The sequence below is a fragment of the Nicotiana tabacum genome, chromosome 20 (assembly GCF_000715075.1).
Source record: "Nicotiana tabacum cultivar K326 chromosome 20, ASM71507v2, whole genome shotgun sequence".
NCBI lineage: Eukaryota > Viridiplantae > Streptophyta > Magnoliopsida > Solanales > Solanaceae > Nicotiana > Nicotiana tabacum.
The window spans coordinates 89360050-89432138 of NC_134099.1; the positions used below are offsets into that span (position 1 = coordinate 89360050).

Genomic DNA, 72089 nt, shown 5'->3' on the forward strand with positions numbered 1-72089 from the left:
TAAACTCATAAGCTCTCTTCTCTGATTGTGTTTTGACTGCAAGTATCCAGCTTTTCTTTGTGCTTACTTTTCTGCAACTGGTATGTCTCTTCTTGTTTAAATTCTGCCCCCTCTCTTATGTGTTTATGCTTCAGTCTTTTCTTTGTTTATTTTACTGCTTTCTGCAAGCTTGTTATTCCTGCTCCTATATGAATCCCCATCCCTGAACCCTTTGCCTGCTGAGTTATGGTTCAGAAAACATGACAACCCTTGACATTGTTGTTCATGTATATGGACTGGACTCCCTGAGTCCTAAACTTTTTCAATTCCCATTCCTTTTCCCCCTTATATGTATTCTAAGCTTGAGACCTTGGTCTGGCAGTGTCCTAATCACTGCCCAGACCATAGTCTGACCTTCAATAGGTCTGTGCTCTTATTTGTTGACTGAACAAGCTTGGTCAGGGGTGTGTCAGCCTACCTCGTGGCTAGGCATGGCCACCAGCCTGCCATGGCATTCCCCAACCCCCTCTTTTGCACTTACACTCATTCTTAGAACCTAAGTTCTGCCCCTCTCTTGTGAGCCTTGCTTTGGGATGCATGAGCTCCCTCTGAACTTGGACACCTGAGGGCTGGCTCTTCCACACTGCACTGTAACTCTTTCTAATTAACATCTTGGGTGTAAGCACTGCCTGGAGTTCCTGAAACTCCTTGGATCTATGAAACACCCTAGATAAGAGAAGGCTTTGGAAATCTAGATATCGGAAGTGGTTCAATCTCATATTGTTAGATACTAAGTCTGAATTGGGCTGCTCGGATGTAGCTGTAATTTCTGATGTATTTTTTATTTCTGTCTTATTTTTTACTGGCATGTAATAATTTGTACAAACTCATGGTATTTTAGTGAAAAGGGGAGGGGGTTACTTTTCATGCACAAAAGGGTAGAAATCATGTCTATTGGTTTAATTTCTACACTGCGCAATTTCACACGTAGAGACCATGCCTATAGGATTTAACTACTAAACTTTCTGCAACTATGCATATAGATACCGTGCACATAGGGGTTTACATTTCTGCACATAATGATACCATTAGGAAAAGTGTAGGCTTAATGAGAAAATTGCATATAGATACCACGTTTGTAAGACTCCTGTTAAAAAAGTGTTAAAATCAGTTAACGTATAGAAAGCACGCCTATAGGAACTTCGAGTCGGAACTGTCATTTGTTCAAAATAGCACCAACTGTTTAAATTAATATATACTTTGGTAAAACTGGCAGTCTTCTATGATTTTCTGAACCTCATAAGTTAACAAACATTTTCTAAACCAAACTGGCATTTTTTGAAACTCACTTTTTTTATAAGGTTCGTGAAACTCTCTTTTTTCCAACTAGTCTGCATTTCTTCTGAAGCTCCTTTCTTTTTCTTTTAAATCTTTTTCAAAATAGTACATTCTTTTTCTGAAACTCGTTTCACTTTGATAAAAAACTGGTAACTCTTCATAACCAGTTCGCTTTTCGAAATCGTTAGTTCTATCCAACACATAGCTGAAAGTAGACTAGTCCTTAAGAACTGCATTCGAGCGAGTCTAATGCGGACTTCCTGTCTAAAAGTATGTGTTGAACCAGTCCGCTTATCGCTTTAATTTTAAAGACCAAACCAGTATATGCAAGACATGCTAAACTCTATGGCTTATCTGACTTAAGGAGGTTTACTTTAGCCTTACTTGCTTATCTGCTTCCCCTTTTACTTGCATTATGTGTTTTGATTGATGCCTAGTGTTTTGTCCTTTGAAAGCTCTCAAAAGGCCCCACATCCCTTTCCCTTTAGGATTAGTAGTCCTAAATGCCTCCGGAACTGATAGGATTGGGATGGGTACTAGCATGCAGTAAGTAACGAAACTTTCCGCGCTTTAATACCTTAACGGGGTGGGATTGGTAGAATATGGATATGATGACCGGTGCGCTAATATCACGTGCAACCCTCTTCTGAGGAGTGATTGCTGCATATTGCATTGATGTGATTCATATTATTTGTAAACCTAGGACCTCTCTCCCCTTTACTTGTTAATTTTTAAGTTTTCTTTTAAATTAATTTTCCAAACTCTCTACTCCTTCAACTCTTAAACTTGTTTGCAAAACTATGTAAAAATCCTTTTCTTTTCTACTTGTCTGCTTAAAGTCACAATTATAGCATGGCCGGGAACCACACCAGTGGATCTTGAGGGGTGCCTAACACCTTCCCCTCGAGATAATTTCTAGCCCTTACCCAACCTCTGGTTCTTCATCTCAATTCTTTCTTAAAGTGTCCTAATGCACTATAATCATTAGGTGGCGAATCTTCAACTTCTAAACCCAATTCTCGAAAGGGAATAGAGTTGTCCTCTCAAATGTCGTATACCCGATTTCGACCCGTAGAAAAAGGGGGCGTCGACAGCATGGCGACTCTGCTGGGGATTCTTTGGGCTTTTTACCACTACATGCTGCTTGTGACTCTATTATCTCATTAATTGCTTTATTTACTGTCTTTTATTCTTTCACTACGAAACTGACTTGGCTCTTCATGTCTTTTCTTTCCTTTAACTGCTTTCCTTTACTACTTTATTTCAATACTGTTGTAATTACTGCAATTATTGTAATTATTTATCTTATGAACGTGGAAATACATGTCAATTTGTTTCATTCTTGTAAACTGCATCTTCAACATCATATTCCACTCGTGCTAAACAAATACCACTGCAACGTTTATAATGAGTGGTTGCGCTTTTCCAATATTATCACCCTTTAAATTCGGCAAAGGTGTATTTGCGGTAAAACCAGTCGATCAGCGGTGCAGTCAACGGTTCTGTACCTTTCCCTCTTGAGTTGTCCGCTCAAGGGTACCTGTCTAATACCCCAATAGAAACCTTACTCTGTTTAATTGTGCATGCATCATGGTCAAACCTAGCCGAGTCAGTTATGTTGTCCACATAATGACTCATTAAGATAGCCTTGTCCGAAGTCCACTGGGTTTCCTTGAAACCCAAACGGACACCACCATATTCTGTACATTTATTTGGAGAACTAAATGCTTTTTATGCTGATTATTGGTATTAAATAGTCGAGTCCGGTAGGGGTGAGGTCTTAATCCTTTTGTTTTGCAGAAAATGAATGACAAAGTTCCTGACTTCAGTATAGTAAACATACCTTCACTCTTGCAGACTTGGTGGAGAAACCTCCCATCGAGCAACCAAATCAACGAATGGAAAGAGAGAGTCACCAAGGCTAGTGAGAAGCTAGAATACCTGGAGTACATCTTGCTGGAATTGGAAGGGAAAGTGAGGAAAAGAGTCATCGACTGTCAAAATGCTGAGGAAGGCAAATGAGAACGTCTAGCGATAGCATTTTTACTGGAAAATCTGCGCGAGCTCGAGGACTTGATCAACGAGAACATTCAACCTGAAGAAGGTCCTTCTGGGACCAAGTAGTTAGGAGTCTTTCATTTTGCTTTAATGATGTAATAAGGCCAATGGCCACTAGTGACATTTTACTTTCCGTTATTTAGTGTCGTTTTGGATTCGTCTTATTTTTATCAATAAAATGAGGCATTTAGCATTATAAGTTCTCCAAATTAATTTGTCGCTAGGCCTACCTCGGGCACAACGAGGCACCCAAATTAGGACACGATTTATATTCTTGCACAATATGTTTAAATATTGCAACATTTTTTCTTCATAATCTGCACTAACTTGTTACCTTTTTTGTTTTTCTTTTCTTTTATTATTCCCCTCCCCAAAGCATTACTATTACTTGCCTTGACGATGAACCAACGATTGTGACTTGCAACAAGACAACGCAACAAACGGATATGGATTCAGAAGAGGATGATATACCAGAAGAGGTCGTCAGAGAGGTTGAGAATTTTGAGAATAGGCCTAAGTCTAACTTGGACAAAACTGTGGTCGTTAATCTAGGAGATACAGTGAATGTCAAGAAACACGCATCAGTGTTCACCTATCACCATCAGAAAAGAAAGAGTACACAGAATTCCTAAAGGAATATGAAGACATATTCGCCTGGTCGTATGATGATATGACTAGTCTCAGTACATCCATTGTAGCTCATAAACTGCCAACAGATCCAACATGTCCGCCGGTAAAGCAGAAGCTCAGGAAATTCAAACCCGACATAAGTTTGAAAATCAAAGAAGAGGTTACCAAGCAAGTCAAAGCCAAGGTTCTCAGGGTAGTAGAGTATCTGACATGGTTAGCCAACATCGTGCCAGTGCCAAAAAAGGATGGGAAAGTTAGAGTTTGTGTTGACTACCGGGATCTTAACCGGTCCAGTCCTAAAGACGACTTCCCCTTGCCAAACATACACATTCTAATTGACAACTGCGTTAAGCATGAGTTACAGTCTTTCATTGATTGTCTCGCTGGGTATCATCATATATGGATGGACGAGGAAGATGTAGAGAAAACGGCTTTCATCACGCCATGGGGAATGTACTGTTACAAAATGATGCCATTCAGTTTGAAGAATGCTGGTGCCACCTACATGAGAGCCATGACTACCATCTTGCATGACATGATACACAAGGAGATCGAGGTATATGTGGATGACGTCATCATCAAATCCAAGAAATCCAGGGATCACATGGAAGACCTAAGAAAGTTCTTCAACAGACTGAGGAGGTACAATCTGAAACTGAATCCCGCCAAGTGTGCATTCGGGGTTCCTGCTGGTAAATTATTGGGTTTCATTGTGAGTCGTCGAGGAATAGAATTGGATCCGTCAAAGGTCAAAGCTATCCAAGAATTGTCGCCGCCAAAGAACAAGAAGGACGTGATGAGTTTCCTGGGGAGACTCAACTATATCAGCCGGTTCATAGCTCAGTCCATGATCATTTGTGAACCTATCTTTAAAATGTTGAAAAAGGACGCTGCCACCAAGTGGACTGATGATTGTCAGAAAGCTTTTGATAGAATTAAGGAATACCTGTCAACGCCGTCGGTTTTGGTTCTGCCTGAGCTAGGAAGACCCCTATTGCTTTACCTTACGGTATTGGATAGAGCATTCGGTTGTGTTCTGGGACAACATGATGAAACAGGGAGAAAGGAGCAAGCCATCTACTATCTCAGTAAGAAGTTCACACCGTATGAGACCCGGTATTCTCTTTTAGAACGCACTTGTTGTGCTCTGACTTGGGTCGCACAGAAGTTGAGGCATTACTTCTGTTCTTACACTACTTATCTCATATCCAGAATGGACCCTTTGAAGTATATCTTCCAGAAACCCATGCCCACTAGCAAGCTCGCCAAGTGGCAAATCCTACTAAGTGAATTCGACATTATTTATGTGATCTAGAAAGCAATCAAAGGGCAAGCCTTGGCAGATCATCTCACCGAGAATCCTGTGGACGGAGAATACGAGCCCCTAAAAACGTATTTTCCCGATGAAGAGGTATCTTTCATAGCAGAAGATATTGCAGAATCCTATGATGGTTGGAGGTTGTTTTTTGACAGAGCTGCAAATTTCAAATGAGTTGGCATAGGAGCAATCCTAGTATCAGAAACCGGCCAGCACTACCCGGTATCTTCCAAGCTCAGGTTCCCTTGCACCAATAATATGGCTGAATATGAAGCCTGCATCTTGGGGCTCAAAATGGTCATTGACATGAACGTTCAGGAGTTGCTAGTGATTGGGGATTCAGACTTGCTCATACATTAGGTTCGAGAAGAGTGGGCAACCAAGAACTCTAAGATACTTCCCTACTTGCATCACATACAGAAGTTGAGGAAAAGGTTCACAAAGACAGAATTTCAGCACGTCCCTAGAGTCCAAAACGAGTTTGCTGATGCATTAGCTACTTTATCGTCCATGATCCAACATCCAGATACAAATTTCATTGATCCCATCCCAGTAAAGATTCATGATCAGCCAGCTTATTGTGCCCACGTTGAGGAATAAGCGGATGGAAAATCATGGTTCTATGACAACAAGGAGTACCTGACAACAGGGGAATATCCAGAAGTTGCCAACACTACTCAGAAGCACACACTTCGTAGGTTATCCAGCAACTTCTTTCACAGTGGAAGAATCATGTACAGAAGGACTCCCGATTTGGGTTTACTAAGGTGTGTCGAAGCAAAAGAAGCATCCAGGCTATTGGACGAAGTGCATGCAGGGACCTGCGGGCCGCATATGAATGGTTTTGTCTTAGCAAAGAAGATACTCTGAGTAGGGTATTCTTGGATGACTATGGAAACAGACTGTATCTGGTATGTTCGCAAATGCCATCGCTGTCAGATACATGCAGATATGATAAAGGTGCCTCCAAACGATCTTACTGCAACAAGCTCACTATGGCCATTCGCCGTTTGGGGAATGGATGTTATCAGACCTATCGAGCCTACCGCATCAAATGGGCACAGGTTCATCTTAGTGGCAATCGATTATTTTACCAAATGGGTCGAAGCAGCATCATACAAGGTGGTCACTAAGAAGGTTGTGGCAAATTTCGTCCGCAACCGCATTATTTGTCGGTTCGGAATTCCGGAATCAATCATCACCGATAATGGTTCCAATCTTAACAGCGACTTGATAAAAGCAATGTGCAAAACATTCAAGATCAAAAACAAGAACTCTACAGCCTACAGGCCTCAGATGAATGGAGCTGTGGAGGCAGCCAACAAGAATATCAAGAAGATACTAAGGAAGATGGTCGAAAGGCACAAACAATGGCATGAGAAATTATCATTCGCCTTATTGGGATACCGCACCACAGTCCGAACATCGACCGGAGCAACTCCCTACAAGCTGGTTTATGGTACAAAGACGGTCATCCCTACCGAGGTAAAAATTCCCTCCTTAAGGATCATACAAGAAGCAGAGTTGGATGATGCAGAATGGGTAAAAGAACGCTACAAGCAGTTAGCCCTTATAGATGGGAAAAGGATGAATGCAGTTTGCCACGGTCAGTTGTATCAGAACAGAATGTCCAGAGCCTTCAACAAAAGAGTTAAGCCAAGGAAGTTTACATCGGGGAAGCTGGTGTTGAAGAAAATATTCCCACATCAAGATGAAGCCATGGGGAAGTTCTCTCCCAATTGGCAGGGTCCGTACATGGTTCATCGGGTTCTAACTGGAGGAGCCCTTATTTTTGTAGAAATGGACGGAGATGTCTGGCCAAAGCCGATCAATTCAGATGCAGTAAAACGCTATTATGTGTAACCACTTATGATTCCCTTTATGATGTAATTTGAACTACGCCTAACCTGATTCCCGTTTAAGAGGGGATACGTAGGAAGCCCTATGAGTTCGGTCACAATTTAATGAAAATTCCATTTTTCCCCGCTATTGGAACTGGGCAAGAATTTTGAGGAGGACCCTCAAAATTCCGAAGTTGATTTTAGTCCATGCATCGCTAGAAGCGCCAGCCCAGTAAACTGGGGCATAATTTTGAGGAGGACCCTCAAAATTCCGAAGACGATTTTTTAGTCATTAAGCACAACCGTTAGAAATGTCCGCTCAGCAAATTGGGGCAAAATTTTGAGGAGGAGCGAAAGAGGTTGTAATGTCTTGAACCACGTCGCAATCGTTGGTTCATCTAAAGAAAACTATTTTCGATTATATACTTACGTTATATTTACTAAATAATGCATAACTATTATCCGAATTGCTGTTTTTTAGCGACGCTACCCCAATGACACACAACATCAAGAGCCCGCGAAGACGAACTAACCTTTTCCCCTTACAGAACTCATGATTTTTCTTTGGATGCAGGCACTCGACTTGCAGTATCGTTAAGTATATTTATGTACGCATACTTTCCCAAGAATGCAACTTCTCAAAATCATCACTTGCCCGCAATTGCTATCCGTACACAATCTCCCCAGCAGTCATATTGTCGTAATCGGCTATCAGCTAAGAGATCTTACTACTAATCGCCCTTTTACATTCTTGCACTACATAAGGCTACTTATCTGCCTTTCGAGACTAAGCTCTGTCTCCATCTGCATTTTGCATAAGGCTACTTTTCTGCCTTCCTAGGTTAAGCTCTACCTCCATCATCATCTGCATAAAGCTACTCTTCTGCCTTTCGAGACTAAGCCCTGTCTCCATCTGCATTTTGCATAAGGCTACTTTTCTGCCTTCCGAGGTTAAGCTCTACCTCCATCATCATCTGCATAAGGCTACTCTTTTGCCTTTCAAGACTAAGCCCTGTCTCCATCTGCATTTTGCATAAGGTTACTTTTCTGCCTTTTGAGGTTAAGCTCTACCTCCATTATCATCTGCATAAGGCTACTTATCTGCCTTTCGAGACTAAGCCGTCTCCATATGTATAAGGCTACTCTATCTGCCTTTCAAGACTAAGCATTGTCTCCATCTTGCATGGCTGAAATATCGCCTCTTTACTTTTCTCGCACGGCTGAAACATCGCCACCTTCATTTAAATTATGTATCGGCTGAAAGATCACCACCTTTTGCATTTCATGGGCTGAAAGATTGCCAACCTATTCAAAGGCATCATAGTTCGGAGGCACCATCTACATGGTCCGAGAACATCATTTCATGGCCTGCGAATTTTTATTTACGCTCTTCATAGCCCGGGACGTCATGGTCCAAGGACGTCATCCTAACCGTCCAAAGACAATATTCATGGTCCAATGGGAACTTGCATCACGTTTAAATTTATGTACAATTATGTTGTATTGCCCACTTGCAGGTACACCGGCTAGCAAACGTCCATCTCAGTAGTAGCGATCCCGCCCCGGTTCTCGCAGCCTATCAAACTTCAACTATCCTTCTCAACTTAGGCATCGCGTCCGTTCCTTTCAATAACTCTATCGGCATATTTCGTCGATGGATCCTGAACTACATATGGCCTGATTCCTGTAAGACCAGGGATATGTAGGTAGCTCAAGAGCCAGAGCTCGGTCAGAATTCTTTGCAAATCGTCTCTTTCGGTCAAAATTGGCCATCATATCTTTACCCGACAACTCTTTCATCCTTCCCGGGTAAAGATGGGCAGCTGTTGATACCCAATTTTTCCCTATGTATTTTTTTTACTGGAAAATACTTTCAAATATCATATACATACATATATAAGTATGTCCAAGTGTTTTAGCATTTTTCCAATTTCTTAAAAGATTTTTAAATTGATTTATTGCTCAATAAGTATTCCCAAAATTATCACTTTGGTGAATAACTTATTTTATTCTCATATTTATACCAAAATATAGGTAGGTTACTTTTCATATATTTTTACAAATTAATTTGGTATTTTGAAAGCTAAATTGCATATAATTGCAATTTTAGCGTGCTTTAAGATTTAATAGCATTTTATAATTATGAAACTGGTTCCAATATTTTTTTAATTAATAGTTATATACTATTAACAGATCTAGTGCTTTTAATTTGCTTTCAAAATCATTTTTTACTATTTTTATAAAATAACAAGGGAAAACTGGCTATTTAAATTTTGGCCTCGGTTCGTTTCAATTGTAGCCCCATTACATTTCGATTTTAGCCTAAAATTGGCCCAATTTCAAACTCAAATTCGGACCAGCCCAATTACCACTCTAACCTGACCCAGCACCTATTCAACCAACCCAGCCCATAACCCCTTTTAATCCCGGCCGTTGATCATTAAGATCAACGGACACCGTTGCTTCTTACCTTTTTTAATCCAAACGACCCTAAACCCTACCTCATTCTTTCAGAGACACTGCCTTTGAACCCCTTCTTTCTCTCAACTCTCTCTCTCAACTCACCTCAAACCCTAGCCGCCGCCTCGCACTGAAACCCTAATCCATGGCTTCTCAGGCTCATCGGAGGCCTATACCAGCCTCTCATGGCTTCTACGTGCTCGTTTCTGAGGTCATATGACCAGATCTTGAAAGGTTTCGACCAAGCCTTTGTTTGATGACTGTTCTCCAATCGTCTTTAACCTTTGTCCGGCCAGCCATGGCTATCCGAGTTCGACCTTCGACTCTCCTACTTAGATCGATGGTTTTCAAAGCCTTCCTCATCACCTGGGTTTCTTACGAAACCCTAATCTCTAAGATTCCTCCGATTTTATTTCAGATCTGCTCCGGAACTATGTGTGTTTTGAACTTGCTAAGCATTTTTTCTCGAAGTTTCTTTAATTTTGCTTTAAAAACTCTTTATTCTTCAACTAGGGTTTCATGTTAAGTTATTTCGAATCTCTTCTCTGATTCTCGACATGTTTTGCTGTGTTTTGCTTGTGTTGTTTTTCTATTTGAGTTAGCATGTTGAAAACCCTAATATTTGGGGTTTATTTGAGATTCTGAATTCGTTTGTTTGTTTCACTTGTTTATCACCTCTAAACTCAACTAATTTTCGAAAACCCTAGTTCTTTGGGGCCTATTCAAGTCCCTTGAGTTTATTCGTGCAATTCGTTTGTCTGAAGTTGCTCAGCCTGATTCTTTTTGTTTCAGCATCTCTCTTCCTTATGTGATTCCTTTTTGTTCTGAGTTCCGACTATCTGTCAAACTCGACTGTGTTTTCAGAAAGGTTTTTACTTGATTCTTCGCATGCTTCTGATCTTTTCCTCTACTACTAAATCACTGAAACCTGACCTACGTGACTATCATGCTATGAATGCTTGCTCTATGCTATTACTGTATGTTGTTCCTTCTCGCCATAGCTTGGCCTCACATGTTTATTACTTGTGCACTTCATTTATATACTGACTCCCTTCTGTGATTGATTTTCAAACTCGTGATTAATTTTCAAAACTTTTCCTTATGAAATTCTGATTTTTTTACTCGCCCGTTAAGGGTTAATTGATTCTCTCTCTTTGTTTGGCCTTACCAGATCCTTTCCAAAATAAGTACATTCCTGTATTTAGACTTAATCCCTTATTATATGGTTTTACTGCTCCTTTTATGGTAGCAATCATTATGCTTACAAATTGATCTTCTTTCCTTATATTAATCCTGTTAGTGTCCGTTTGAGCAGTAATCCCTTGATTAAAGGGGAATACCTGTGTTAATTGATTCTGACTGTGTTTATTTCCATGTTTGTGTTGAAACCTTATTTGTTACCTTATTCTCTACTCGTTTTCAAAACTATAAATACATTTACCTCTTCTTTTTCAAAAAACAAGTTCGAACACACAGCATAAGTCACCACTTCTTCTCTCAAATACACTTAGGTTTTCTAAAAAAAGGCATTCGAGTTTTCTCTGAACTCATAAGCTCTCTTCTCTGATTATGTTTTTGCTGAAAGTATCCTGCTTTTATTTGTGCTTACTTTTCTGCAACTGGTATGTCTCTTCTTGTTTAAATTCTGTCCCCTCTCTTATGTATTTATGCTTCAGTCTTTTCTTTGTTTATTTTACTGCTTTCTGCAAGCTTGTTATTCCTGCTCCTATATGAATCCCCATCCCTAAACCCTTTGTCTGCTGAGTTATAGTTCAGAAAACATGAGAACCCTTGACATTGTTGTTCATGTATATGGACTGGACTCCCTGAGTCCTAAACTCTTTCAATTCCCATTCCTTTTCCCCCTTATATGTATTCTAAGCTTGAGACCTTGGTCTGGCAGTGTCCTAATCACTGCCTAGACCATAGTCTGACCTTCAATAGGTATGTGCTCTTATTTGTTGACTGAACAGGCTTGGTCAGGGGTGTGTCAGCCTACCTCGTGGCTAGGCATGGCCACCAGCCTGCCATGGCATTCCCCAACCCCCTCTTTTGCACTTACACTCATTCTTAGAACCTAAGTTCTGCCCCTCTCTTGTGAGCCTTGCTTTGGGATGCATGAGCTCCCTCTGATACCATTAGGCAAAGTGTAGGCTTAATTATAAAGTTGCATATAGATACCATGTTTGTAAGACTCCTGTTAAAAAAGTGTTAAAATCAGTTAACGTATAGAAAGCATGCCTATAGGAACTTCGAGTCGGAACTGTCTCATTTGTTCCAAACAGCACCAACCATTTAAATTAATATATACTTTGGTAAAACTGGCAGTCTTCTATGATTTTCTGAACCTCGTAAGTTAACAAACATTTTCTAAACCAAACTGGCATTTTTTGAAACTCACTTTTTTCTGATAAGGTTCGTGAAACTCTTTTTTTTTCAACTAGTCTGCATGTCTTCTGAAGATCCTTTCTTTTCTTTTAAATCTTTTTCAAAACAGTACATTCTTTTTCTGAAACTCGTTTCACTCTGATAAAAAACTGGTAACTCTTCATAACTAGTTCGTTTTTTGAAATCGTTAGTTCTATCCAACACATAGCTGAAAGTAGACTAGTCCTTAAGAACTGCATTCGAGCGAGCCTAATGCGGACTTCCTGTTTAAAAGTATGTGTTGAACCAGTCCGCTTATCGCTTTAATTTTAAAGACCAAATCAGTACATGCAAGACATGCTAAACTCTATGGCTTATCTGACTTAAGGAGGTTTACTTGAGCCTTACTTGTTTATATGCTTCTCCTTTTACTTGCATTATGTGTTTTGATTGATGCCTCGTGTTTTGTCCTTTGAAAGCTCTCAAAAGGCCCCAAATCCCTTTCCCTTTAGGATTAGTAGTTATAAATACCTCCGGGACTGATAGGATTGGGACGGGTACTAGCATGCAATAAGTAACGAAACTTTCCGCGCTTTAATACTTTAACGGGGTGGGATGGGTAGAATATGGATATGATGACCGGTGCGCTAATATCACGTGCGACCCCTCTTCTGAGGAGTGATTGCTGGATATTGCATTGATGTGATCCATATTATTTGTAAACCTAGGACCCCTCTCCCCTTTACTTGTTAATTTTTAAGTTTTCTTTTAAATTAATTTTCCAAACTCTCTACTCCTTCAACTCTTAAACTTGTTTGCAAAATTATGTGAAAAATCCTTTTCTTTTCTACTTGTCTACTTAAAGTCACAATTGTAGCATGGCCGGGAACCACACCAGAGGATCTTGAGGGGTGCCTAACACCTTCCCCTCGAGATAATTTCTTGCCCTTACCCAACCTCTAGTTCTTCATCTCAATTCTTTCTTAAAGTGTCTTAATGCACTATAATCATTAGGTGGCGACTCTTCAACTTCTAAACCCAATTCTCGAAAGGGAATCCTCCCAAATGTCGTATACCGGATTTCGACCTGTAGAAAAAGAGGGCGTCGACACCTGTCTATAAGTCTACACCTGTGGGAAATTCCATTATTGTTGATTGTGTGTATCGGTCGTGTTTAGTTGTTCTTGGTGGTTTTGAGACTTGGGTTGATCTATTGTTGCTCCGTATGGTAGATTTTTCTATTATCTTGGGTATGGACTGGTTGTCGCCCTATCATGCTATTCTTGATCGTCACTCTAAGATGGTGATGTTATTTATGCCAAGTTTGTCGCGATTGGAGTGGAGAGGTACCTTAGATTATGTTTCTAGCAGGGTGGTATCTTTCCTTAAGGCACAATGGATGGTTGGAAAGGGGTGTGATGCGTATCTAGCATATGTGAGAGATATTAGTATTGATACTCCTACCATTGAGTCAGTTTCGGTAGTGAGGGATTATCCAGATATATTTTTGGTGGATCTTTCGGGTATGCCACCCGACAAGGATATTGATTTTGGTATTGATTGTTACTGAGCACTTAGCCCATTTCTATTCCACCATATCGTATAGCCCCAGCATAGTTGAAGGAGTTAAAGGAGTAGTTGTATGAGTTGCTTAATAAAGGTTTCATTCGGCCAGTGTATCACCTTGGGGTGCTATGGTCTTGTTTGTAAAGAAGAAGGAAGGTTTTATGTGCATGTATTGATTATCGCCAGTTGAACCACAAGGTTACAATGAAGAACACGTATATTACCATGCATTGATGACCTATTTGATCAGGTACGGGGTGCCAAGGTGTTCTCTAAGATTGACTTGCATTCACGATATCATCAGTTGAAGGTTCGGGAGTCATATATCTTAAATATTGCCTTTAGGACTAGGTATGGGCATTACGAGTTCCTTGTGATGTCATTTGGGCCGACCAATGCCCCAGCAATATTCATACACTTAATGAGCAGTGTATTTCAGCCCTATCTTAACTCATTTGTCATTGTGTTTATTGACGACATCTTGGTGTACTCCTAGATCCAGGAGGATCATGAGCAACACTTGAGGACCGTACTCTAGACCTTGAGAGAAAAGGAGTTGTATGCAAAAAATTTTGAAGTGTGAATTTTGGCTTGATTTGGTGGTATTCTTAGGCCATGTGGTGTCGAGTGAGGGGATCAGGGTAGATTCAAAGAAGATTGAAGTAGTGCTGAGTTGGCCCAAACCATCTTCAGCCACTAAGATCCAGAGTTTTCTTGGTTTGGTAGGGTGTTACCGTCGATTCGTAGAGGGTGCCTCATCTATTATAGCACCTATGACCTGATTGACCCAGAAGGGTGATCCATTCCCATGGACCGAGGAGAGTGAGGAGAGATTTCAAAAGTTCAAGATAGCTTTGACTACAACCCCGGTGTTAGTGTTGCCTATGGGTTCGAGGTCTTATACTATGTATGTGAAGCATCGGGTATTAGTCTCGGCACGGTGTTGATGTAGGACAGTAGGTTGATTGCCTATGCGTCTAGACAGCTGAAGGTGCATAAGAAGAACTATCTTATACATGGCCTTGAGTACTAACTATTATTCATGCCTTGAAGATTTGGCAACAGTATTTGTACGGTGTCCCTTGTGAGGTCTATACCGACCACCGGAGTCTACAACATCTATTCAAATAGAAGGATCTTAACTTCATCAGCGGAGGTTGTTAGCGTTGCTTAAAGGCTATGATATCAAAATTCGGTATTATCCCAGGAAGGCCAATATGGTGGCCGATGCCTGGAGTCATGAGGTGGAGAGCTTAGGAAGTTTAGTATATCTACTAGCGGCGGCGAGGCCATTAGCCTTGGATGTTCAGGCCTTGGCAACTAATTTGTTAGATTGGATGTTTTGGATCCGAGTCGAGTTTTGGCATGTGTGGTTTCTCGATTTTCTCTTTATGATCGTATCAAAGAGAGTTAGTATGATGAGCCACATCTGCTCGTCCTCAAGGACACGGTTAAGCACAGTAATGACAACTAGTCACTATTGGGGAGGACAATGTATTACGGATGTAGGGGTAGGCTATGTGTGCCCAATGTAGATGGTTTGCGTGAGTTGATTCTCTAAGAAGCTCACAGTTCGTTGTACTCCATTCATCCAAGTGCCGCCAAGATGTATCAAGACTTGAAGCAGCACTATTGGTGGACGAGAATGAAGAAAGACATAGTGGAGTATGTAGCTTGGTGCCTAAATTGTCAGCAGGTAAAGCATGAGCATTAACGGCCAGGTGGGTTTCTTCATAGGCTAGATATTCTAGAGTGGAAACAGGAACGGGATACTATGGATTTCGTTATTAAGCTCCCACGGACTCAGAAGTAGTTCGATGTGGTATGGGTAATTGTGGATAGATTGACCAAGTCGGCTCATTTCATTTAAGTAGTGACTGCTTATTCCTCAGAGCAACTGGCTCAGGTTTATATTCGCGAGATTGTCAAACTTCATGGCGTGCAGGTATCCATTATCTCTGATCGAGGTACATAGTTTTCATCACAGTTCTGGAGGGTCGTACAACATGAGTTAGGTACATGGGTTGAGTTGAGCACAGTATTTCACCCTCAGACGGACGGACAATCCGACCGCACTATTTATATATTGGAGGATATGCTTCGTGCATGTGTAATGGAGTTTGAGTGTTCTTGGGATCAGTTTTTGCCACTTGTAGAGTTTGCCTACAATAACAACTACCAGTGGAGCATTCAGATGGCTCTGTGAGGCCTTATATGGGAGGCGATGTCAGTCTCCGGTAGGTTAGTTTGAGCTGGATGAGGCTAGGCTATTGGGTACAGACTTATTTCAGGATGCTTTGGAAAAGGTTAATTGATTCAAGATCAACTTCGCACAGCCCAATCTAGACAGAAGAGTTATGCAGATCGAAAGGTTTGCGGTGTTGCATTCATGGTTAGGGAGAGGGTATTGCTTCGAGTTTCGCCCGTAAAAGGTGGTATGAGTTTCGGGAAGAAGGGCAAATTGAGCCCTAGGTATATCGGACATTTTGAGATTTTTGAGAGGATTGGAGAGGTGGCTTACAGGCTTGCACTACCATCGAGTCTAGCTGCAGTTCATCTAGTATTCCATGTTTATATGCTCCGAAAGCATCACAGTGATCCGTCTCACTTATTTTCAGCTCAATCCAGTTGGACAAAGATTTGTCTTATGTTGAGGAGTCGGTGTCCATTTTAGACAGGCAGGTCCGAAAGTTGATGTAGAAGAACATAACTTCAGTGAAGGTTCAGTGGAGGGGTCGACTAGGCAACTTGGGAGATCGAGCATGATATACGTAGCCGTTATCCTCATCTTTTCACCACTTCAAGTATGTCTCTATACTTATTCGAGGATGAACTTTTTTTAAGAGAGGGAGGATGTAACGCCCCGACCGGTCGTTTTGAGTATTTTAGCCATCATCCCCTAATTTATGCTTTCTCTATGTTATATTGTGGTTATGTAACTTGCCGGGGTGTTTGAGTTTGGTTCCGGGTAAGTTTCAAATTGAAATGGGACCTGCAGAGGGTCTAGCAAAAGCGAGTTATGGATCGCATAAGAAGAGTTGACATGCCCAGATAGGGCCATAGAAGCAGGATGGTATTCGCAGAAGCGAAGTCACTTCTGCGATGGAAAGAAGCGCAGGCGCGGTCTAGAGCGCAGGTGCGACGTAATTGCTACAGGTGCACATGCACAGATGCGGCCTGGTTCTCGCATAAGAGGAGGGTGCTGAGCTAAGTCATGACCACACTTGAGATAGAAATTCCGCAAGTGCAAAGCTGCAGATACGGCAATTGGTTCGCATGTGTGAGTTGCCTGGGCAGAAAAAGGGAAATTTTGAGGGTTTGATTCATAATCCATTTTTGTGCTTAGAGAGCTCGGTGGGAGGCTAGTTTTCAATGGTTCTTCAAAGAACTTTAGGGTAAGGAATCCTAACTCGGTTTTGGTTCATTTACATGAATCTATTGATAATTTCTTCATTTAATTAGCATTTTGGAGTTGGAAATTTGGGATAAAATTGTGAAACTTCTTAGGCTAAAAATTAAGGATTTGAAAAGCAATTTGAGGTCGGATTTGAGTAATTCTTATATGGTTGGACTCATTATCGAATGGGCGTTCGGGTTTTATAATTTTGGTCGGGTTCCGAGGCGCGGGCCCGAGTTGACCTTTTGGGTTGACTTTTTAATTCTTTGCAAAGATCTTAATTTCATTGTTTGAATTCGTTTTCTATAATTATATTTATAGTATGAAATTATTTTGGCTAGATTCGAGCCGTCTTGAGTTAGATAATCGAGGGGAAGGCCTTCTAGTTGATTGAGTTAGCGCGATTTGAGGTAAGTGACTTGTCTAACCTTGTAGGGGAAATTACCCCTTAGGATTTATGTTGGTTGTGATAATTGTGATATGAGAAAGCCGTGTATACGAGGTGATGAGTGTGTACACAAGCTAAATATGGAAATTTCTGGTTTAAGCTATATAGATTCCTTTCACGCCGTAGTTGAGTTACCTTAACATATTATAGTCATCATTTCTAGTCTATTTTCACATGTCTACTTATCTTATTCTCTTACATGTTGATTTCCCTATGTGTTTAGTTTAAGTTCTTATTTCCTTTATTCTGCATTCATTATTAAATCGATGAACTCTTTACTTGAAGTTGTTAAATCGTGGAATATCTTGTTGTTGAAATTGGTATTGAGATGTAAAGGCCGTGATTCATATTGAGGCAAAGTGTTAAGTTGTAAAATACCATTCTGTTGAGTTGTTCATTTCGGCTATTATTGTTGAGACTCTTGTGTACATTATGGTTGATCCATGGGCTCTTTACTGTGAAAATACTATTATTGTTTGGTTCTCTGTCAAGTTGTGATATTGGACACTTAAAGTGCGATTTGTGATGCGTTGTGATATTGATACGCATGCGATGGTATAAGGTTTGGGGGTTGAAATGCATGCGATGAGATAAGGTGAGTTTGATACGCATGGCTAGTAGGGGAACTACAAGAAGCCATACAGTGTGATAAGGTGGGCTAAAACGTAGGATGCTATTTTGGGAAAAATAATTTTCAAAACTAAATGTAAAGGCTCCCGCAGTGATATAAGGAAAGATTATGACTTATTCTTGTGATATAAGAGTACGATGTGGTACCTTGGTAGTGACTCTTATTGGCATTGCTCCGTTATTGCACTTGTCTTTCGTTGTTGTTTCCTTAGCATTTTTATTTGTTTTCTCCGTGTTGAACTAATTGCTTAGTTTCGTGTAATTAAATCTTGATATGTTATTTATTGTTTCAATTTCATTACTATCATTATTACACTTTCTTACACTTAGTTCAATCTTCTTATTTATTTTCAGTAGGGCCCTGACCTGACCTCGTCACCACTCTACGGAGGTTAGGCTTGACACTTACTGGGTACCATTGTGGTGTACTCATGCTACACTTCTGCACATATTTTTGTGCAGATCCAGGTACCTCATATCAGTCACGGCACTAGTGAGCTGAGTTTGAATTTGGAAACTTCAAGGTACACCTTCCTGTATATGTAGGCCTCAAAGTCCCCTATCCATTTCTATATTTTTCCTTCTTTACTGGATACAGTTGTATATGGATACTTTAGAGACTAGGTGCTATCACGACATCCTAAGAAGGGAAATTGGGGTCGTGACAACTGTCTAGGAAGTCCATCGTGGGGAAAAGTTCGAAATTTATTTTAAATTCTACCTACAAGAAAAAAACTACTACCCGGTTCAAAGAGTCATCCCTTGGAAAAGAACCGTAGCCATAAGAAAAACCAAGATGGGTTATTTTACCATAAAAAATTTTGATTTTTGATTTTTATTTTTCAACATACATAAAATAACACAACTAAAATAGGATAGAAAATCACCTTAATAGTCTCTTCACCCCATATTTAAAATTGTGCATTGTCCCCAATACACACCCATAAATACAAGAGGGTGAAAAGAAACTCTTTAGTAGGCCGAAGATCGGAACGTTAGTAGCTCATGGGGTACTCAGACTCCTCCCTACTTGGTTCTTTGTGCATGCACCGCGCACTTAGTTCTAACAATCTCACTTGCTTTTGCTTTCTTCCAATTGCCTTGCTTCCAATGCTCCTAGACAAATTAAAAACAACACTACAAGAATAATAATAAAAAAGGACAGCCCGGTGCACTAAGCTCTTGCTATGTGCGGGGTCTAGGGAAGGGCCAGACTAGAAGGGTCTATTGTACGCAGCCTTACCTTGCATTTCTGTAAAAGGCTATTTCTACAGCTAGAACCAGTGAACTCTTGGTCACATGGAAGCAACTTTATCAGTTACGCCAAGGCTCCCCTTCTAAGAATAATACAATAATAAAAAATAAAAAAATAAAAATAAAAGAAAGTAGTAAAGTCGGGGTGTCTCCCAGCAAGCGTTTGATTTCACGTCGCAACACGACGCGAATTATTATTCAAGCTTATGATTATGCTTTGGGGCGGTACAAATATTTGCGAGACAAAGTTTAAATATTTTTTCATGTATTTTTTGGCTCTCGATCGAGGAGCGTCACCTTGTCTAGACGGCCTTGAAAATTTTAACATATAAGGCTCATCGATCCCTGCCCTTGACTTATTTTTATGCTCATAAGGATCAATTCTCATTTCACCATCCAAACATAATGTAGAGAAGTGTTTAGAATGAAATCTAACATGCTCAAATACCTGAACTTCGAGATTTTTAACTTCCTCAATACAAATTACACTAGAGTCAACTAAATTTATATCATCAATGTCCTTGCCCGTCTCTAGTACCATTTCTTTAACATTGACATCATTAAATTGTAGTTGGTTAGAGTGTTGGTGTTCTACTCTAGACCCCTGCATTGATACCTCAATTTTTGTCTCTAATGCACACTGCTCCTGGCTACTATCCATAATATTAACTTGGGAAAATTAATAAGTTTCAACTAGTTGGCTCACTTGAGCCTCCAAATTGCGAATAGTAGTCTCTTGGTATGTGCAGTTCTTTCTCATTATTTTGTTTCACAAGGCACCTTAGCATATCCTTGATTTCTTTCAGGTCATCATCCCTGGGCTCTTTGTTCCTATTAACTTCATAAGAAAAAGTAGAACCATCATATTAAGGAGTTGGAGGAGGATAAGAAATATAAGCACAACCATGAAAGTGACTATCTTGACCACCGCACATATCACACACATTCCACACATAAGATTGAGTTGGTGCACATAACTCACTCTTGAAAATATTGATAATTTTGCCATGGGCAGTTTCCTCCACAATATACATAAGGAGGATCAAAAGTAGAATTAGCAACGTCAAAACTCTCATAATTCCGAGATGTCGTATTTTTTCAAATCAACAAGTAGAATAAAAATAAAAGTTCAAACGTGAAATCTTGCAATATATACAACCACAACTACGACGTTAGATCTCCGGCAACGGTGCCAAAATTTGATCACGCCAACTTTAGTCCTAAAAATGATATGCGGTTGTTGCAAATATAATCCGGTCCAAGAGTACAGAGTTGAATCCCACAAAGAATTAAGGCTTAGCTACAATTGTTCAATATCCCTAAGAAACACAAGTCCAAACAATTTCGTAATTATAAAGATTATAAAGTTTGTTTCTAACTAATTAACTAACAAATAGTAGAAAGTAGTAAAATTATCAATTAACGAGGACAAATTTGGAGATAAGGTAAAGGATGCCTAGAGTTATGATTTTTCCAATTGTCGGAATCCTCTCCGTTATACCTCCTATAATTTCGCCTAATTATTGTCTACCTATCGTGAGTACTTTGGTTGTAATAATTCTATCTCGAGAAACTACTACAATTTACTAGATATATTCTCTTGAACTACACTAGTTGACACTAATTTACCGCTCACTATGATCGCACCAAGGTTTCGTTATCTCAATCTCGCTGTTAGACCCTCCGTATTGATCTTCTCACATACGTTAGGAGTGATGTTGTTCAACAACACCTAAATGCATACTCTCTCTCTAGCAGTACACACTAAATAGACAAAGTCGATTGATGGTCATTTAATCAACAACAACAAATACGTAGTTGAACAAGTAGAAAAATCCAACGGCTTAATTTATAACATCATAGCAAGAATTCATCCTCCAAAAGGTTTCATCAAAACCCTAGATACTCCCTCCGTTTTATATTAAATGAGGTACTTTCCTTTTTAGTCTGTTCCAAAATAAATGACACATTTCTAAATTTGAAAATAATTCAACTTTAAACTCTTTCATTTTACCCATTAATCCTTAATGATAAGCTTTTATAGCCACACAAATGTCATGGCCCCACAAACTTTTTACCCCTTAAGCTTTTAAGACCACAAGCTCCTAAAGTCTTCTTCTTTTTTCTTAAACTCCGTGCCGAGTCAAACTATCTCATTTAATATGAAACGGATGGAGTAATAAATTAGCTATTCATAATAGTATGCAAAACTACAATACTAGAATGCATAACCAATAATGGAGATAGAGGAAGAAAGAGGGAAAAACGTGAAGTTGAATTTTTCCTTCTTGCTCCTAGCGTGTTCTTGCCTCCCCAAAGTCTTTTCTCCTTCCAAAGTAGTGTCTCCCCCTCAAAAGCACGTTTTATGATGTATTTATAGCGACTAGGGTTTGTATGGGGCGAACTTTCCTTCTTCTATTTCGGATTGGAGAAGCTGGTTTCTTCTGCTCCGATCCTGGTCTGGCGAAATGAACCTTGCTTCGTTGCCCGGGACTTTTCTAATTTCTTCTGCTCTGGTCCTGGTCTAGCGAACCTCGCTTCGCTGTCCAGGGCTTTTCTCTTCAGCTCTTTTTTCACTAATTTTTCTCCTATTTAATCCTTTTCCGCATAAGCTTGTTCCTACACATAAGAAACACGCAATGAGCATATTTTCACTTCAAAAGCGGTGTGAACTCCCACAACTCACATAAGAAATAATATATAAACATACTTAAAAATATGCATTTTTTACCCTTTATCATCGCGTTTCATCATTATTAAATAATTTTATTTTATCATTTATCGAACATTGGAAATTTATCATTCATATTGCTGGTGCGTGATATTAAAACGATGACAAACGAAATAATCTATCAAGATATAAAGTACAATAATACAATACGATACGATACATTATAAAACGATTATAACGACCATCCAATCAAGCTATTAAAGCATCCTAGGTCTAGGCGCTCTCACTATGAAAAACTTTTTTCTTTTTATTTCTCCATCTATTGAAGAAAATTTTGCAAAGCATCTTTAACCTTCAATTAATTAAAATATACACTTTGATCATCCTGCTTATGAATCTTCACAAATTTAATGAATTCTTCACTGTTCAATCATCTAATTATCCATTTATGTTATTGTTACTCCATATTTTAGAACTTGTAATATAGTTCTAAAAACACACATTCAAATTTAATTTGAGGTAGAATATGCTCGGCGAAATATCTTTTTTCTGCTCCCTCTAACAACGTAAAGCTGACTGTAAGTCCACCAAGTGTTCCCAGTGGTACAAGTACATCTACAGTTACCCCCGTCTCAGCCAGTGCTACTGCAACTTCTCATCTCCAATTCTGCGCATCACAACGCTGATTTCGTTCTCTCTTCCTATTCAAGTGAGTCACAATTGTTTCCCCTCTTTACCCCTACTCACATTTTCCAAATTACATCTCCTTTTTGTGTTAATTTCCAAAAAATTGGAGTTCCTATTAATTTGTTACTTGCTGCTGATCGCTGTGCCTGTTGATTCTGGGGGTGGGGGTGGGGGGGGGGGGGTGGAATGGGGGGGGGGGGGGGGGGGGTCCGTTTAAGTAAATGGGAGATCTCTATTTTGATTTGTAATGTATGTTAAGATGGTTTTGTAATGGAACATTAATTGTTGTTGCTTGAATTGAAATGGCTTGCAAGACACCAAAGCATGAAACGAGTGCAAAATATATTTCCCTCTTTATTTTATAACTGCAGGTAGCGGAGGCAGGATTTTATCTAAGGGGATTCAAAAAAGAAAAGGTTAAAAAATTAAAAGAGACTATGGCCAGTAGGAATTGAACCAACGACCTCACAAAGGTTTTGAACCCATTGACTACTAAACTATGCTTTTGGGCTGTGTCAAAGGGATTCAAAATATAATACAGTGTAATTTTCAGGTGAAGGGTGTTTGGTGAACCCCTTCCGCCAAAGGCGGATCCAAGATTTAAATCCTATGGGTTCAATTTTTAAAAATTTTAGCATTGAACTCATTAAATTTTTAACGTTATGTGTTCATATTTACTATTTTTGCAATTTTAATGAATTTTTATATATAAATTTTTACTTCGTGTTGAAAGTTATGAGTTCAATTGAAACCGTACAGTATACACTACATCCGCGCCGGCCTTCCACCCCCCTAAATCCGCCGCTGGCAAGTATTATCTAGTAGTATTCAGTTTTTTCTATGAATATGCCATTTGAAAAGCTTGCTCCCTGGCTTTGTGTTGTAGCAGTTTTTGTTGAAGTGTGTGATTATCTCATCTAAAAGTTTAAGTTATTAGAGAGAATACACGGTTAATTACATAATTGTCTTCAACACGCCCCATCACATGGGGCTTTATTTATTTTCATGAGCCAAACACGCGAAAATTTCTTTTTGATAATAGGTGGTGGGGAGACTCAAATTCAGGACCTCTGTGCCCTGATACCATTTTAAAGTGTGTGCCCATCTCATCTAAAAGTTTAAGCTATTAAAGGTAATTCACTTTTAATTACTTAATTATGTCTTCAATAGTTTCAAACTGAACGTTAATCCAAATTTAAAAGAATAGGAAAACAGATACTCCACTTGATCTTAGTCAAAAAGACGTAAAAGGTATACTTGGCAAATTCTTTCTTACTACCTCTTTTCATCTGAGTTACTCTTTTGCTCCTCCTGCTTTGCCTTTCAGGAGTCCGTCCAGCTTGACCTAGATGGACCAGGTAAAGGAGTTTTATCTGTATTATTAGTTTCTTTTTGTTATACCTGATGCTTATTTGGATAGTGATATTCGGGGTCATTGCAGTATGAAAAGGTTGAAAAGATTGGTGAAGGAACTTATGGTGTAGTATACAAAGCTCGTGATCGTGTAACGAATGAAACTATTGCACTGAAGAAAATTCGGCTGGAGCAGGAAGATGAGGGTGTGCCGAGCACAGCTATTAGAGAAATCTCTCTCTTGAAAGAGATGCAGCATGTAAACATTGTGAGGTATACTGTAGTGGTATGGTCTTTGTATACTACTTATGAAATGATTACTGTATGGATGTGATTGCAGTGAGAGTGATTGAGGCTGTATTTTCTATTTCCTGTGGTTATTCGATAAGTGTAAAGTAGATTACATGGTTTATGCATACTTCTAATTCCCCTCCATATCAGTTTACGCAGGGCTTTGCTATTATAGTATCTTGACAATAGTAAACTATTAATTTGCTTTCTAGCATTTGGCCGTCTTCCATTTACCCATTGTTCCGCTGTATAAGTATCAGGCTTCTGAAATTCTACAACATGGAGTCCCTATGTGGGAGATGCTTTTCCTTCTGCTCTGAGGATTGCTGATCTAGCTGTACATATTTACTGCTTTGATGGCTTCTCTTTGGATGTACTAGTTCTTACTATGGAAAACTCCCCCCTCTATATCCTGCGCTTCTTCAAGTGTATTTGGGTTGCATAAGGGCTGTTACCGTTATGGATATAGAGCTATATTTTGGTACATCTTGCAGTAGGGATGATAAAACCATATCATAGTATTACTTAGATTCTGGATAATTGGAAACTTCAAGAACTAAAAGTTTTAGATTGAAGTATTATAAAAGTTATGCATCTATAATTGCAGGCTTGTTTCCATATATATGCATTTAGGGTTACACCCAAGGGTGTGGTCAATGAAGTGGGTTGAGAACCATGAGGTCGCATGTTCAAATCTCGCGGAGGCAAAGAACACGAGGTGGCTTCTTCCCATCTATCCAAGCCTTGGTGGATAGAGTCACCCTGTACTTGTGCTGGTGGGAGGTAACGGGTACCCCATGGAATTAGTCGAGTGCGCGCAAGCTGGACCGGACACCAGGTCATAGATAGATAGACACACACATGCACACACATTTAGGGTTGTGCAATAATTTGTAACTTCTGCAGGAGGTAGAATGGTTAGAGACAATTTGTAATTTAAGGAGCGTATTAATCATTCTTGGTTTGAGAGTATAGAGGTCTTTTAGAAATATTTAAGCTCATAGTAGCTAGAAGATGAGACTACCCCAAGGGTGTGGCCTAGTGGTCAATGAAGTGGGTTAAAAACCATGGTCTCAGGTACAATATTACTATATATTTCTTCCCATCTATCCAAGCCTTGGTGAATAGAGTTATCTGATACCTGTTGTTAGTGGGAGGTAGCAGGTATCTTGCAGAATTAGTCGAGGTGCACACAAGCTTGCCTGAACACCATGATTATTAAAAAAAAAAGTAGCTAGAAGATGAGACATCTTCTGAACTTCTCATCTGTTGTTTGTATGAGCTAGCTGGCGGACCTACTTATTGACTAGTGGGTACTTGAGCACCCATTGTTTTTATGCAAGCACTAGATTTTATATAGGAAACTAGTATTAACATACAAATAGATTGACCAAGCGCCCCTTCCATGACTAGCTACAACTCGATACTCTAGATTAAAGGCAGATGAGCACCCACAAGTTAAAAACTCTAGGTTCGCCACTGGATTTAGGGGATGATGAATTCGGCTTCTAAATCTGCACACACATCAGATAGCCACACCCATGTCCATGTAACAAAAATGCTCACAGCTGGTGAGGGATGATCATTCCTTTAGCCACTCCTCGGGCATGTGCACTCACAAAATCTAAAGCTCAAGTAGCACGGAAGGAGCTTGCAAGTTAGTAAGGTTGAAACCTTGAGCATAAGATGGGCAGCATATGTTGATGAGCAGGGATGAGCATCTTGGGTGAAGGAAGTGTGTGATTCCCAAATTTATGTTGGACATGATCATGGGCACTGAATTATACTAAAAAGACCTAACATAGAGTTGGTTGGCTTGTGTTCATTGGGATCATGAGCATAGCACTGACTAATTGTGTCATTCGCAATATGAAGAGTTTCTGGATGACATTTGCATGTGCGCGTGAGTATTAGTGTAGGCATCATGCCGATGTCCACCGTAGCAAGATAGTTTAGTAAAACTATAGCCATACATGGAAGGAGAACCGGGGGGTTGGCATAAATAGATTTTGCATCCTTATGGGGTTAGTGAGTTCAGGAGGGCTGCTTGAGTCAAAAGGAATTGGAGACTAGAGAGCAGATCCAAACATGTACATATCTGTAACTTGGATGCCAGTATCGAAATTTTCTTTTATAGATGGAAAGCTATTTTTGAATTTGTAAGAAGTTTTCTTCTTATCTGGTTACAGGTTGCAAGATGTGGTGCACAGTGAGAAGCGATTATATCTAGTCTTTGAATATCTCGACTTGGATTTGAAGAAGCATATGGATTCATGTCCAGAATTCTCTAAGGATCCACGACTTGTAAAGGTGAGTAAAAACTGGATGATCATTTGGAGGTGTTCGCATTATGTGTTATCTGCTTGATGAATTGTGTGACTCTATTTATCATCTTTGTGGAAGAGGGAGGGAGAGGCACCATGACCATAAATACTTCTTTAAGATTGTTTCATTATGTGAATTGAGAAAGTATCACTATCTAATGATTTTTCCCAAGTTCACAGGCTTCTTGTTCACCATCATCAATGTAGTAATCTCTCCTATTTTGCAGATGTTTCTGTATCAAATCCTTCGTGGTATTTCTTATTGTCATTCTCATAGAGTTCTTCACCGAGATCTGAAGCCTCAGAACTTGCTGATAGATAAACGTACAAATGCTTTAAAGCTTGCAGACTTTGGATTGGCTAGAGCTTTTGGTATTCCTGTCAGAACTTTCACTCATGAGGTATACACATAGTTTTAGCTCTCTGAAACTCTCGTTGTGTCTTCTCTTAAATTTTTACCGTTTTCTAATGTTCCATAGGAGTTAGGACAGACGAGAAACTAGTTATGAGGTGTAAGCATAAACTTCTCTTACATCTAATGTCTTTCTTCAAGATCTGATACATCTTCTCTGTACGAACAACTTTTTTCTCTTCAGAGTTTTCTTTATTTTTTTATAGCTTTAAGTCGTCTCTTAGTTGATAAAGATAAAGAGCTTGATCAGGGGTCTGTCCCCAATCATTTAAGATACTCTTTTATCTTCTGCATTTCCTGCTCTGATATACCCATCATTAGTTTGAGCAAGGATATTTATCTAACTGTTGTTTTATTGGGTCTTTAATAGTTGATATTTTGTTTCAGGTGGTGACCTTATGGTACAGGGCACCAGAAATATTGCTAGGAGCACGCAACTACTCTACTCCTGTTGATGTTTGGTCAGTTGGCTGTATATTTGCTGAGATGGTGAACCAGCGGCCCCTGTTTCCGGGTGACTCCGAGATTGACGAACTTTTCAAGATTTTCAGGTTTTAATATACATAACCAATTCTTTTGTTACTTTTCTCAAAAAAAGTATACATAACCAATTCTTACTGATAAGAAAAATATGCATCTTTAGTTCTTTCATGAAGGCATTATTTCTTATGAAAAGAACATATCCAAAAATACTTTGATAATGGAAGTTGTTCTCCTTATATTTTTCTTACTGATAAGAAAAATATGCATCTTTAGTTCTTTCATGAAGGCATTATTTCTTATGAAAAGAACATATCCAAAAATACTTTGATAATGGAAGTTGTTCTCCTTATATTTTTCTTACTGATAAGAAAAATATGCATCTTTAGTTCTTTCATGAAGGCATTATTTCTTATGAAAAGAACATATCCAAAAATACTTTGATAATGGAAGTTGTTCTCCTTATATTTTTCTTACTGATAAGAAAAATATGCATCTTTAGTTCTTTCATGAAGGCATTATTTCTTATGAAAAGAACATATCCAAAAATACTTTTAAAATGGAAGGTTGTACTCCTTATCTAAAAGTTCCCTTCTCATCCTTGTAATTAACTGACCCTTCTTAGAAAGAAATAGGCATGGAACATCCTTCTGGCCTCTGTTATCCATCACGATCAAAATAATTAGGACTCAAAAAGCAGGCACAATGTAGGGTGCTGGGTGAACAGAATACAAGGGCATGAGCAAGACTCATGGTTCGGAGTACTGTAAACTTCACCGTCGGATGGCCTGTGATGTCAATTTCTTCATGCTGATATGCATATCAATAATTTATTCTGTTTACTTTCCATATTAAAACTTTTTTTTATTCTATTTACTTCCCCTTTTAGGGGGTTTAATGAGGTTCATATATTGGTCCTTATAAAAGAAAAGGAAGGTTCATATATTGGCTTCATGAATTTTATGACCAAAATGTCAGTGTTAACAAGTTTTATGTTAACTTCATCAAACTGTATAAAGGGAATGCTAGAGTGAGGTTTCTTGAATCAAGGAATGTCAGCGTTTCATTTCCTTGTGCTTCGTGATTATTGAATATTTCCAATGATGTCATGATTCTCTACTTTTTCCGTCTATGAAGAGTAATGGGTACTCCTAATGAGGATACGTGGCCTGGAGTGACTTCTCTGCCTGATTATAAATCTGCTTTCCCAAAATGGCCACCTAAGGTAATTTAGGTTTCTCTATGGTTTTTTCCCTAACAATTTGACTCCTGCTAGACCGAGGATAACATCGTATGGATTATTTAATTGGTGCCCTTTAAACTTGCAGGACTTGGCAACTGTAGTCCCAAATCTTGATGCATCAGGCCTTGATCTCATTGGTGTAAGTTACTTTATAAATGGGATCTGTATCTTATGAGCATGAAAGTTAATCATGTTTTTGAATGAAGCTCCAGCTTTTGCGATTAATTCCTAATGAAAAAGATATTTTAATGAAAGACATAAAAAGCATCTACAAGACTACAACCTCTCTACCCCTTCGGGGTAGGGGTAAGGTCTGAGCACACACTACCCTCCCCAGACCCCACTAGTGGGATTTTACTGGGTTGTTGTTGTTATAAAAAGCATCTACAATTAACTGCTTTGTGAATCTCTGCCCGTGAAATTGCAACATCAGTAGACAGTTGAAGGACATTGAACCATTAACAGCAGCAAGAGACTGACAATTAATTTTCTTAAAGAAAAAGGATGTTCCAATTGTTGTGCTTGTGTTACGCGTTTTTCTTTTTAATTGGTTCATGATCTGCATTCTTATACTTTTTCAGTCTCTTCAGTCTATGCCTCTTTGTTTCCTTTCTTCACGTATCTCTTTTCTTTTCCTTCTGATTTGTCCTTTTTATTTGGAGGACGTTGGGAGGTGGGTTGTTATGATGCAATTTGTTTCTATGCGAATTAGAAATTTTCATGTTTTTTATTCAATTAATTACTTCGAAACTTCTCTTTTCATTAGGATTATGAGTAGGTCTTTACGTGTGGACAATGAGTAGTGTTTGATGATCAGATGATATGATATGATATTTTAGACTTCAATCTACTGCGCTGATCTATGTGGCCCCATTACTCAATGTCCTGGCTTATTGATGTTTCAGAAAATGCTTTGCCTGGATCCCAGCAAGAGAATCACTGCCCGGAGCGCCCTTGAGCATGACTACTTCAAAGATATTGGTTTTGTTCCGTGATTCTTTGTACCTTCATCTTATGTGTTGATGTATATTTGGTTGTGTTATCTACAAGGTTTTGTTCTTATTTGTGCAATCTTTAGGCTTTCCATTTCCCTTTCTTTTTTTTCCTTCTAATTATATTTTCCTCCAAAGCGATACAATCCTCCAAAGTGACACAGAGATGAATATTCTTATTCCAGTTTCGGTGTACCATGGACATGTTGAAGCATAGTTTCAGTACAATTTCCTTTTGGTTGTATTTTGTGGTTCTGGATACTGTTTTGTTACATTAATTTTAAATTTTATTTCGGGGTGCCATTAATGTTGTCTATAGTACTCTCTGGGATTAAAGTGAGTTTACTTACTGGAGTCTTTGCTTATCCCAAAGCGTCATTTCTGAGAATGCAAGCTAATGTTGCTCAAGCGCACTCTACAATTAGGGTAGGAGGTCGTTATCAAATATAATTACTCAACGTGAGTCGCATCACCGATCCACCAAGAAGCCATACTAGGGACGGGGAGATCACTCCATGATTAACCCAAACGCTTGCTTTTGGATTGATTAACTAGTAATTAGATGCAAATAAGAAAATGAAACACTTAATTACTAAAGGCAAATGAGTAAAGACTAAGAATTAAACGAGGATCAATTGACGATAACTTCATGACAAATAATCAATTTATGATACAAGAGGCACAAGGATTCCAAATATGTCCAAATTGGAGTCTACAAAAAAGAGAAATTCATTTGTAGCCACTCGGTGAAAACTAATGACAACTGGTAGCCATAAAATAAGGCATACAATTCATAGCCCAAAATCAATTAATTATAAGGGCTAGCAAGTGAAACCCAGAACACCAGCGAGAGACTCTGGCTCCTCAATACGACAATAATAGCTGCTAGCCCAACCTCTAACAATTGCCTAACCTTCTTTTAAACTTAATGTTAGTAGTTAAAAAATTTTGAAATCCCGCCAAATCAATCCCAAATCCTTCATACCTAGTGAAATCCCCGTCAAAAACTATCCTTTCAGCCCCAAAATTCCATCAAACCCAACCGTTTTCTCCACAACCATCAAACATCTTCCAATTATACACAAATAATAATCCCCTTTCTAACTTTTACAAAGAATCTAAAACATTTAGTGATCCAATGTAGAAAAATATAATATTACATAAGCAAAAATACCCATAATATAAGAAGAAGAGGAACACGGTGATGTACAGGTTGTACACGTACTATACATATTATACATGACACGACCCAAAATCCATTAAAAATCGTGATGGCGCCGGACACCGCTGTCAGGCAAGCCAAAACTAAATACTTAATTTAGGTCCTCATTTTAATATTTTTGAAATCATAGTTTTCCTTCAATCAAATAGTAGAAGATGGAAATTTCAGAGTAACAATCTCAATACTGTTAAATAATTGTTAAATAATAATGTTTTTAACAATCTCAATACTGAATAACCCATAATCATCCAAAAACTCAGTGTTACAAGTGCATAAGCATCAACGAGAAAATAGAATAAAATACATCATCTGTCCGGAATACAAATTTGGACAGGGAAGAAAATATAAATACTCTGAAGGAGACTCTGCTGGCTGCGGGTCGTAATATGGAATGTAGCTCACCTAAGTTCTCGCATTAACCACGCCGTTGCACCCACAAGGCCATTAAATATATTTATGTGCATGTACAACAAAATGTACAGCAAGTGTAGTATGAGTACGAAAACAATGTGTACCTAGTAAGTATCCAGTCTAACCTCGAAGAAGTAGTAACGAGGGGTCGACTCCGACACTTACTATGGGCTATAAGTAAAATTGCCAACGATATAATTTAAACATAGGTTGCATAGAACGGCTGTAAGCTCAATATTATGAAGTAAGTAAGCAATTCTTTTATAGTTAAGAAATTTTCAAATTTATTTCTCATCATTTACCAATTTATCTCAGGCCAAAGAGGCAATATCCTTTATCATAAATTCCAAAGCAATCAATTCAATCATGCGCAAATCATGCTGAGGTCGTACGACCCGATCCATATAGATTGTGCACTGTCGAGGGTCGAACGGCTCGAACCATAGACGCATCTATTGAATTTGCCGAGGCGTTCGGCCCACTCCATAAAAAGATAAACACATTCAAACAACTAAATCAAGAATTTATTAAGGGGAAATTATTCAAGGAAATACAAATTATCATTTAACGGTCAAGAAAAACGAATTTTATCCTTTTAAAATCCTTTAGCAAGTTCAATGTGATTTAAGCAATCAAATTAACAAGAAGGTTGCAGACATTGCAAGTATAGCATGATTTGAGTCTTAAACTACCCGGATTTAAGCATAATAGTAGCTACGCATGGGCTCTAGTCACCCGTGCGTATGTAGCCCCCACAAATAGGAACACATATTGACTTATTTCACCTATGGGGTTAATTCCCTCTTACAAGGTTAGAAAGGAGACGTACCTCGCCTCAAAGCCCACTTTTCGGTCCAAGATTATGTTTAAACCCTCAATTCGGCCAACTCAATACTCAATTTAGCTTTTTCTTTACCAATTCACCACTGCTCGGCTCAATCTAGCCAAAGATGACTTAAATACATCAAACAATACAAGAGAAAACAATTCCAATTAACAAAGCTATGATCTTTACACAACTTTCAAAAAGTTAACAAAAGTCAACTCCCCGAACCTGCACCTCGGATCCAGACAAAATTTATAAAACTCGAACACCCATTCCGATATGAGTTCAACCATACCAAAATTATCAAATTCTGACACCAATTCGTCCTTCAAATTATCATTTTACATTTTGAAAGATTTTACAATTTTTCCCAAATTTTCCTTTCGATTCTCGTGAATTTTGATGTTAAATCTAAGGTATAATCACAAATTTGTCACGCCCCAACCTCGGGGAGCACGATCGACGCTCAACCGAGTGGACCCGATCGAGCAAGCCTGTTAGACACTTTCTACCCAACCCACTTATGATCAAGAGAAGGCGTGTTTCCATTAGTTCAAATAGTAGAAGGATCAAATATTTACAACATTACTAATTCATTTCATTTTAGGCCAAATACATAGGCAGCCCCTTAAAATTGTAACAAAATTTTATTTAGACACTTTAACTATGACCTTTACCCATTCAACATTTGATGTTACACACAAGTGTATCTATTGAACACATTTTGCTGACATGTAAATATATGTGTTTGTCATCTCTTCCAAGCGCGTGAATAGCCTAAAACTTTTATTACTTCCGGAAAATGACTAGATACCTTTTCTTCTCCGGCCACCTTCCCTTCTCTTCAAGTCTGGCCATCATCACACCACATCCCTCTCCGTCGTCAGATCCGACAATCACCACAAGTATTACCTATGACTTATTCGGATTGCACCAGAACTGCCCATCTCCTATTTCATCTAAGGTAGGTCTGAATCACCCATGCTTTAAACACCAAAAAATATAAAATAGGTGTCTAAAAAGAACCATCAGTAACCATCAATTTATTTTTCCTTGCTACTTTCTTTTCTTATTACGGTATGTTTGTTTTCGTTTGCTTATCTATGATTGAAGGACCACCTTTCCTTCTCCATTCAATAAAGATCTGAAGAAAAAAAGGCAAAAAAAAGGTTAGTAGACATGGTTTACGGGAGAAAAGAAAAGAGAAGAAAGGAATGGTATATCTAATGGGACTTCACCGGAAAATGCTTTACGGTCGGCCGATAAATTTCTCGACCTTTCTCGCCCACTGACACCTTCCCTTCCACCGGCCGCCACCTGCTTTCTCTTTCTTATTTTTTGGGTCAAATTTTGACTATTTTTTTGTACCTTTATATTATTTTCCTGTCATGTATTATTTTAATTGGTTTAGTTTGCCACTTCAAAAGAGATTGATGTACACGCACTAGAGCTGGTTTGGAATTGTCAAATTTGTGTTCAATAGATACTATTATGTGAGACATTAAGTGTTCAATAGGTTAAGGTCATAGTTAAGGTCTCTAAATGGAATTTTGTGACAACTTTAAGGGTCCGCTTATGTATTTGGCCTTCATTTTACTACATTATTGTTAAGTTTTCAAAATACATACACTTTACAATCTAGTAGAACAAGAGTCCAAAATACACCATAATCCACCTGACCCTTCTAGCACCCATACACAACCCGCATAAATGTCTAAGGAGCCTCTAAAGATATAAAAGACATTTATGATAATGAAGGCCCCGGCTATACCTCAAAACGTGGTAAACATATAAACAAAAGATGTAATATATTACCCCGGGAAGAAATGGGACTCACCAAGTCCGCTAGGAAGATAATGATGATGCACCACTAGCTGCGATCAATATTGTCTACAATGGAACCGCCTACATCCATTTAAAGATGTAGTGCCCCCGGAAAAAGGGACGTTAGTATTGTCGAATAGTACTAGTATGTAAAGTTAAACACCAATCTTAATAGAATGAACAATGAAACGAAGGGGAAGCAGTCATGATGTACAATAAGAGCTTCAAACAAATACTAAAATATCAAGTACGGATCACATAAGTTCTCGGTTCAATTTCCATCTTATTAGGTTGGTAATCTTAGTGCCATGTGCCACAATCCACAATACCACTGTGTTCTTACACAGAGTTCGATCTCGGCTAAGCCATCTCATTTGAGACATCAACCATATCCACAATTTCAATCATCATTTCCAGCATAGTTACCATCATGTGTGCGGCATGGCGTCCGATCACGGCCCGATCGACTAGGCCATCTCACTTGAGACATCATCCTTTCAATCATTCATCTCACTTCACATTTCTTTCCCATCTTTCAATACATTGTCACGAGCGGCCTCATTTATTAAGTCGTTCTTGGCACTTGGTTGTATTTTACAATTCAAGTTTCCATTTTTATACATTAAAATAACATTATCATCAACATAAATAAGGCCTATCATGTAAGGCATTTGCACACATAAGGGAAAGCTTGAAAAATCCTAAGCACACAGAGGTTTTTCATACAAATTGGCACAACAACCTTTATTCGTTTCTTGACATGAATTCTTAACCTTTCTCAACACATATTCCACATTTTAAACACATCCCCAAATGGCATGATGACAGGATAAACATTTAGAGCAAATATTGAACATGATTCTTTCAACACAACACATTAGGACACAGTCAATTCTAGTATGATCAATTTAGGGACTTACACCAATTATACGAACACCGGGGTTCGATTCTAAGAAGAAGGGTGTTTAGCCATACATACCTCAATTGATCTCCCCTAAACTTTAAGATGATCCGAAATTTAGCAACCTTAATCTCTTAGGAAGAAGACCTAGGTGCCTTTTTTGATAATTTTCAAGGTGTTGAGCAAGAATTGAAGAGTAAATTTGATGAAGGTCACCTTATCTCTCTTCTACTCTCTTTCTCTCTCTCTAAAGATATCAAAAACTAGCTAAAAAATAGGCCTTACCTCTATTTTAACGAAGTTGGGTCGGGTTTTAAAACAATAAAAGGAAGCTCCGGAACAGGTTATGCGGTCACATATGCGACCGGATAATGGTTCTGCAGTTCGCAAAAAGTGGCCCTGGGAATTAGGCTGGTCTCCCTCATTCTGCGACCATTATGCGGCCCGCAGACCTGTTCTGTGGTTGCATAATGTGCTGCAGAACCTCCCTCCGCAAAAGTCCAAGGATGATTATGCGACCAAAGTGCGGCCCGCGAAATGGATATGTGATCGCATAATTGGCTGCGAAATTGACATCAAAATTGGCCAAAAAGACTGCTTCACTCTACAGCCATTCTGCGGCCCACAGAGTGATTATGCGGCCGCATAATGGGCCGCAGAAATGCCTACTTCTGCAAAATAGTTCCTTTAACTTTTTAACGTACAGTTCAATCCAAAAAAGTCCGAACATTTCAACAATCTCTAACACATAATCCTAATTTGGCACCACGAAATTCCGATTTTTAGGAAGAATTTTACGGGGCCTTACATCCTCCCCCACTTAAGATCATTCGTCCTCGAATAAGGTTTAAGGTTCACTCAATAGCACCCTATGCAACTCAATTTTCACACCACACACCAGCAGCCCCAAATTTGGCTAACTCCCTAAATTCCCAAAAATTTCGCTAGAGTTTCCTTTGTAACTAGGCATATCCACCTGTCAGAGAGCCCCCGAAACACATCTTACAAATATATGCACAACCCAACGACGTAACAAAGCTCATAACAATACCAACTGTGGCCTCACAAGCATCATATAACCCAAAAGAACAGTTTTACATTAATTGAACAAGTGATAAAAAAATTTATAGGAAGTAACTTCATAGTAACTATTACATGGCTATTCAAACAAGTGAGGGTACTTCTTTTTCATTTCTTCCTCGGCTTCCCATGTAGCTTCTTCAACCTGTTGGTTTCGCCATAGCACTCTTACGGAGGCAATTTCTTTATTTCTTAACTTCCGGACTTGCCTATCAAGAATGGCAAATGGATTTTCTTCATATAACACCTCTTCATTAACTTCAATAGTCTCAACTGGCACAATAAGCGACGGATCCCCTTCTTCAGCATAGACACATGAAATATCGGGTGCACTAATGGTATATCAGGTGGTAGCTCAAGCTTGTATGCTACCTGACCAATCCTCTGAATGATTCTGTATGGCCCGACATACCTCAGACTCAATTTCCCTTTCTTTCCAACCCGCATAATACACTTCATGGGGGAAACCTTCAAAAATACCCAATCATCTTCCTTGAACTCTAAGTCTCTCCGACGAACATCCGAATAGGACTTTTGACGGCTCTGGGCAGTCTTCAACCGCTCCTTAATGATCTTAACCTTCTCCATGGCCTGATACACGAGTTCTAGTCCTATTAATTTAGCTTCTCCAACCTCGAACCACCCAATATGAGATCTACACCTCCTCCCATATAATGCCTCAAATGGTTCCATCTGAATACTAGCATGGAAGCTGTTATTATAAGCAAACTCTATGAGTGGAAAATGGTCATCTCATCTACCTTTGAAATCAAGAACACAAGCACATAACATGTCATCAAGCATTTGAATAGTCCGCTCTGCTTTCCCGTCAGTCTGTGGATGGAAGGTTGTGCTAAGATTTACCTGCGTGCCCAAACCTTGCTCAAATTTCTTCCAAAAATTTAGCTATGAATTGAGCCCCTCGATTGGAAATGATGGAAATTGGAGTGCCATGAAGCCTGACTATTTCCTTGATATACAACTGAGTGTATTGTTCAGCTGTGTCAGTAGATTTGACTAGCAAGAAATGTGATGATTTCGTGAGTCAGTCCACAATAACCCAAATTGAGTCAAACTTGCACGGAGTGCGCTAACCCAACCAAAAAATCCATATTAATCATCTCCCATTTTCACATTGGAATTTCTATGCTTTGTGCTAACCCACAAGGATGTTGATGTTCGGCTTTCACTTGCTGATAATTTGGACATCTTGCCACAAAGTCTGCCACATTCCTTTTCATATCATTCCACCAAAAGACTTCCTTGAGATCATGATACATTTTTGTAGAACCTGGGTGCACGAAATACCTGGAAGTATGAGCTTCCGCCATGATTCTTTCCCGAAGACCATCAATATCTGGAACACATAACCTCTCTTGGTACCGTAGTGTACCATCATCCATGCCAAGAGAAAAAGTTGTGGTCTTTTGTCTATGCCCCTCCTTCAGTTGTACCAACAATGGATCATTGTATTGCTTCTCCTTGACCTCCGCCACAAGCGATGTTTCAGCCCTATTATTCTACATAATCACCCTTCCGTCATTAGAGTCCGCAAGACAAACTCCCAAACAATCCAACCGGTAAACATCCCTGGCCAATGGCCTTCGACGTGCCTTCAGATGAGCCAAACTACCCATAGATTTCCGGCTAAGAGCATCCTCCACAATATTGGCTTTTCCCGGGTGATACAGAATATCAATGTCGTAGTCTTTGAGCAACTCAAGCCATCTTCTCTGCCTCAAATTCAATTCCTTCTGTTTGAAAATATATTGAAGGCTCTTGTGGTCCGTAAATACATCCCCATGGACCCCATACAAGTAATGACGCCAAATTTTCAATGCAAAAACCACCACCGCAAGCTCTAAGTCATGTGTTGGGTAGTTCTTTTCATGATTCTTGAGTTGTCTAGAAGCATAAGCTATAACCTTGCCATGTTACATCAACACACACCCAAGCCCGATCCTTGAAGCGTCACAATATACCACAACCCCATCTGTACCCTCTGGTAGAGTCAACACCAGTGTCGTAGTCAATCTTGATTTCAACTCCTGGAAGCTCCTTTCACAAGAATCGGACCATTGGAACTTAACCGCTTTCTACGTCAATTTAGCCAACGGAGAGGTAAGAATAGAGAACCCCTCCACAAACTTCTTATAATACGCAGCTAAGCCCAAGAAACTGTGAATCTCTATTGGAGTTGTAGGTCTAGGCCAATTCTTTACCGTCGCAATCTTTTGAGGATCAACTTTATTCCTTCTCTAGAGAAGACATGACCCAAGAATGTAACAGATTCAAGCCAAACTTCACATTTCGAGAATTTCGTATACAATTGGTGCTGATAAAGAGTCTGTAAAACTGCCTTGAGATGACCGGCATGGTCTTCTCGAGTTCGTGAATATACAAGAATATCATCAATGAAAACTATCACAAAGGAGTCAAGAAAAGGCTTGAAGACTCGATTCATAAGATTCATGAAAGCTGCCGGAGCATTTGTTAGCCCAAAAGACATTACCAGAAACTCAAAGTGCCCATATCGGGTCCTAAAAGCTATTTTCGGAATATCCTGCTCCCTTATCTTCAATTGGAGATACCCAGACCGTAAATCAATTTTGGAGAAGAACTTAGCACCTTGTAATTGATCAAACAGATCGTCTATCCTTGGTAATGGGTACTTATTTTTTATTGTGACTTTGTTGAGTTGACGGTAGTCAATACATATCTGTAGCGATCCATCTTTCTTTCTTACAAAGAGAATCGGTGCACCCCAAGGCGACACACTCGGTCGGATGAAGCCCTTCTCTAACAAATCCTTCAATTGTTCTTTCAGCTCCTTCAATTTTGCAAGTACCATTCTGTAAGGTGGAATAGATATAGGTTGTGTGCCTGGCATACATCGATCCCGAAATCAATCTCCCTATCTGGTGGAATCCCGGGGAGCTCATCCGGGAAGACATGTGGGAATTCATTCACAACTGGCACAGACTCAAGCATAGGTGCCTAAGCACCGGTGTCCGTGACCCGAACCAAATGATAGATACACCCATTGCTAATCATCTTCGCGGCCTTCAGGTAAGAAATAAACCTACCTTTTGGCACCACATTATCCACCTTCCATTCAACAACTGGTTCGTTTGGAAATTCAAGCCTCATAGTTCTAGTTCGGCAATCGAGCTTGGCAAAACCTGAGTAAACCAATCCATCCCCATAATTACATCAAAATCGACCATCCCCAATTCAATGAGATCGGCCATGGTATCCTGACCACGTACCATGACAACACAATCTCTATAAACCTGCGCGGCCGTAGTAGACTCACCAACCGGAGTAGATATAGAGAACGGCTCATGAAATTGTTTCGGTTCTATCCAAAATTCCATAGCAACATAAGGAGTCTATCTCTAACACATAATCCTAACTTGGCACCATGAAATTCTGGTTTTTAGGAAGAATTTTACTGGGCCTTACAAAATTATAATTGAAAATTGGTTAGAAGCACTTACCTGATGATTTGATATGAAAATCCTCTCTCAAAATCGTCCACTCTCGGACCTAGGGTTCAGAATATGATAAATTGAAGCAAAAACCCGAGTTACATAGCTGAAAACAAGCTGCAGATGTCGCATTTGCGATCCAGGGTTCGCAATTGCAAACCCTCGCAATTGCGAAAAAGAATAGGGCTGGAAAAGGTCGCATTTGAGACAAAATTTTTGCAATTGCGGCTGGTCATCGCAATTGCGATAGAGATGTTAGCAATTGCGACCACACCAGAAACCAACAGTTTTTTCCGACACAAAAATGGGCATAACTCCCTCATACGATGTCTAAATTCGACGATTCTTTTTCCAATGGCTCTGTAATTATGATACAGATCTAATGGTTCAATAAAAACTAAATTAAGAGTTCATTTTCTTAATGCGATACCATTTATGCTAGAAGAAACGACGACGAAGCATAAAATATAAGCACAACACAACCTAAACCTATTCGAAACTCACCCGAGTCCCCGAGTCTCCAAACCAAAAACCCACACAAGTCTAAAAACATAACAAAAACTTTCCCGAGGCCTTAAATCACATCAAACCACATCAAAATCATGAATCGCACCCCAAATTAAGCTTAATGAACTTTAGAACTTCAAACTTCTACATTCGATGTCGAAACCTATCAAATCACGTCTAATTGACCTCAAATTTTGCACACAAGTCACATTCGGCATTACGGACCTACTTCAACTTCCGGAATTAGAATCCGACCCCGATATCAAAAAGTCCACTCCCGATCAAACTTTCCAAAAACCTTCAAATTTCCAACTTTCGCCAAATGACCCCGAAATGACCTACCGAACTCCAAATCCACTTCCGGACGTGCTCCCAATGCCAAAATCACCATACGGAGCTATTCTCAGACTCAAAATCCCTAACGGACATTGATAACATTGAAATGCACTCGAATCCAAATTTAGGAAATCCTTCCAAAATGCCAACTTTCCACAATAGGCGTTGAAACACTCATGGGTCATCCAAAACCCGATCTGGATGTACGCCCAAGTCCAAAATCATCATACGAACCTGTTGGAACTTTCAAATCCCGATACTAAGGTCGTTTACTCAAAAATCATACTTTAGTGAATTCTCCCAACTTGAAGCTTCCAAAATGAAAACTTTCTCTCTAAATCAACTCCGAACTTCCCGAAACTCAATTCCGACCACATGTAAAAGTCATAATACCTGAAGTGAAGCTACTCATGGTCTCAAACTACCGAACGATGCGCTAGAGCTCAAACAAATGGTCGGATCATTACATTCTCTTCCACTTAAACATACGTTCATCCTCGAATGTGCTAAGGACTGCTCTGGAGTTGTCTGAAATCACTGTTTGACACCTCGTGCACCTGCCCGTGCTACCACAACTCAGTTGAGCACATTAGCTCAAGCCATTCTGAAGATTCCCTAGTTTATTTAGCCAAAAATCCTTAGAGCCAAATTCCAACATCCGAAATTCTTTACTAGGCTTGTTCCCAACGGACACCGTATCAGTCACTACACATTGTACCAAACACGATCATATACCCTTACTGAATTCATACCATGCACCATGTAACTCATTTGGCCAACACAAATCTTTCCCAAGCACAGACTAACCTGAAGCTTGTAGTATACCTCATGACCCATATAAGCCTTGCTTCAACTCCTGCAATGTTGCCACGACAGAAAAGATGTATAGAACCCATAACCACTTGCCAAATCATAATTCATGGAGTCTCTCCTCCCGACAAGAACCATTACCTCACTTTGGACTAAATAACGATATTTGCTCTTTAATGTGCCTCATATAAATATGATCACACCAATCCCAGGTTCAATAATCTTGTCTCACCCAGTACAAATCGTTCCGACAATAAGCCACCACAAACACTATCTTAGAATCTCATTTGATGCCATCAATGCGCCAACAAGCCATAAATTGAACATGATACATAAGGAAAACGAACTCTGGAACGAACTACTCAACCCTCGTAATTGATTAAACCACCGAAAAGATGTTATGAATCTTCCCAGGAAAGTGAGAAGCAAAACACACAATAATAGATATAGGGGGAATTGTACTCAACATTAAACCGTTGTGGCGTGCAACCCGATCCAAACAACATACCCGTGGCAGCGTACCACCCGATCCAACCATTTACTCGTGGTGGCGTGCCACCTGATCCGCACATGACAATAAATAGGGAAGTAGCATCAAGCCAAAATGCTTATACCTACGAAATACCCCGAATATCAACTACAAGCACGTAAAGTGCATAATACAAATCCTGGAGAGACGGATAGCGCCATACGCTACGAAACTCAAGCACAACTAAGGTGCAATAAATGACACGTATCTGGAGACATTTCACAAGATCTCAATACGAGTGTGAATATTCAAACCGCCTCATAACCCATATGGGACAATAGAGATTACACAGAATGGTTGACGACAGAAATAACTTCCAAGGCCCAAAGACTCCTCCGTAAACAATGTTATGCTGAAATAAGCATGTCAGCCCTGATATAGAGCCCGCGTTCACATCTAGATCTACCCACGGTCCTCAAATCGATTCTGAACGTACTACACTAGGATACTAACATTTCAAGGATCCATAATAACCCCATTTTTCCATGACATACAAGAACCGCCGTCAAATCCGAAACAAACTCCCACGGTCCATAACTAAATGAACTGAGTGCCCTTCAGGCATAAATTCTCAAATTAGCGATAGTACCACAATGTCCATGCTTGGTTTTAAATCCTTAGATAGTTAGTTGACTACATGCCACACTTATACAATCATTCTGTGGGATACGCTACCACGAACTTCTGCACCAGGTAACAAAGTCTGCACATCCATGCCACCAGCCATACAATGTTGTAAGGCAAACCGAAAATACACAAATTAGTACGCAAGGCCTCTTACATTGTACACCAATCTCAGGTGACGCTAAAGACAATAACAGCTTACTCTAAACATCTGAATTCTTTCCTGCTCATCCAAGCCCATAACATTCTTGTCTATACCAAACCGCAACCTTGATCCTCAACTTTCAATTCCCATATTGTTCATTGCACCTAACATGCCAATATGCGAGAGTACAAGAATTTCATCATAACTCCAAACCACTAATAGAATAAACACTCCATCGTATGGAAACCTTTCACTTAACTCGTTTCCGGAGAACCTTTGCAACACGCGACTGAATTCCCATAATCGCAGAAAATACAATCCTCAAGTAGTGGTCTAAACCACCATAACTCTTTCGGGATCCATCTACACATAACAGGCAGTAATACTCGAATGCCTCCCAATAAATTCAATTACGGCGGTCATCAAGCCTCGCACGTACCGCCACAAATCACATGTATAACTTAACATACTGAAAGAGCTGATCATTGCCACCACCATGCCGATTCAACCATTGCTAACTGAACCAACTTCTTCAAATTTACTCTAGATTTTCCTTAGAAATAACAATGGCTCTATTCAAAATATAACAAACTCAATCCGCACTTATCCTGAGTGACCCCATTTCACGATACCACATTAACCCCAAAACCCATGAACCATCCCATACCCTCCTTTTGTGGATATTCGCGTCTTCAACTGGTATACCCATGTTGATAATTTCTCCATGAATCCGAAGTTATTCTCTCATGTTCCTCTAATGCTACACCATATACCGATGATAACATAGAACACTCCAAGCCCCTTTCATAATCCACTGCAAAAGCTCGATATTTAACCATACCATGGACTCGAACCCAGCATATGTCGATAACCCGAAACCTCACAAATAGATAACCATGCAATCCAATCGTAGGTGGTGGGGCTCTCACTTAGATTGAAGCCACCTATTGCATAACTCTTGAATCCATTGAGATTCCTTATCCCCCGTTGACATGATCTCACACAATCAACCCACCAAATTCCTCGAAATCCTTCTGTTGATATTTTATGAACACCCTGAATCATCAGCCACCTTTACACATTCGACCTCCTCCCAGATAGCCAGTAGAATTCCTCGTAGAAGATTCGTCAACATCACGCGATCGCTAACCTGCTCGCAGGAGATAACCCATCTGTGGAAATTACATGCCGACATCTTCCAACATCGTTGCACTGGGTACAATTACTACAAAATCAGTATCCCATCCTAAGCCCGTGCTCATTCACCAGTTGTACAAGTTCGTTCATTCCCCAGTGACATTACTAAGATTGCGACAATACATCCCAACCCAAAGTCATGTTGTATTCCTCTTCATATCAAGCAAACTCTTTTCTATCACATCCAATCTCCCTCCGTATAGCAGCGAATATTCCAAATTAAGCCCGTAGAACTAGTCATTGTCCACCATAATTCCCAAATCACTCTAAACTTTCCTCAAGGCGTGCAGTTATCCTGCCACAGAACAAATATTCTACTCTGCCACTCTCCCATTTTGGTCAAACTCTCTTCTTTAAGCAACTATTTGACTTTTGTTTCTCACTCTTGACCTTCGAGAAATTTATCCACTACAAGACATCTCCCACATGTCCTTGTAAGCACGTGATTTTTGACCCTCCCCGAGAATTTTCACATTTTTAGCATGAATATGTGAAATTGGGTCTAGTATAGCTATTTTAACTATTTTACTTTATTTCGTTGCAAAAAAAAAAAAACAAATTCAAAAAATATATATAAAAATTTTAGTTTATGTATTTCTCATAAACTTGAAAAATACAAAAATTGCACTTTATTTTTATACCTTATATAATTTCGAAAAAATACAAAAAATAATAATTCTATTAAAGTTTTATAGGCATTTTTAACTTTGAAAAAATACAAAAATATTACCTCATATTTTATCTTAATATTTAAAAACGAAAATTACAAAAAATAGTTTTATTAATATTTTGTAGCTATTTTTAAACCTTGAAAAATATTTAAAAAGATATAGTTTTGTTAAATACTAGTCTTATTTTTGGTAGTTATTTTGCTTACATAGGACTAGTTAAGCAACGTGTTCCTATTTCTCGGGTCCGGGCAAAAGAATAATATTCGGGTTTAAACTACCCAGTTTTAGGCCTAATTTTCGGACCTAGCCCATAATAAACAGTGTCCAGGATACATGGGGAAGCCCACCACGCGTGGGGGACATATGCCTCGAACCCCACCACGCGTGGGCTCATTTTTCTGGGCAAAACCCATGCTAAATGGACGGGGGACCAACGAAAAGGGGGAGAGAGACTTTTTGGAAATTTTTTTGGAAAAAAGATTAATGTTCTTCTTCCTTCTTAAAAGAGAAGAAGAAGCAGAAACCTAAAAAAGGCTTGGATCCCGGCTTCCCCCCCAGCGTCCCAAACTCAAAGGACCCCGTCACCTTCCCCAGTTCCCGACGTTAAACCACCAAACGACCACCTGCTCCGACGACACATCTCCCTCGTCATCTCGCAACCCGTTCGTCGACCACTACCCAAACCAGTCGACTCTACTGTCCAAACACCCCCCCATCACCGGCAACCACACCTCCTCCTCCTAAGCTTCCCACCGGAAAAACCAGACCCGTCGTACCCCCGTCACCAAAAACCAACAGCAACCACCCGTCACTCCACGTCCGCCATTGCAACCCGTTGCGAGCTTCCCCCGTCGACCAAGAATCACCACCGTTCGACCCCGTCACAATCCAAACCCAACACCCCTACTGCCCAAAACCATCAACAAACTTCCATTGTTGTCCACCCCGTCACCTCCACCATAACCGACGACCTCACGACCACTGCCCCAAACACCACCCTAACACCACCACAAACATATTTCTCCACCTCCAGTCGCACCCCCCAACGTTCGAAGACCAGCAACCTTTCGTCGCCACCCTCTCGCGTCCAAACTTCGAAACGCCACCACCCCACGTCCGTCAACCACTGCCCGCAACCCCACCGTCCAAACGCGACCACCACTGCTTCAGCTGATGTTATCGTCGTTCTTTCACTGTCGTCGTGCAGTCCGTTGAGGTCGTCTTTGTTCGTCGAGGTCCGGCGCGTCGAGTCCGTCCGTTGAAGTCGATGTTGAGGTTCGGTCAATGGCTCTAGGCGTTTCTGTTTATTCAGGTTAGTAAGCCTCGATGTATTGGATTAAAGAAATTTTACGTTCAATGTTTGAAGTTGCGATATATCAATTGATATGATAATTTCCTGCTTATGTTTCACCGTATGCATTTTAGTTCATTTTTGTGTTATGTTATTATTGATTACTTGATGTCATTTGATTTAATCGTATTAGTAGTCCCAAGATTAGTATTGTTATTATTTACGTTCAATGTGTTATGTTATTATTGTCTCAGTTTATTTGGATAAAATTAGTATTAGTACCTGTTGTTGTTACGCCCGAAACACTCATTCGCTTAACTTCTTTTAGCAAATCTTGACAAGTTATGAGATTGTATTTGTAAAGAGGCTGAAGGTTTAGTATGGTTAAAGGCGTAAAAATGGCATCCCTTTAAAAATAAAAATAAAAAATAATAATAATAAAAAATAATAATAATAATAAAAAATAAAATAAAATGAGACGAGCCTCGCCAAATAAAAGGGACAAATTGCGGGGCCCTCACAAAATATATGTATTAAATACTTAGATTCCGGGATGGGTCGTTTAGCAAATTTCATGGCCCTACCCAAAATAATAATGCGCTAGCTGCTTTAGGCGCGCCTTTAATAATGTTATCTCCCTAAACTCGGGTGCACATTTATGTGACCCAAATCCAAATCTCAACGGAGTCGAAATATGTCTCTAGTCACGGGCACATTGATTGTGACGTGGCCCGAGATGTATATCCATGAAGTTGCAAATTCTTTTAAAAAATAAGAATGAGATGAGCCTCGCCGAATAAAAATACAAATTGCGGGGCCCTCAGTAAATACTTGTTTAAAATTACTTAGAATTCAGGAGGGCCGCTTAGTGAATTTCGTGGCTTTCCCGAAATAATAACGCGATAGTCTCTTTAGGCGCGTGTTTAATAATTTACTTTCTTAAACTTGGGTGTGCATTTCATGCGACCCAAATCCAAATCCCAAAACGTCAAATAAGATATGTTCCGGATTGTGGGTGCATTTCATGTGACGCAGTCCAAAGACATATTTTAAGCGATGTTCACATTCTTAATAATAATAATTAATAAAGCGGTTAAAAGATAAAATCTGCACATGGTTCATAATTGTATTAAAATCAGATAATCAAGACGAATATAACAATTAAGCGACCGTGCTAGAACCACGGAACTCGGGAATGCCTAACACCTTCTCCTGGGTTAACAGAATTCCTTATCCGGATTTCTGGTACGCAGACTATAATATAGAGTCATTATTTTCCTCGATTCGGGATTAAAATTGGTGACTTGGGACACCCTAAATCTCCCAAGTGGCGACTCTGAAATTAATAAATAAATCCTGTTTCGATTGTCCTTTAATTGGAAAAAACTCCCCCTGCGCCCCGCGGGCGCGGAAAAAGGAGGTGTGACAGCTCTGGCAACTCCGCTGGGGATTATATAACCCAGAACCACTGATTCAGGGTTAAGAATTCGAGCTTAGAATAATTGTTATTATTTGGCTTTATTTATTATCTGATTATTACATGTTTTGAGCCTAATGTGCTAAATGCTGCTTTTACCGCTTTGATATTATTTGAACTGTATATAAACTGTGCCGAAACCCTTCTCTTCTTACCTCCGGGGATGTGCTTACTGGTTGAGACTCCCTATTCTGTTAGTGTCATACCCTAAATAAAAGAGGCTCGGAAAGTTTCTAAGCCGGCTGGCCTTTTGGTTCCCGGAAAGGAGCTCCTTCCTCAGCTCGAGTTGTCCGCTCGGGTACACTGTCTAGAACACCGACCCAGGTTTTTTGAACCTAGTATAACAAAGCCACATGCCGGATCCCTAGTAGGAACGTTTATTTGCATCATGTGCATTTGACTTAGGGGACTCAACATAGGGGTTGGGTCCGTCTAGGACAAGCAACCTGAAAATAATAGACAATCTTTCGGCATCCTATGTGCTACATATTGTATTTAATCAAGGGCGAATGGGTCATTTGGTCATTTCCAGCATGATGTTATTTTAATCAAAGCATGGGGAACATTTGTGGAATCCAAGAAGCCTTGGAATTCCCTATGTCCCCCACGCTTGCTTTTTGGGAAAGCACATGGGGAACATTTGTGGAATCCAAGAAGTCTTGGAATTCCCATATGTCCCTCACGCTTCATATGTTGGGAAAAACGCATGGGGAGCATTTGCGGAATCCAAGAAGTCTTGGAAATCATTATGTCTCCCATGCCACATTTTTTTTTTTGAAAGAAATATTAGATATAAAAAAATAATAATACAAATAAAAACAAAGTATGAAAATTCAAAAGATTTTGTATGTTGTCATCATTTTCCACATATAAGAAAATCGTGAAAAAAGGAGAAAATAACAGCATAGAAGTCCGAGTAGAGTCGAAACTCTGCCGAAATTTTGAAAATGAAAAATGTCTTGTTAGTTTGTTATATTAAAAGCAAAGGAAAAATAAAAAGAAAATTATCATTGTTAATTTAAAAGCAAAGGAAAAAATTATCATTGCCATAAAAATGAAAATAAAAAAAGAGGGGTTTTGTTTTAAAATGGGTTTTTATTTATTTATCTGTTTATGAAAATGTCAAAATAAAAATAAAAATAATAAAATAAAAAGAGTCCGGCGTTGAATGTGATTTTATTATTTGTTCCAAAAATAAGTATATATATAATCCAAAAAAAAAATTCAAAAGAAAGTTCAAAATTCAAAAAAGATAAAATAGATAAATAAAAATCCGAAAATATTTTGATTCTTCTTTAGAAAATTCAAAAAAAAAAACATTTTAGAAGCATTTCTTTTATTAAAGGTAAAATTTCAAAAAATATTTTCTTTTTCTTCTTTAGAATAAAAAAAAAAAGAGCAAATGAAAATTCAAAAAATATATCTTAGAAGTGTTTCTTTTAAAAAAAAAAGGAAAATAAAAAAAATGCTTCCTTTCTTCTTTTAAAGTAGTTCTTTTGCCCGAACTACGCGGGTTTGATTCTCACCGGATGTGAGATACGTAGGCAACCCTCATCGGGTCCAACCCCACCTTTTGCTAAAAGCCAAAAACAAATAAATAATAATAATAAAAAAAATATGTGTCAAATTTTAATTTTGTCATAAAGAAGTCAGGTGACGCTGTTTTATCAAGACATAGCCGAATGTTCCCGAAAGGGACGCCGGAAGGCTGACTTTGCATTAACAGCCGCCTTTGGGTCATTTTGAGATATGGACCCACACAGCCTAAAAATCTTCGTCCCCGAGGCGTTGAAAGGCCGTGTTTGCAATATTGACTTTTCTAATTTGAAAAATGATAAAAGGAGTCATAAATAAGTCAGGTGTTGTTTTGTCATAAATAGCCGAATGTTCCCCAGAGGGACGCCGGAAGGCTGACTTTGCATAAACAGCCACCTTTTAGGTCATATTTAGGATTTTTTGTCCAGTTGACCCACACAACCTTAAAAATTTTCGTCCCCGAGACGCTGAAGGGCCGTGTTTTGCAGCACCAAGTTTTTATTATAATTTGAAAAAAAAGAGTCGACGGTCAGGTGAGTACCATTTGAAAATTTTGTCATAATAAGCCGAGCCAGCTTCGGCCGCGTCTTAAACCGTTCTTGCCGAAATAGCCTTAGAGTATCTTTCAGTTGTCGAAAGGTTATTTTCGTAAAAGAATGGACAAGTTTGTAAAGTGTCAAAATAATCCTCCCCGGCCTCAAAATTCATGTGAAATTTGGAAGGGGCCACATTTGCAAAAATAACCATTTGGTTGCATTTGTCGAACAGAGAAAGGGAGCTGGAATTTTGTTTTTTTTTTTGCCAATCTTTTGATTAGAACATGCAGTTTGTTTGATTTTCAAGTTTGCGGGTCATCTTTAAATCCTTGAAACCCAGTTTGTTCTAATATGAAAATTGAAAAATGTTTACTGTTGTTTATCTTTTATTGGTCCGAACTACGCAAGGTCTGATTCATGCGGGGTCATGATACGTAGGCAATCTCCATAAGATTCGACCACAACAACAAAAAAGAAATGAAAAAAAAAGAAAAGAGAAAGAAAAGAAAAAAAAGAAAAAAAAACATCGAAAAAGAAAAAGAAAAAAGATGTTGTCAATAATGAGGACCGACTTTACTGAGTCCATTCTAACCTGTTTGTTTTGCAAATAAGTTAAGGTGGTTGGTTTGTGGTAAGCCGGATAATGACACCCGGAATCCTTTACTTGCACCTCATGATGCACACTCTGCGGGGATCAGGCCTGATGATAGAAGCATTCCAGTCCTATTGGGAACTTGTTGACTAAGGGTAATGATATTGAAGTTGGCAATGGTCTTGACAATACTAATGCAAAGCTCAGTGGCTAAGATGCCAAGTTTGATAAAGTGGGAGGACGCTCCGTTCCTTGGTTAGCAAGAGAGAAGCTTGTAGTGGCTTATTTTGTTGTCATTTCTGTTGTCCGGATTATTAAGGTTGTAATTTGGATTTTGTCCTGTGTCAAACCTTCTTATCTTTCCATTTTTGTCATAGCAGTTTGTTTAAATTTTGTCCAGTTTGTGTTAGGATTTTATTCTGGTTGTTTTTGTTTGTTTTATTATTCAAACCATTTCGTCGGTAGTCTAATACAAAGTCGGTCTTTTGTTAGTTCCAGTCGTCTTTTGTTTAGTCCTTTTATCATTTCATTCAATGCCGATTCTAGGGACATGACATGCGCACCCAGTTTGGGCCTAATCTTAAAAGTTAATCATAAACCCTGGGAAGGTGATCAAAGCATTCAAAGGAAATAAGGACGGTTTGAGATTATTCAGAGCTCGAGTCATGTGGAACTGGGGCAAGTTAAGCACAAAGAAAACCGTTAAAAGCAAGATTCGCCAAATTGGCATGAGGGTCGGTCATGATAATGAGAGTGTCGCCCAACGGTGCTTAGAAATGACAAAGGAAAATAAAATGTTTAACATAATTGTCAAGTCCAGCACCATCAGAAGAGACTACAAATTTTAATTGTGTTGTTTGCACTTGGCATGTGTTGAAGACTGGAATGACGAAGGCATTTTGTTCTGCTACCCAAACACTTTATCCTTCGTTAGCCCTTTGAGCCTTATTTATTTTCTTTCATACCCCTCGTTCGGAATTAGTAGCAACGAATAAAATACGCAAGCATGGTAGGTAAGAGAAAAGAAAGAAAAGAAAACAACAAAATGGAAAAAGAAGAATAAAAGAAAAAGAGAGAAAGAAAAAAAATGACAAAAGAAAAGAGAAAAGAAAAAGAGAAAAGAAAAAGAGAAAAGAAAAAGGATAACAAAAAGCAAAAAAAAAGGGGAAAGTCAAATGAAAAAGAGGAATTGGGAACTACGTTTGACCTGATTCCTCAAAGAGGATACGTAGGCGCTTCACGGCTCGGTCATAGTTTTGAAAAAAAATGAAAAAAAAAAATCAATTAAGATATCCCCAAGCAAGAAACTGGGGCAGATGTTGCGTTTGATGTAAATAAATCTAATTCCGAAGGTTGTAATTAATAACCCCAAATTAATGTATTTTTGAGCCTTTTATACCCTTTCCTTCTAACCTATCCAAAACCCACATTACGGTCCAAGAAAGACCTTCTGATCAGTCTTCAAAAGATGCCAAGTCAGACAAATGTTGTCTTACCGGCGAACATGACGTTCTGTTCCACGACAGAAAGGACTCTACTCTCCAAAAGAAAGAGTCATGTCGGCAACACTCCAAACCCCAGCTGGAGAGCGATACAAATGAGAGAGTCTTATCGGTGAAAACCTTCACAGGCACCATAAGGCGATGAAAGCTGAGAGAAAAGCCAAAAATGAGAGAGACTTGATAGTGAAAACCCTCCGGGCACTACAAGTCGAATAAGATTGAGAATCAGAGGGGGAATCGCCAATGGAAGATCTTAAAAGATGATTGACGGCAGAGGATAGGCCACATACGCATGTCATGGCCATTAGAGTCGGTATCTGCGTTTGATAGGTTTTTATTTATAGTTTCTTTTGTAAAAAAGTCATCGTTTCCTTTGTCTTTTATTTTGTTTCTGTTATCTTTCTCCTTTCATAAAAAAATTTTCCCCAATAGAGTCTGTCCGGTCAGAACAAGTATGAAATGACTTCAAAATAGGCCATCAGCTTTCCAAAATGAGATCTGACTAGTACATCCAAGTGGTATAGTCAGCAGGGAACAAACGCGAGGCCAGTGTCAAAAAGATATCCCCAGCAAAAGGGAATTGACAGAAGGATTGACAAGTGTTAGGAGGGATACCGTTGCCTTTATCAAAAGTTATAAACCTCAAGGCCAAGGCCCATGAACAAAGCAAGGAAAGGAGAGCATGATTTGGCGAAATCCATACTAGACTAAAAGGTCGGGGAAAATGCCAGTTTCCAAGCTATGCCACAAAAGAAGAGGGATATCCCCCAGCAGGAAGGGATTATCCCCAGCACATAATATCATCCCCAACAAGTTGTGCAACGCAAAGCAAGGAAGGAAAAAAGGAAAAGCCATCCCGTTGGGAGTATCACAACCAACCACCATGTTTTAAACTAACAATTTTGTTTGATTTGAAACAGGTAAGGGAAATGGCATTGAGGCAGAAACGCATGCCACGAGGGATATTATCAAACTGGGGCAGAAAATTTTCCTTCCATTTAGAAAATTTTCTGGAAGTCAGGTACCCCCAGCTGATAACATTTTACCCCCAACAGGTAAGTAAATAATTCCTCAACAGTGTTATCCCTAGCAGTTGCGAGGGGTCCAACACAAGGTTGGAAAGTCGGTATCCTCAGCGGTTAGACTTCAAAGGAGGAAGCTAATAATAATAATAATAATAATAATAATAAATATAATAAAAAAAAAAGAATAATAATAAAAAGTGGGGAAGGTAGAAAAGGAAAGTTCATCCCAATCCCCAGCAAGTATTCGAGGTAAGACATTTTCAAGTCTTAAAGATATTTTGGGTTCATCCGCCCTCAAATAGGATATGTCGGGTTCATCCGCCCTCAAATAGGATATGTCGGGTTCATCCGCCCTCAAATAGGATATGTTGGGTTCATCCGCCCTCAAATAGGATCTGTCGGGTTCATCCGCCCTCAAATAGGATCTGTTGGGTTCATCCGCCCTCAAATAGGATATGTTGGGTTCATCCGCCCTCAAATAGGATATGTCGGGTTCATCCGCCCTCAAATAGGATATGTCGGGTTCATCCGCCCTCAAATAGGATATGTCGGGTTCATCCGCCCTCAAATAGGATCTGTCGGGTTCATCCGCCCTCAAATAGGATATGTCGGGTTCATCCGCCCTCAAATAGGATCTGTCGGGTTCATCCGCCCTCAAATAGGATCTGTCGGGTTCATCCGCCCTCAAATAGGATCTGTCGGGTTCATCCGCCCTCAAATAGGATCGGTTGGGTTCATCCGCCCTCAAATAGGATCTGTGGGTTCATCCGCCCTCAAATAGGATATGTCGGGTTCATCCGTCCTCAAATAGGATCTGTTGGGTTCATCCGCCCTCAAATAGGATCTGTTGGGTTAATCCGCCCTCAAATAGGATCTGTCGGGTTCATCCGCCCTCAAATAGGATATGTTGGTTTCAGTCTTTACTTTTAAGTGTTGAAACCAGGCGCCCACCTGTATAACGAGAGGAATACTTTCAGTCTTTAAAATTCTCACCAGGCGCCCACCTGAATAACGAGAGGAATACATTTCAGTATTTGCATTTCATGTTCCAGGCGCCCACCTGTATAACGAGAGGCATACATTTCAGTCTTTTATTTTAAGTGTTGAAATTGGGAGCCCGCCCAGATAACAGAGGCATACATTCAGTCTTTTTTTTTTTTTAAGTGTTGAAATTGGGAGCCCGCCCATAATAACAGAGGAATACATTCAGTCTTTAATTTTAAGTGTTGAAGTTGGGAGCCCGCCCAGATAACAGAGGCATAAATTCAGTCTTTACTTTTCAAGTGTTGAAATTGGGAGCCCGCCCAGATAACAGAGGCATACATTCCACGTCTTTACCCATAGGAGATGCATTTCCTCCTAAGCTAAGTTCAGTTTCACCAATAGGAGACGCACTTCCTAAAAATATTTCACCAGTAGGAGACGCACTTCCTAAGCAAGTTTCACCAGTAGGAGACGCACTTCCTAAGCAAGTTTTATCAGTAGGAGACGCACTTCCTAAGATAAGTTTCACCAGTAGGAGACGCACTTCCTAAGCAAGTTTTATCAGTAGGAGACGCACTTCCTAAGATAAGTTTCACCAGTAGGAGACGCACTTCCTAAGATAAGTTTCACCAGTAGGAGACGCACTTCCTAAGCAAGTTTCACCAGTAGGAGACGCACTTCCTAAGCAAGTTTTATCAGTAGGAGACGCACTTCCTAAGATAAGTTTCACCAGTAGGAGACGCACTTCCTAAGAAAGTTTCATCAATAGGAGACGCACTTCCTAAGTCAGTTTCACCATAGGAGACGCACTTCCTAAAGCAAGTTTCACCAATAGGAGACGCACTTCCTAAGCAAGTTTTATCAGTAAGAGACGCACTTCCTAAGATAAGTTTCACCAGTAGGAGACGCACTTCCTAAGCAAGTTTCATCAATAGGAGACGCACTTCCTAAGTCAGTTTCACCATAGGAGACGCACTTCCTAAAGCAAGTTTCACCAATAGGAGACGCACTTCCTAAGCAAGTTTTATCAGTAGGAGACGCACTTCCTAAGATAAGTTTCACCAGTAGGAGACGCACTTCCTAAGCAAGTTTTATCAGTAGGAGACGCACTTCCTAAGATAAGTTTCACCAGTAGGAGACGCACTTCCTAAGCAAGTTTTATCAGTAGGAGACGCACTTCCTAAGATAAGTTTCACCAATAGGAGACGCACTTCCTAAAAATATTTCACCAGTAGGAGACGCACTTCCTAAGCAAGTTTCACCAGTAGGAGACGCACTTCCTAAGCAAGTTTCACCAATAGGAGACGCACTTCCTAAGATATGTTTCACCATAGGAGACGCACTTCCTAAAGTTCAGTTTCACCATAGGAAACGCACTTCCTAAGTTCAGTTTCACCATAGGAGACGCACTTCCTAAGTTCATTTCCCCCATAGGAGACGCACTTCCTAAGTTTAGTTCTACCAATAGGAGACGCACTTCCTAAGTTCAGTTTTACCATTAGGAGACGCACTTCCTAAGAATAGGTTCACCAATAGGAGACGCACTTCCTAAGTTGATTTCACCAATAGGAGACGCACTTCCTAAGCTAAGTTTTACCAATAGGAGACGCACTTCCTAAGCTAAGTTTTACCAATAGGAGACGCACTTCCTAGATCTATTGTACCAATAGGAGACGCACTTCCTAAAGAATAGTTTCACCCAGTAGGAGACGCACTTCCTAAAAACAGTCATCCCCAATAGGAGACGCACTTCCTAAGTTTATTGTACCCAATAGGAGACGCACTTCCTAAGTTTATTGTACCCATAGGAGACGCACTTCCTAAGTTTATTGTACCCCCAGGAGACGCACTTCCTCAAAGTTTAGTTTTACCCGTAGGAGACGCACTTCCTAATCGAGATTTTATTCATAGGAGACGCACTTCCTAGTTTCTAGTCACTGAAGTTTTCACCCTTAGGAGACACACTTCCTAGTTTAGCTCATTCCGATCCAACCATAGAAGACACACGTTCTAGTTTGAGTCGTTGAGGTTTTTATTTTAGCAGACACATTTGCTAGCAAGAGTTTTGGTTTTACTCATAGGAGATGCACATCCTAGCCTAGTCTTTAGTTTACTCTCATCATTGCATCAGTAGTGTAAGTAAGTTACGATTTTGCTAACGACTCACAAACCTCCCCAGTGCAAACTGGGTTAGGAAATTTTGTTTGTTTTGTTCGTTTTGATTGCCAGGGACCCGCCTGTAGAACGGGGAAACATTTTTCAAGATCAAGCAGTGACCCACTGGAGAGCAGAAGGATTACAACAGAAATCCACAGCATTCAATCCAAGTTAGAAGCTCGCCCCAAGAATGCGAGTCAACAGCCTGAGAGGGTCAACAAAAGCTAGTCACAAAAACAAAAAGAAAAAAAAAGAAGAAAAAGAAAAAGAGAAAAATGAATGAATCCGAAGCACGGATGTGGAGAACAAATGTGATCTGCTCAAGAACTAGCGCCTACAACTAGCAAGTATCAAGGTTCAAATCCAAAGTCTGTGAGAAGCACCATTCAAGACTCAAGACCAAGTTTTCAGAAGACTTAAGAGATAGGAATCCTTGTAACAAGTAGCTGATAGGCTTAGTTAGTCTTTTTCAGTTTTCATTTTTGTTGTAATGACAGGACCGCGGACCGGAACCTCGACGGAACGGCACCTCGATCGGCTCTCCACCTCGGTACAACTTCACTATCTCTCTCATATTCCGAACTACACGTGGCCTGATTCCTGTATAACCAAGGATATGTAGGCAGCTCAGATACCAGGGCTCGGTCACATTCCCTTCCTTTCCTTAAGCGTAGTCCGTCCAAGTAATGGTCGGGTCAAAAACACGGCTAGTCGTTCTTTGTCGGAAAACTCTTCGTGTTTCCAGTCAAAGAGGGGCAGCTGTAAGCACGTGATTTTTGACCCTCCCCGAGAATTTTCACATTTTTAGCATGAATATGTGAAATTGGGTCTAGTATAGCTATTTTAACTATTTTACTTTATTTCGTTGCAAAAAAAAAAATTCAAAAAATATATATAAAAATTTTAGTTTATGTATTTCTCATAAACTTGAAAAATACAAAAATTGCACTTTATTTTTATACCTTATATAATTTCGAAAAAATACAAAAAATAATAATTCTATTAAAGTTTTATAGGCATTTTTAACTTTGAAAAAATACAAAAATATTATCTCATATTTTATCTTAATATTTAAAAACGAAAATTACAAAAAATAGTTTTATTAATATTTTGTAGCTATTTTTAAACCTTGAAAAATATTTAAAAAGATATAGTTTTGTTAAATACTAGCCTTATTTTTGGTAGTTATTTTGCTTACATAGGACTAGTTAAGCAACGTGTTCCTATTTCTCGGGTCCGGGCAAAAGAATAATATTCGGGTTTAAACTACCCGGTTTTAGGCCTAATTTTCGGACCTAGCCCATAATAAACAGTGTCCAGGACACATGGGGAACCCCACCACGCGTGGGGGACATATGCCTCGAACCCCACCACGCGTGGGCTCATTTTTCTGGGCAAAACCCATGCTAAATGGACGAGGGACCAACGAAAAGGGGGAGAGAGACTTTTTGGAAATTTTTTTGGAAAAAAGATTACTGTTCTTCTTCCTTCTTAAAAGAGAAGAAGAAGCAGAAACCTAAAAAAGGCTTGGATCCCGGCTTCCCCCCCAGCGTCCCAAACTCAAAGGACCCCGTCACCTTCCCCAGTTCCCGACGTTAAACCACCAAACGACCACCTGCTCCGACGACACATCTCTCTCGTCATCTCGCAACCCGTTCGTCGACCACTACCCAAACCAGTCGACTCTACTGTCCAAACACCCCCCCATCACCGGCAACCACACCTCCTCCTCCTAAGCTTCCCACCGGAAAAACCAGACCCGTCGTACCCCCGTCACCAAAAACCAACAGCAACCACCCGTCACTCCACGTCCGCCATTGCAACCCGTTGCGAGCTTCCCCCGTCGACCAAGCATCACCACCGTTCGACCCCGTCACAATCCAAACCCAACATCCCTACTGCCCAAAACCATCAACAAACTTCCATTGTTGTCCACCCCGTCACCTCCACCATAACCGACGACCTCACGACCACTGCCCCAAACACCACCCTAACACCACCACAAACATATTTCTCCACCTCCAGTCGCACCCCCCAACGTTCGAAGCCCAGCAACCTTTCGTCGCCACCCTCTCGCGTCCAAACTTCGAAACGCCACCACCCCACGTCCGTCAACCACTGCCCGCAACCCCACCGTCCAAACGCGACCACCACTGCTTCAGCTGATGTTATCGTCGTTCTTTCACTGTCGCCGTGCAGTCCGTTGAGGTCATCTTTGTTCGTCGAGGTCCGGCGCGTCGAGTCCGTCCGTTGAAGTCGATGTTGAGGTTCGGTCAATGGCTCTAGGCGTTTCTGTTTATTCAGGTTAGTAAGCCTCGATGTATTGGATTAAAGAAATTTTACGTTCAATGTTTGAAGTTGCGATATATCAATTGATATGATAATTTCCTGCTTATGTTTCACCGTATGCATTTTAGTTCATTTTTGTGTTATGTTATTATTGATTACTTGATGTCATTTGATTTAATCGTATTAGTAGTCCCAAGATTAGTATTGTTATTATTTACGTTCAATGTGTTATGTTATTATTGTCTCAGTTTATTTGGATAAAATTAGTATTAGTACCTGTTGTTGTTACGCCCGAAACACTCATTCGCTTAACTTCTTTTAGCAAATCTTGACAAGTTATGAGATTGTATTTGTAAAGAGGCTGAAGGTTTAGTATGGTTAAAGGCGTAAAAATGGCATCCCTTTAAAAATAAAAATAAAAAATAATAATAATAAAAAATAATAATAATAATAAAAAATAAAATAAAATGAGACGAGCCTCGCCAAATAAAAGGGACAAATTGCGGGGCCCTCACAAAATATATGTATTAAATACTTAGATTCCGGGATGGGTCGTTTAGCAAATTTCATGGCCCTACCCAAAATAATAATGCGCTAGCTGCTTTAGGCGCGCCTTTAATAATGTTATCTCCCTAAACTCGGGTGCACATTTATGTGACCCAAATCCAAATCTCAACGGAGTCGAAATATGTCTCTAGTCACGGGCACATTGATTGTGACGTGGCCCGAGATGTATATCCATGAAGTTGCAAATTCTTTTAAAAAATAAGAATGAGATGAGCCTCGCCGAATAAAAATACAAATTGCGGGGCCCTCAGTAAATACTTGTTTAAAATTACTTAGAATTCAGGAGGGCCGCTTAGTGAATTTCGTGGCTTTCCCGAAATAATAACGCGATAGTCTCTTTAGGCGCGTGTTTAATAATTTACTTTCTTAAACTTGGGTGTGCATTTCATGCGACCCAAATCCAAATCCCAAAACGTCAAATAAGATATGTTCCGGATTGTGGGTGCATTTCATGTGACGCAGTCCAAAGACATATTTTAAGCGATGTTCACATTCTTAATAATAATAATTAATAAAGCGGTTAAAAGATAAAATCTGCACATGGTTCATAATTGTATTAAAATCAGATAATCAAGACGAATATAACAATTAAGCGACCGTGCTAGAACCACGGAACTCGGGAATGCCTAACACCTTCTCCCGGGTTAACAGAATTCCTTATCCGAATTTCTGGTACGCAGACTATAATATAGAGTCATTATTTTCCTCGATTCGGGATTAAAATTGGTGACTTGGGACACCCTAAATCTCCCAAGTGGCGACTCTGAAATTAATAAATAAATCCCGTTTCGATTGTCCTTTAATTGGAAAAAACTCCCACTGCGCCCCGCGGGCGCGGAAAAAGGAGGTGTGACAGTCCTTCCTTAACTTCGTTGCCCAGTTGTTGCCTTAAGTCAAAATTCATCTCTGTAGCATTTGAACCAGTAGATCGCTACCAACTTTAAACCTATCTGAAGATCATCTTCCTTGAGCCCTCAACACCCGGACCACCGATTAAATCCTGAACCACCGCACACTGTGATCTCTGACAGCCGCTTCCCCGGGACTATTTTAAAATATCCTACCCTGAAGGTAAATTGACGAAAACCATCACACAGGCGAACTTAACGCATTCAACAAGGGCGATGACACCACATCACAAATGAAAATTCCACCACGCTCGAAAATACCAAGTCCCTTACTCCATCAACCCAAATCTGAACATTCTTAGTCCGATTGCCTTTCCTCCGCCGGAAGTAAAATACTGAATCTTTGAATTATGCACTGAGTAAAACCTCCTCTCAAGTCATTCATTGCCTCGACGCATAGACAAGCATCCTACCATTAAACAAACACTATGCGATAGCAATGCACAAATCATCATAACAATCAATACCATATCCCAAAATCATAGGTAGTGTTGATACTAAGATGAAACGATAGAACGGCCTTCCGCAAGGCGATGACGATAGACCAATCAATTATGCACTTGCACCACATCTGTAGTATCGTTACAATTCCTCAATTCCCAATTTATAACAAGCGCTTCACGTCGCATAAGATCGAGTAAGAAAAAAACAAAGGCATAAGCCTCAAAGGAATCAAATCGCACGATAAGGAATCAAGAAGGGAAGTGCTCCTAACAACTATGTAGCCTCTCGAAGATAAGTACTTACGTCTTTGTATCGATCCGCAAGACTCTATTAGACTTGCTCATGACTCGTGAGACCTAAGTGAACCTAGTGCTCTGATACCATGTTGTCACAACCCAAAATCTATTAAAGATCGTGATGGCGCCGGACACCGCTGTCAGGCAAGACAAAACTAAATACGTAATTTAGGTCCTCATTTTAATATCTTTAAAATCATAGTTTACCTTCAATCAAATAGTAGAAGATGGAAATTTCAGAGTAAATAATAATATTTTTAACAATCTCAATACTGAATAATCCATAATCATCCCAAAATTTGGTGTCACAAGTGCATGAGCATCAATGAGAAAATAGAATAAAATACATCATCCGTCCGGAATACAAATTTGGACAGGGAAGAAAATATAAATACTATGAAGGAGACTCTGCTGGCTGCAGATCGTAATATGAAATGCAACTCACCTAAGTCCCCGTATTAACCACGTCGTCCGTCCGGAATACAAATTTGGACAGGGAAGAAAATATAAATACTATGAAGGAGACTCTGCTGGCTGCAGATCGTAATATGAAATGCAACTCACCTAAGTCCCCGTATTAACCACGTCGTTGTTCCCACAAGGCCACTAAATATATTTATATGCTTGTACAATAAAATATACAACAAGTGTAGTATAAGTACAAAAATAATGTGTGCCTAGTAAGTATCCAGCCTAACCTCGAAGAAGTAGTGACGAGGGGTCGACTCCTATACTTACTATGGGCTATAAGTAAAATTGCCAACGATATAATTTAAACATGGGTTGTATAGAACGGTTGTAAGCTTAATATTATGAAGTAAGTAAGCAATTCTTTTATAGTTAACAAATTTTCAAATTTATTTCTCATCATTTAACAATTTATCTCAGGCGAAAGAGGCAATATCATTTATCATAATATTTCAAAGCAATCAATTCAATCATGTGCAAATCATGTCGAGGTCGTACGGCATGATCCAACATATAAATATAAATTGTGCACTGCCGAGGGTCGAACGGCTCGAACCATAGATGTATCTATTAAATCTGCTGAGGCGTTCGACCCGCTCCACAAAAAGATAAACACATTCAAACAACCAAATCAAGAATTTATTAAGGGGAAATTATTCAAGAAAATGCAAATTCTCAGTTAACGGTCAAGAAAAACGAATTTTATCTTTTTAAAATTTCTTTACCAAGTTCAATGTGATTTAAGTAATCAAATTAACAAGAAGGTTACATACATCGCAAGTATAGCATGATTTGAGTCTTAGACTACCCGGACTTAAGTATAGTGTAGCTACGTATGGACTCATGTCACCACGTGCGTACGTAGCCCCCACAAATAGGAACACATATCGACTTATTTCACCTATGGGGTTAATTTCCTCTTACAAGGTTAGAAAGGAGACTTACATCGCCTCGAAGCCCACTTTTCGATTCAAGATTATGCTCAAACCCTCAATTCGGCCACTTAAATACTCGATTTAGCTTTCTCTTCACCAATTCACCATTGCTCGGCCCAATCTAGCCAAAGACGACTTAAATACATCAAACAATGCAGGAGAAAAAAATTTCAATTAACAAAGTTATGATCCTTACACAACTTGCAAAAAGTCAACAAAAGTCAACTCCCCGGACTTGCACCTCGGAACCCGATAAAATATATAAAACCTGAACACTCATTCCGATACAAGTTAAACCATATCAAAATTATCAAATTCCAATATCAATTCATCCTTCAAATTATTATTTTACATTTTGAAAGATTTTACAATTTTCCCCAAATTTTCGAATGGATTCTCATGAATTTTGATGTTAAATCTAAGGTATAATCACAAATTATAATTGAAAATTGGTTAGACACACTTACCCAATAATTTGATATGAAAATCCTCTCTCAAAATCGCTCACTCTCGAACCTAGGGTTTAAAATATGATAAAATGAAGCAAAAACCTGAATTACACAGCTAAAAACAAGTTGCAAATGTCGCATTTGCGATAAATTGCGAACCCTCGTAATTGCAAACAAGAACATGGCTGGAAAAGGTCGCATTTGCAATAAAAAGTTTGCAATTGCGAACTGGGCATCGCAATTGCGATAGAGATGTTCGCAATTGCGACCACACCAGAAACTAGCAGTTTTTTCCGACACGGAAATGGCCATAACTCTCTCATACGATGTCCAAATTCGATAATTCTTTTTGCTATGGCTCTGTAATTACGATACGGATCTAATGGTTCAATAAAAACTGAATTTGGAGGTCATTTGCTTAATGTTGTACCATTTATGCTTGAAGAAATGACGACGAAGCATCAAAAACAAGCGCAACACAACCTAAACTTATCCGAAACTCACCCGAGCCCCCGAGGCTCCAAATCAAACACCCACACAAGTCTAAAAAAAATAACAAGAACTTGCCCGCGAGGCCTTAAATCACATCAAACCACGTCAAAACCATGAATCGCACCCCAAATCAAGCTTAATGAACTTTAGAACTTCAAACTTCTACTTTCGATGCTAAAACCTATCCAATCACGTCCGATTGAACTCAAATTTTGCATGCCAATCACATTCGACATTACGGACCTACTCCAACTTCCGAATCGAAATCCGACCCTGATATCAAAAAGTCCACTTCCATTTAAACTTTCCAAAAACCTTTAAATTTCAAACTTTTGCCAAATAACCCTGAAATGACGTACAGACCTCCAAATCCACTTCTTGACGCGCTCCCAATACCAAAATCATCATACAGAGTTATTCCCAGACTCGAAATCCCAAACGGACATTGATAACATTGAAATGCATTCCAACCCAAATTTAAGAAATCCTTCCAAAATGACAATTTTCCATAATAGGCGCCGAAACACTCTCGAGTCATCCAAAACCCTATCCGGACGTACGCCAAGTCCAAAATCATTATACAAACCTGTTGGAACTTTCAAATCCCAATTCTGAGGTCGTTTACTCAAAAATCACACCTTAGTGAATTCTCCCAACTTAAAACTTCCGAATGAGAATTTTCTCTAAATCAACTCCGAACTTCTTGAAATTCAATTCCGATCACACGTACAAGTCGTTATACCTGAAGTGAAGCTACTCATGATCTCAAACTACCGAACAACGCGCTAGAGCTCAAAATGACTGATCGGGTCATACAATACACTAGTATAAAGTGTATATACACCTTTTATACATTGTTGAACAATAATACACAACAGCTCAGAATATACTAAGAATACATTGTCAAACTCGAAAATATTGTATATAAAACTTTCACATATTGTTTAACTGTAAATATACATCTTCTATACATATAAAACAACTAATATATAATTTTTATACAACAATACAATTGCACAATATGTATCAATCATGTATGAATTACGATATGTTTTGTATATAGTATATATAAATATTATATAGTATACATACACAATATATACATATTGTGTAGTATATATACACTATATAATCATGTATAAAAAATTCAATATACGCTTTGGATATACAAACACGTTCGGAATACACTCAATATACACAAAGTGCATTTCCAAATCTAGGATACAATGTATATACAACTTTTATACATAGCATAATAAAAATATACAACTTTTATACAAAACTATAATACAAATTATCATATATGTACAACTCTACATATGTGTATATAAAATATTTAATACATTGTATAATTGTATATATATATATATACCCTATTAAACACAGACCCACCATCGATACTCACTGTCTTCACTCACAAAACACCATTATGACCCAAAGTAGAAGAAGACGGAGAAGTAGCAACGGCAACTACCTGTATGAAAAAATAATCCATCGATCTACCATAAAATCTCATATTCTCAAAAAAATTACCATAACCACCAATAAAACATCATCAGAAGTACACAAAGCTTGACTAGAAAGCTTCACCTCTTCTACTTCCACTCTAATATCATTACCGCAATATTAATGGAAGAAATCCTTTTAAGATTTAAATTGAATTTTTAGCAACATTTCTATGTACTCAAAGAAGCCTTTCCATATAAAATGAAGAAGAAAAAGAAAGAAATCTAAATCTGAAGCAGAAAAAGGAGAATGGATAAAGAAAAGAGGGAAATAGACAAAGAAAGAAAACGAAGAAGAAGAATGACGAAAAAAAATGTGAGTATTCTTCACAGGTGAGTGGGTTTTGGAAGATCAAAAATTATTCTTGAGAAATGGGATAAAAAGAGATAATGTTAGGTTGGAAAACGTGTATAATAAATAATAGTAGTAATGTTTTTAGGAGTATCGAAATAGGCTAGCTAGTTTTTGGACCGGTCATTCAAAAATAGTCAATGTTTGTTAAGTCATTGAAAAATAACCACTATTTTGCTGTAACAGAGACCGATTCAGCATAATATACTCGAGTTCAGTGCACCTGAGTATGATCTTTCACCATATTATGCTGGACCGACATACTTTGCTGGCTTCAGTATAATATATTGGAGTTTCAGTATATTATGCAGGAGTATTTTTCGAATTTTGAACAGTATTTTCGTTCAGATTTATTCTTTACATGAAAAATGGCTAAATTTCGATGACTTTTGAAACTGTGACTATTTTTAAATGACCACTTGAAAATCTGGCTATTTTAAATTTCTCGGATATGGAGACGAGAGATTTTAGTTCAGACGGTAATAGTTGTGCCAATGGTTATGATTTGATATTAAATTTATTCCACTAGACATTTCGGGTAACGTGCAAAATTTTGGGCTATTAAAATTTTAGGCGGTCATACATATAATCCAGTTTGGCCAAACTTTTTTTTGGGCCAAAAGTATTTTTTTTTTGCCAAAGGTACTTTTTTTGGCCAAAAGCACTTTTGACCAAAATTGAGGCGTTTGGCCAAGCTTTTGAAAGGAAAAAAAGTGCTTTTAAGAATAAGTAGAATCAGTTTTTGAAAAGCAGAAAAAAATAGCTTCTATCCAAAAGTATTTTTCTAAGAAGCACTTTTGAGAAAAATACACTTAGAAGCAGTTTTCAAAAGTTTGGTCAGACACTAATTACTGCTCAAAAGTGTTTTTCAAATTAATTAATCAATCACAAATTGTTTATCACCAAAAGCACTTTTTTGAAAAGTATTTTTAAAAAAACACTTCTCAAAATAAGCTGATTTTAGACCTTGCTGGCTCATAACAATGACTAGTGTCATCTGCATATTCCAAGTCCAAGAAAACAAAGGAAAGACTTTCCTTCACTAACTTATTGCGTTAGTTCTGCAAGCAGTTATTAACGGATTTCTAAATGCCAAAAACATTACGAGAAAAACTATTTCTCTTCAAATAGTAAGTGTGTAAAGCTAAAAGCAACTTGCAACATAAAATTTGCTTTCAAAACTCTCAAGTAAAATGAGTAGAAAGGTGGAGTACAAAAATTAGTTATACATTGTGAATAAACAAAAATGGCAAAATCAGCAGTACATCCTCCATTTAAGGTCTAAAAAATGCACTAATGTATAAAGAAAGAAATCAAATGTAACAACAAATTCACAAGATAAGGGGTAGCTCACTTGGTGAGTGAGCTCTCTGCCTACCACATTTGAGGTGGAGGGTTCAAACCCCATCAATAGTGTAGCATGCCCGCCTTAAAAATATCACATTTCTTTGCACCTCACAAATTGACAGGCAAATCCAGGAATCTACAGGGAAATATACATTGTTCATCTCCTCAAGAATCCCATTGCCTGGTAGACATTATTGACAGTAACATCTGCTACATCTGCTGCTTTTCTGGCTCCCTCTGCCAGGACTCCATCCAAGTAACTTGCGTCTGATACAATTTCCTCATAGCGTACCTGAAAAGTACAAACCAAAAGGAATTACGCAGAAGTGTCTTTGAAGGAATAAAACATTGGAGAGACACTAGGCTTGCAATCATCTTCGACTTCCGATTGTACTATGGGAATCAGAGACAAGAAGATGCCATTCTCTGATCTTGAACTTATTCCATTTTAAACAGAAATTTAGACTGCTAGAAAACCGAACAAAAAGAATTTCACAGAAAATTAAAAGAAAAAGGCTACGGAAGAAACTATAAATCCATAACCCTATATTTGAAAGAGAAGTGAGTTGAAATAAAAAAGATGCTCGAGAGGAAGATGAAGAGTTAGAACACAATGGGGTTAGATTGTCACCAGTTAATACCTAGATGCAAAATACTAGCAAGGTATATTGTCAAAAAAAGGATAGCAGAAAATTCAAACATAAAAATAGATGCAAACATATGCATGCCTCCAAGGCTTGGAATCTATGAAAAATATGCCACCAGCGGCCTTCCATTACACTTTCTAAACCATAGAAGCAAGTCAAAAATGAAGCAAAAGTTGAAGTCAAACAAGTTTTACAAGCCACCCGCAACTTGATCAGTTTTCCCATAAATGTTCCAGTTATTCACCTTGAATCCTAATTCACGAGGCTGCGACAACTTAACTCTTTTTAGCTCCTTACCCACTGATAGGTGGATACTTATAAATAGAATAACTTTTGTTAAATAAAGTAATGGTTAACAATAGGATAAAATTTATCTTCCAAGGATCATGAAGCACAGTCCAGATTTCTTTTTCCTTCCAGGAAATGGATACTTGAGACTTATCATTTAAGAATAACTATATCCTTTTTGAACATTCAACCGTGGACAGCATACACCAGTCTGAAAGGAAAGCAAAATTAGAGCTTTATGCACGCTTTCACCTACAAGGCCAACAGCACAGAAAGAGGTCTCTAACTAGAGCAAGAGAGTGCAACAGATATGGGACAACCATCATATTAGAAAATAAATGATTAGTAACCTCGCTGTCTTGCTATAGAGAAAAGTCCTCAAGTCAGATTTTGGCAGACATACAAAATTGAACTTTCGCTCAAATATACAATTAGCTCAGGAGGCATCACAAGCGAAAGAAGAAACCTGGATAGGGTGTAGATGATCAACTAAAGCATCTGTAAGCACGAGTTTGAACGTTCCCCAATTCATATCTCTGCATTCTTCTGCAACTTCCTGTGGCATCAAGTCATTGAGAATTAACTTCTCCAATATTGCTTGGTAAATAATAGATTTCTCAAAGGGCAATTGATTTGATAGCGTTACGTTGAAAATGTGGTCGCCGAAATATGTGTTTGATAGTGTATGTCTTATATTTAAGAAAAAACCAACAAATAACCGAAAAAACCGAAATACCGACATAAACCGAATCAAGAAAAAACCGACTTAATTGGTTTGGTTTGGTTCTAATATTTGAAAAACCGACTTACGTGGTTTGGTTTCTTTTTAGGGAAAAACCGAACCATGAACACCCCTAAGCTATAGAATAGGAAGGAACACAAAAAGTACATAATTGCAGATGAACAAATCTTCCTAATGGATCTTAACTAATCCTTAGTAATAATGAATTTCCCCTATTGATGTTACAATATATTTACAATATTTTTAGCATATTCTTAAAAGTCCAAAAGCCAGCTTAAAGAGAGCACCAACTTATGATATTGATTTAAATTGTCTAATAAATTTAAGTTCTTAATAATGTTGAAAGTTTTTCAAACATTCGAATATAAAAATTGTGTCCTTAAGTTAGGATATAACTAATAAAAAAGGGCAGAAGATGCACTAAGCTCCCGCTATGCACGGTTTCCTTGGAAGGATATAACTAATACAAAATTTAAAATTCTAATATCCAATTAATTTAGTATACTAAAAAAATTGTATCGACTCTCTCAATTATATGCATCACATAAAATGGGACCAAGGAATTGGCTTGATTTCCTAATTCTTTGGGTTGTAGTTAACAGGACAAGGAACTGTAATAAGAGCGCGAGGAACCACAGAAAACATATAGAGCAAAAGTAGTAACATTTATATGCTAAAGTCAACCTGCCACCCATAAAAGAGTAGGCATACATAATACTGGTGAAACGAAAGGATAATGTACATAAATTAATAGCATTAGATATGAAGACATTCACCTGCTTGGTCTTGCCTGTAACTAGCTGATAAATAGAAAGAAGATTGTTACATTCAGGTCTTTCCGGATTGTCAAACTCCATGCTGTATATTGACAAATAAAACAACAGAAAAAATTATAACACACCACAAGAAAGTAAAGTCATTGAGACAAATACTTGTTCCAAAGGACGTATGTAACGTGCCTTGTCAAGGTCTAGCCTTTAGAGCAGCTTTTTCTTTTAAAAAGAAAGTAAGACATTAAAGTCTCAATGGAGAAAATAAAATAAAATTCTACAAGCCTCCGCACCAGAAGCGAATGATGCTTACCCAGGAAACGAATCAGTCTTGCACCGTTTTATCTTATTTGCTATTACCTATGAAAAGAACAAAAAATCCCACATTAAGCATGAAACAGGTTTAATGTTCAACACATGATAATTACCCCAGCCAAGCTTTATTTCGATATCACAAGGTCATCACCACTAAAGATTTATTAAAAAATGCATACAACTCCACACCTAGAACCCTACTCCAACAGAACACTTTTTCTTTTGATAAGATAAATTATCCTACTCCAGCAAAACACCTATTTTGACATGATACAAGTATTGAATAAGAAATTTAAACTGTAATTGTTAATCTAAAAGAATGGACATGAGATTATTGGTTTTTTCTTAAAAAAGAGATCATTGTTTTGATTTTGATTTCTTAAGGTCAAAATAGAATATATAGTGTGGTGAGATGAAAGAAAGTGTTGTTTTAACTTTTTACCGTGCATAAAATGTGGTTAAATTTCCCTTTAGGAAATAGATGTTAATTGGGGATAAAGCTGGACATTTAATTTGGGATGAAGCTGGACACTTAACTAAAGAGAAATAATCCCAATATGGTCACATGTGGATGTCAACTCTTAGTCCAATTGCTTCAACTTTTAATAAAGCCACTACCATCACAGTGAGCATCTAGTACCTCCGCATGCCCAAGGCCGGACACCTGGAGCCTAGACAACATAATGCCTGGGCGTGACAGTGGTTAAACCAAGAATAAGGATGACTTTGACTTTGATACCATGTTTAGAAAAATGAACCTTGAACATAACTCAACTCCAACATCTAGTTGTTTAGGTTGAGTTAGATCCAAGGACCATCTTTCTTCACACTAGACCCTGAAATGCACTATTGCTCTTGAGTTTGACATTCTTTTACTATTTGTAACTTTCAGATATTTTTATCCAAAACCAATAAATGGACATGGTCTTGACATTCTTTTACTAATTGTAACTTTCAGATATTTTTATCAAAGGCCAATAAATGGACATGGATATGTGGAGTAAGCCAAATATAACAGAGAGGAAAAGAGATAAAAAAAGTATTTATGATGAACTTAGACATGGAATTGCAGATTCCAAAGTCTAGAAATTGTGTATAAAGTCTTTTTCTTTCCTTCTTACAACAACACATTCAGAATATGATTAGCCAATTCAAGCTTTTTATGATGTTAAAATGCATAAACGTGGCGTTCCAAAAGTGATATAATAAAAGATGCTTCTAAACGCAAAAAACAGATGCCCATAAAAAAACTAATTTTACTTACATCTTTTGAATCTAGCAAATTGATTCTCGACTGATCAGATGGTGCTGACTTCGACATCTGTCCAACGAACTCCATTAGAAAAATATATTGGAAAGAAGCATGAATTTATTAAAGAAACTGAAACAAATACGACAATGGCTTTAGGCTGCAACAATTGCAAGAAGAGCACTTTTTGCAGAAGAAGAAAATGAAACAAATAAAAGCTGCTCGAACTTAAGAAATTTCAAACCTTGGAAAGACCATCAGTAAGGGACATGATTCGAGCCCCAGCGGGTGGAATAAGGGGCTCAGGAACCTACATTGACAAAAGCATACTGATTAGCATTCTTCACCTATACAAATAGCATGTACAGAAGTGAAGGGTATCAACCAGGCTTCAGTGAGAATCCACCTTGAAGATTGAACCGCCTCTCCTGTTACAAAAAAATAATAAAGTGATTTTCTTTTGACAAGTTGAAATATAATCAACAATTAGGAGGGGCACGAAAAAGTCAAACAACAAGATGGTGAGTATCCAAATATATGTATTTAGAGCATAACACGGCTGCCTTATGACTTACCCTCCCAGTTTCTTCCACTTCCTTCCTCCATATAAATAGTTAACACGCTCAGCCAGCTCTCGTGTCAACTCCAGGTGTTGCTTCTGATCCTCTCCGACAGGGACAAAATCAGACTGCCGAAGGATACTTTGATACATCAGATCCACACATATTCACACACACTTTCAAGATTAGAGTTGGCGGAAAATTGTGCTGGGAACTGCAGTGGCATTTGAGCAAGCTTCCCAAGGATACCCCAAGATATAATGGTAATCAAAATACTGAATGCAACAAGTCAAGCTTCTAATTCATAAAAAATAAATCCGAGACATTAACTAGGGTTAGTGAAGTATGGAGCTGGAAACCACCTGGTACAGAAGAATATCAGCAGCCATTAGTACAGGATAGGTTAGAAGGGCAACACCCACATTTTCATCCCCCTGCATAGAGAAATAAATATTAAAACAACTGGTAGAGACACTGAAAAAACAGTCCGGTATAAGAAAGAGCCAAAGGTTTAAGTGTGAAAGCAAAGAGTTATGATGTTTCTGTAAGAGATGGAGATAAAACCAGCAACCACAGTCTGGATTTTTATGTCATTCCGGCAAAAAGGTTTAGAAGAATTCACCTAAATAGCCGTCTACCCAACCGCTTAAACTAAAAATAGTCTGCAGATGTATAATATTTGCATAGTTCAAGTATAACTATGTGTATAACCATGTATAATCAGTAATCTATGTATATCAGCCAGGGAAAAACATTGAATCCGGCCGGCTATTTGTGCAAAAATCCCAAAGGTTCATTTCAATTTCTTGGTTCCGATTTCAAGCATTAATTATATGGATCAGATATTTCAGCAATTGTAAGAAGTCTTAACGTCAGAAATGAGAAAAGTAAGAATCCCAAAGCAGACATACATGTTTCTGCTGGAGATAAGGGGTCCAAAGGCATACCCATTAAAAGCATGCTAGTTAATAACATTTCAAAGCATGCTTGTTAATAATATCTTCAAGTATCCATACTCTAAGGGGTATTCATACTGGGTTATGGAACTTAAAGAAAATTTGGCCTATCAAATACAGTTGAGATCTTCATATCAAATTATAGGCTCTTCTGATGCCCCCGCAAAGACATCTTAACATTTATTCCGTATTCATAAGAGATGTTACCATCAAAATGATGTTTGTTTAATGTTGTTTATAGAAACAGAAAAATTATCAAACCTGGTCTTGACTACTAACTGCATAAAATAGAAGAAACTGATCTATAAAATAGAAAGGAGATCAGGTAACTAAAATACGTGTGTAAAGAACAAGATTATATGAGGCACTAAAGGTTGTAAGTTCAAGAGGCAAGCAGCAAACTCGTGTTGAGAAAAAGTGTAGTTCTTCAGATAAAGCAGGCATCATGTTCACATGAATACATTTATGTGGAGCCTAATGAAATCAATGGTACTTGTAAATATAGTCAAAGAAAAATCAATGAATTATCTTTTGCCAGCCATAGAAGTTCTACCCAGTTTGTGTATTCAAACTTGATACCAAATCTACCTACTATTATTATTTATCCAAAACATCCTCTGGTTATGTTCATACTTTTGAATTATTGCACCTCTAAAGTGTAGTTCAATATTCACTTTTTACACATGCAGCATCAAATCACAGTTTACAGATGATATGGTTGAAATAAAATTCCTTCAAATTTGGTGAATTAAATCTATATAAATTGTTAAATCGTAAAAAGCAGAAATTAAGATATTGAAAGATCAACAGGCAATGGAGAAAGGGCTGCATACAGCAATGACGCACCGCCTTCCGTGATTTCTCTTTAAATTGAATCATCCTGTTGAGCCAACCAATAGGTGTTGCAGAACTCAAAAGCCACATCAACTCTACATGAGCACGGACATGAGACTGCACAAAGACTGAAGCCTGGAAGCAAAGTCGCAATAATCACAATGCAAGGGATAGGCCACAATGTAATATATATGTCAGAGAAAATAAAGAGCAGACCTTAGAAGGATCCACACCACATGCTAAATAAATAGCAGCTGTATCCC

General features: G+C 38.8%; 2 protein-coding genes and 1 long non-coding RNA gene across 10 annotated transcripts in view; 1 reads left to right on the forward strand and 2 right to left on the reverse strand.

The window, feature by feature from the left end:
- Window positions 1–22242: 22242 nt before the first annotated feature.
- On the forward strand, window positions 22243–29981 carry LOC107818324 (cell division control protein 2 homolog A). Of its 2 annotated transcripts, XM_075240820.1 has the most exons (10): window positions 22243–22666; window positions 23687–23776; window positions 23972–24002; window positions 24086–24270; window positions 26478–26598; window positions 26840–27013; window positions 27412–27575; window positions 28642–28729; window positions 28833–28886; window positions 29653–29981. In XM_075240820.1, exons 3-10 carry the CDS (start codon window positions 23994–23996, stop codon window positions 29740–29742), a joined length of 885 nt encoding a protein of 294 aa, XP_075096921.1. In that variant the 5' UTR covers window positions 22243–22666; window positions 23687–23776; window positions 23972–23993; the 3' UTR covers window positions 29743–29981. The 2 variants fall into 2 exon arrangements, with proteins under 2 accessions (XP_075096921.1, XP_016499802.1); XM_016644316.2 differs by lacking the exon at window positions 23687–23776 and having other exon boundaries at window positions 22518–22666.
- A 2845-nt stretch (window positions 29982–32826) lies between these two features.
- On the reverse strand, window positions 32827–34181 carry LOC107818326 (uncharacterized). Its single transcript, XR_001655384.2, has 2 exons — window positions 33437–34181; window positions 32827–33342 (listed from the first exon to the last, which is right to left on the reverse strand). It is a non-coding gene; the product is annotated as an uncharacterized LOC107818326 (long non-coding RNA).
- A 31088-nt stretch (window positions 34182–65269) lies between these two features.
- LOC107791065 (tryptophan--tRNA ligase, chloroplastic/mitochondrial) overlaps window positions 65270–72089 on the reverse strand; it is an 11113-nt gene continuing 4293 nt past the window's right edge. For all 7 annotated transcript variants that reach the window (XM_075240528.1, XM_075240527.1, XM_016613058.2 and 4 more), the window contains 11 exons: window positions 72043–72089; window positions 71839–71961; window positions 70399–70470; window positions 70052–70164; window positions 69883–69904; window positions 69721–69786; window positions 69492–69548; window positions 68226–68272; window positions 67919–68000; window positions 66867–66956; window positions 65270–65757 (listed from right to left, as the gene is read on the reverse strand). The exon at window positions 72043–72089 is cut by the window's right edge and continues 43 nt beyond it. In XM_075240528.1, the coding sequence (XP_075096629.1) occupies window positions 65623–65757; window positions 66867–66956; window positions 67919–68000; window positions 68226–68272; window positions 69492–69548; window positions 69721–69786; window positions 69883–69904; window positions 70052–70164; window positions 70399–70470; window positions 71839–71961; window positions 72043–72089 (854 nt within the window). In that variant the 3' untranslated portion in view covers window positions 65270–65622. The remainder of the gene's footprint in view (window positions 65758–66866; window positions 66957–67918; window positions 68001–68225; window positions 68273–69491; window positions 69549–69720; window positions 69787–69882; window positions 69905–70051; window positions 70165–70398; window positions 70471–71838; window positions 71962–72042) is intronic.

Bases quoted from the DNA above. Each gene is read 5' to 3' on its own strand.
- LOC107818324 (XM_075240820.1), top strand. The intron at 24,271-26,477 runs GTATACTGTAGT...ATCTGGTTACAG, and splicing joins CAGCATGTAAACATTGTGAG to GTTGCAAGATGTGGTGCACA. The intron at 27,576-28,641 runs GTTTTAATATAC...CCGTCTATGAAG, and splicing joins GAACTTTTCAAGATTTTCAG to AGTAATGGGTACTCCTAATG.